Source organism: Fundulus heteroclitus, chromosome 23 (genome assembly GCF_011125445.2).
Source record: "Fundulus heteroclitus isolate FHET01 chromosome 23, MU-UCD_Fhet_4.1, whole genome shotgun sequence".
NCBI lineage: Eukaryota > Metazoa > Chordata > Actinopteri > Cyprinodontiformes > Fundulidae > Fundulus > Fundulus heteroclitus.
Window position 1 is genome coordinate 20,898,550 of NC_046383.1, and position 71,690 is coordinate 20,970,239.

At 38.9% G+C, this 71,690-nt stretch overlaps 7 protein-coding genes and 2 long non-coding RNA genes across 13 annotated transcripts in view; 7 read left to right on the forward strand and 2 right to left on the reverse strand.

Annotated features, from left to right (window-relative positions):
* The first annotated feature begins 535 nt into the window (after positions 1 to 535).
* Positions 536 to 17,350, forward strand: LOC105925016 (protocadherin gamma-A12-like). 2 transcript variants are annotated; one of them, XM_036127285.1, is made up of 2 exons: positions 536 to 3,054; positions 16,644 to 17,350. In XM_036127285.1, exons 1-2 carry the CDS (start codon positions 709 to 711, stop codon positions 16,704 to 16,706), a joined length of 2,409 nt encoding a protein of 802 aa, XP_035983178.1. In that variant the 5' UTR covers positions 536 to 708; the 3' UTR covers positions 16,707 to 17,350. The 2 variants fall into 2 exon arrangements, with proteins under 2 accessions (XP_035983178.1, XP_035983177.1); XM_036127284.1 differs by lacking the exon at positions 536 to 3,054 and having other exon boundaries at positions 14,107 to 17,345.
* LOC118557362 (protocadherin beta-15-like) lies at positions 4,202 to 39,940 on the forward strand. Of its 3 annotated transcripts, none has more exons than XM_036127276.1 (2): positions 4,202 to 6,758; positions 39,782 to 39,940. In XM_036127276.1, the coding sequence occupies exons 1-2, from the start codon at positions 4,374 to 4,376 to the stop codon at positions 39,848 to 39,850; spliced, it is 2,454 nt and encodes an 817-aa protein (XP_035983169.1). In that variant the 5' UTR covers positions 4,202 to 4,373; the 3' UTR covers positions 39,851 to 39,940. The 3 variants fall into 3 exon arrangements, with proteins under 3 accessions (XP_035983169.1, XP_035983167.1, XP_035983168.1); XM_036127274.1 differs by lacking the exon at positions 39,782 to 39,940 and adding an exon at positions 28,736 to 29,662; XM_036127275.1 differs by lacking the exon at positions 4,202 to 6,758 and adding an exon at positions 31,840 to 34,375 and having other exon boundaries at positions 39,782 to 39,894.
* LOC118557370 lies at positions 17,956 to 20,691 on the reverse strand. Its single transcript, XR_004927841.1, has 3 exons — positions 20,510 to 20,691; positions 19,298 to 19,369; positions 17,956 to 18,941 (listed from the first exon to the last, which is right to left on the reverse strand). It is a non-coding gene; the product is annotated as an uncharacterized LOC118557370 (long non-coding RNA).
* On the forward strand, positions 22,162 to 24,850 carry LOC105924713 (protocadherin gamma-A12-like). The gene has a single exon (XM_012860499.2). The coding sequence runs from the start codon at positions 22,421 to 22,423 to the stop codon at positions 24,848 to 24,850; it is 2,430 nt and encodes an 809-aa protein (XP_012715953.2). The 5' UTR covers positions 22,162 to 22,420.
* Positions 26,485 to 30,963, reverse strand: LOC118557369. Its single transcript, XR_004927831.1, has 3 exons — positions 30,838 to 30,963; positions 30,107 to 30,178; positions 26,485 to 27,172 (listed from the first exon to the last, which is right to left on the reverse strand). It is a non-coding gene; the product is annotated as an uncharacterized LOC118557369 (long non-coding RNA).
* A 1,900-nt stretch (positions 39,941 to 41,840) lies between the features above and the next one.
* Positions 41,841 to 44,420, forward strand: LOC105923024 (protocadherin beta-15). The gene is given in 2 exon segments (XM_036127281.1): positions 41,841 to 44,164; positions 44,166 to 44,420. Coding segments are annotated over 2 exon segments (2,427 nt in total). The 5' UTR covers positions 41,841 to 41,977; the 3' UTR covers positions 44,406 to 44,420.
* Positions 44,421 to 50,540: 6,120 nt separating this feature from the next.
* The window catches only part of LOC118557409 (protocadherin beta-15-like), a 23,893-nt gene continuing 2,743 nt past the window's right edge, over positions 50,541 to 71,690 (forward strand). The window contains exons 1-2 of one of the 2 annotated variants that reach the window (XM_036127376.1): positions 50,541 to 53,078; positions 57,482 to 57,520. In XM_036127376.1, coding sequence (XP_035983269.1) covers positions 50,658 to 53,078; positions 57,482 to 57,505 — 2,445 coding nt within the window. In that variant the 5' untranslated portion in view covers positions 50,541 to 50,657 and the 3' untranslated portion in view covers positions 57,506 to 57,520. Of the gene's footprint in view, positions 53,079 to 57,481; positions 57,521 to 71,690 lie in introns of those variants that run through there. The other variant, XM_036127377.1, reaches the window with a different exon arrangement.
* LOC118557411 (protocadherin beta-15-like) lies at positions 54,933 to 57,520 on the forward strand. The gene has a single exon (XM_036127379.1). It carries the CDS (start codon positions 55,094 to 55,096, stop codon positions 57,503 to 57,505), a length of 2,412 nt encoding a protein of 803 aa, XP_035983272.1. The 5' UTR covers positions 54,933 to 55,093; the 3' UTR covers positions 57,506 to 57,520.
* On the forward strand, positions 65,270 to 70,320 carry LOC118557412 (protocadherin gamma-A12-like). The gene has a single exon (XM_036127380.1). The coding sequence runs from the start codon at positions 65,640 to 65,642 to the stop codon at positions 68,043 to 68,045; it is 2,406 nt and encodes an 801-aa protein (XP_035983273.1). The 5' UTR covers positions 65,270 to 65,639; the 3' UTR covers positions 68,046 to 70,320.

Sequence of the window (71,690 nt, forward strand, 5' to 3'; positions counted from 1 at the left end):
CGATCCTCCCGATTAGCAGCTCTGGGCCAGCTTGAACTTCTATCACTTCATTCGGAAAGATTGGTACCGAGGCACTTTCTGTGCTACATGCCTCAGTCACACCGTTTCTCATATTACCCGTTCTTGGCGGTAAAAAATAGACACCAGGAGGTGTTGCGTTATGATTTTTTTTTTTTTTTTTTTTTTTTTTTGAGATCGTCGGTAATACGTAACTTGAATTATGGTTGTCGGTGTTGAGTTTAGCACATTTTTTTCTCGCAAACTCTTCAATGTAAGAAAATTAAGATTTTTAGCAAATATATAACAAATTCATATTGAACACAAAATATTGCCTGTTAGTTTCTTCCCTTTTTCCTAATCAGAAGTTTATGTTTGGAAAAAAAAAAAGCTATAGTAGCTAAACGGCTTGGCCTAAATTTAATAATTTAAATCGAAACTAAGATGCTTGAATGCTTTTAAGAGTTGTCACCATTAAATATTTAACTCACGGTGTCGCTGTTGAATGTCAGATGAAAAACAGACTCGCCCTCCACCCATTGCTGCATAATGAACAGCTCCATTTTGCTCACAGGAGCTGTTTAATGTTCCCTCTGCTCTGAGACCGTGAACGTGGTTAGAGTTGTATTACTGGGTAGGCTATAACTGGAGAATTCGCGTTTCATGCAGCACTCGTAATTTACGGGAATCGGTGCACCATTTGCCTGTACGATGGGAGACAAAGGATTTCCAGCGCTTTTTCGGATCACCTGCTTTGTTTCCCTCATGGCGACGATGCCTCTCGTTCGTGGAGATCTGAGCTATTCATTTCCAGAGGAGATGAAATCAGGGTCTGTTATTGGAAATGTTGCCAAGGATCTCGGAATTAATCTGAAGACTTTATCATCCCGAAAGGCCCGACTGGATATTGAAGGCACTCGGAAGCGCTACTGTGACATTAATATGAACACCGGGGATTTAATCACGGCGGAGAGAATAGACAGAGAAAGCCTTTGTGGTAAGAAACCCTCGTGTGTCGTGAAAATAGACCTGGTGTTAGAAAACCCTTTGGAGCTACATCGTGTCAGCCTTCATGTACAAGATGTGAACGACAACTCGCCCAAATTTAGAGAAAATCTGATTGAAATGGAAATATGGGAGTCAGCTGAAAGAGGTAATCGCTTCTCCATAGAGGAGGCCCACGACGCAGATATAGGTCAAAATGATGTGCAAAGATACATCCTACAAAAGAATGATCATTTTATTCTCGCTGTGGACAGCAATAAGGTTGAATTGGTACTGGAGAATAAGCTTGATCGAGAGAAACAAAAGGAAATTAATTTGCTTCTCTCCGCTTTAGATGGCGGATCCCCCCAGAAATCAGGAACTGTAGTCATTCATGTTACAGTGCTGGATGCTAATGATAACGCCCCAGTGTTTACTCAGGCGGTTTATAAAGGCAGTCTGCCTGAAAACTCTCCACCAGGAACAATAGTGATGACTGTCAGTGCCACTGATGCTGATGAAGGAGTCAATGGAGAAGTCACTTATCAGTTTGGCCACGTATCTGATGATGATGTCAGTTTATTTTCTATCGATCCACAAACGGGACAAGTAAAAGTAACTGGTTTGATTGATTTTGAAGAAGTTAATTCTTTTGAAATAAAGGTGCAAGCCAAAGATGGATTAGGGCTAACCTCGTATGCTAAAGTATTAATAGATGTTAATGATTTGAATGATTGCCCACCAGCTATTTATGTAAAATCCCTGTCCAATCCCATACCAGAGAACATGTCACCTGATACAGAGGTGGGCATCATTAATGTGCAGGACAGAGATTCAGAGAAAAATGGACAGGTCCGTTGCTCCATCCAGCAAAATATGCCTTTTAAGTTGGTTCCCTCTATTAAAAACTATTATTCTCTGGTGACCACAGGACAGCTGGACCGTGAACTAGTGTCTGATTATAACATTACAATCACTGCCACTGACGAGGGCTCTCCACCTCTGTCCTCCTCTAAAACTGTTCAGTTATCTGTAGCTGACATCAACGACAACCCACCTGTGTTTGAGGAACAGTCCTACAGCGCACATGTGAGTGAAAATAACAAACCTGGCTCCACTTTGTGCTCCGTTTCTGCTCGAGACCCCGACTGGAGACAAAACGGTACAGTGATTTATTCTCTGTTACCTGGTGAGGTGAACGGTGCCTCGGTGTCCTCCTATCTATCTGTTAACGGAGACACGGGGGTGATCCACGCTGTCAGGTCGTTTGATTATGAACAGTTCAGGAGTTTTAAAGTCCACGTCATGGCCAGGGACAACGGTTCTCCTCCACTCAGCAGCAACGTGACCGTCAGTGTGTTCATATCGGATGTGAATGACAACTCTCCTCAGATACTGTACCCCGCCCCGGAGGGCAGCTCCTTCATGACCGAGCTGGTCCCCAAAGCTGCACACGGAGGCTCTCTGGTGTCCAAAGTGATCGCGGTGGACGCAGACTCTGGACAGAACGCCTGGCTGTCCTATCATATAGTCAAAGCCACAGATCCTGGACTTTTCACTATTGGTCTACATAGCGGAGAGATCAGGACAGAGCGGGACATTTCAGAATCTGACAGCATGAAACAGAACCTGATTGTTGCAGTGAAAGATAACGGACAGCCCTCTCTGTCTGCAACCTGTGCCATGTATTTACTTATTTCTGATAACTTGGCTGAGGTGCCAGAACTGAAAGATATTTCTTATGATGAGAAGAACTCCAAGCTGACCTCCTATCTGATCATTGCGCTGGTTTCTGTGTCCACCTTCTTTCTGACCTTCATCATCATCATCCTGGGTGTGAGGTTTTGTCGCAGGAGAAAGCCCAGACTGTTGTTTGATGGAGCAGTAGCCATCCCCGGAGCTTATCTCCCTCCTAATTACGCAGATGTTGACGGCACAGGAACTTTACGCAGCGCTTACAATTATGACGCCTACCTGACAACCGGATCTAGAACCAGTGACTTTAAGTTTGTATCATCTTACAACGACAACACGCTGCCTGCTGACCAGACTCTGAAGAAAAGTCCAACAGAGTTTATGGATCCTTTTGAAGGATTGGAGACACCTGAGGAGGTAGGAAACATTTATGGATTTTCACATCCATTTTGGTGTATTTTTATTTTAGTGAACTTATATTTTAAAGACTTCCATTCTAATTGCATTGGTATTACATCAGTTGCCTTTTTTCGAATGGTATTGTGATTGCTGGTGGTGTAGTTACTATTTTAGGTTACTCATGATAACGTTTTTTTTAGTTTTGGACGTGTTATAGCCACACACAACTAATTGAGTCTGAATTTTTGTACGATCCCAGAGATTTTTATAACAAATTTTTGCAGCTTCTCAGAATGGTGTCTTCAGTTTTGTCGCTCATCTTTGTGATGTCCTTTGGTAAAACAACAACAACAAGACAAAAAATCAACAGAGTTGATCTTTTATGACAAGCTCACAGAGGAGTTCTGGTTTAAATATAAAAATGTATTCAGTTATATCTTGAGATACTGTCTTAAACAGGTTTTTCTAATGTTAACAACCTTAGTTCCTAGAGAGTATTTGCATTTATTTTCCTGCATTGCCTGTGGTCAAAGCACCTGCCAGTGGTGCTAAACGTTTTTGGCATATTCCACTTCAGAGCCATAAACATAAGTTTATGTTTCATTAGTTATATATATAATAATGATAAATTATTCTACTATGGTTTGTTTCTTTAAAACCCTCTCGAAACAAACAGCAAACCTGCGTTATATAAAATATTTTTTATGATAAAACATATCATAATATAACGTTATATAATGTCAAATAATGTAATTTAATATAATGCAATATAATGAGACAGTTTCATTGAAACTGCATTATTTGATGTAATCAATTACCGCCCACGTTAGCTACTTGCTGTCCAAAAAGGTGTGGCAAAAGGTGGTATCATCATAAATTCAACGTAAATAAACAAAAATAAAATAAAAGCTCAAACCAGTATTGACACATTTTGCCGCTTAGCATGTGTCTTCCTTTTATCTCTAAAATCTGTTAGGGTTTCCCCTTTTGCAACTGTTTCGGCATATTTTAAAAGTATTCAATGTGAACATTATAATTATTTATAATGAAAGGACTTAAAATGAAATTGTCTTGCATAAAAATACCTCACGGTGTCGCTGTTGGCTCACCCAAAAAAATAATCGCGGGCACGCACCCATGAATGCATAACGCTGCAAAGCCTTGTCGCAATAGCTGTTAAACACTTGGATATTTTCGTTATTGTCTATCTCCAGTGCGCCCGGGATCTTGTTGTCGACATAGTATTGTCTCACGGTGGTACTGTCCCTATTTTCATCTAAGGAGCATTAGAACGGAAGATGGGAGACAAAGGATTTCCAGCGCTTTTTCGGATCACCTGCTTTGTTTCCGTCATGGTGACAATACCTCTCGTTCGTGGAGATCTGAGCTATTCATTTCCAGAGGAGATGAAATCAGGATCTGTTATTGGAAATGTCGCCAAGGATCTCGGAATTAATCTGAAGACTTTATCATCCCGAAAGGCCCGACTGGATATTGAAGGCACTCGGAAGCGCAACTGTGACATTAATATGAACACCGGGGATTTAATCACGGCGGAGAGAATAGACAGAGAAAGCCTTTGTGGTAAGAAACCCTCGTGTATAGTGAAGATAGATTTGGTGTTAGAAAACCCTTTGGAGCTTCATCGTATCAGCCTTCATGTACAAGATGTGAACGACAACTCGCCCAAATTTAGAGAAAATCTGATTGAAATGGAAATATGGGAGTCAGCTGAAAAGGGAAGCCGCTTTCCGATGGGAGTGGCCCATGACGCAGATATAGGTCAAAATGATGTGCAAAGATACATCCTTCAAACAAACGAAAAATTTACACTTGCAGTTGAGAACAAAAAGGTTGAATTGGTACTGGAGAATAAGCTTGATCGAGAGAAACAAAAGGAAATGAATTTGCTTCTCTCAGCTTTAGATGGCGGATCCCCCCAGAAATCAGGAACTGTAGTCATTCATGTTACAGTTCTGGATGCTAATGATAACGCCCCAGTGTTTACTCAGGCCGTTTATAAAGCCAGTCTGCCTGAAAACTCTCCACCAGGAACAATAGTGATGACTGTCAGTGCCACTGATGCAGATGAAGGAGTGAATGGAGACGTCACTTATCAATTTGGCCACGTATCTGATGATGATGTCAGTTTATTTTCTATTGATAAAAAAACGGGACAAATTAAGATAACTGGTGATATTGACTTTGAAGCAATGAATTCTTATGAGATGAGCATTGAAGCCAAAGATGGATTAGGGTTAATTACGCACTCTAAAGTGTTAATTGATGTTAACGATGTGAATGATAATGCACCTGTAATTTATCTAAAATCCCTGTCCAATCCCGTACCTGAAAATGTGTCTCCTGATACAGAGGTGGGCATCATAAATGTCCAGGACAGAGACTCTGAAAAAAATGGACAGGTCCACTGCTCCATCCAGCAGAATGTCCCTTTTAAGTTAGTTCCCTCTATTAAAAACTATTATTCTCTGGTGACCACAGGACAGCTGGACCGTGAACTAGTGTCTGATTATAACATTACAATCACTGCCACTGACGAGGGCTCTCCACCTCTGTCCTCCTCTAAAACTGTTCAGTTATCTGTAGCTGACATCAACGACAACCCACCTGTGTTTGAGGAACAGTCCTACAGCGCACATGTGAGTGAAAATAACAAACCTGGCTCCACTTTATGCTCCGTTTCTGCTCGAGACCCCGACTGGAGACAAAACGGTACAGTGATTTATTCTCTGTTACCTGGTGAGGTGAACGGAGCGCCGGTGTCCTCTTATCTATCTGTTAACGGAGACACGGGGGTGATCCACGCTGTCAGGTCGTTTGATTATGAACAGTTCAGGAGTTTTAAAGTCCACGTCATGGCCAGGGACAATGGTTCTCCTCCACTCAGCAGCAACGTGACCGTCAGTGTTTTCATAACGGATGTGAATGACAACTCTCCTCAGATACTGTACCCCGCCCCGGAGGGCAGCTCCTTCATGACCGAGCTGGTCCCCAAAGCTGCACACGGAGGCTCTCTGGTGTCCAAAGTGATCGCGGTGGATGCAGACTCTGGACAGAACGCCTGGCTGTCCTATCATATAGTCAAAGCCACAGATCCTGGACTTTTCACTATTGGTCTGCACAGTGGAGAGATCAGGACACAGCGGGACATTTCAGAATCTGACAGCATGAAACAGAACCTGATTGTTGCAGTGAAAGATAACGGACAGCCCTCTCTGTCTGCCACCTGTGCCATGTATTTACTTATTTCTGATAACTTGGCTGAGGTGCCAGAACTGAAAGACATTTCTTATGATGAGAAGAACTCCAAGCTGACCTCCTATCTGATCATTGCACTGGTTTCTGTGTCCACCTTCTTTCTGACCTTCATCATCATCATCCTGGGTGTCAGGTTTTGTCGCAGGAGAAAGCCCAGACTGTTGTTTGATGGAGCAGTAGCCATCCCTGGAGCTTATCTCCCTCCTAATTACGCAGATGTTGACGGCACAGGAACTTTACGCAGCGCTTACAATTATGACGCCTACCTGACAACAGGATCTAGAACCAGTGACTTTAAGTTTGTATCATCTTACAACGACAACACGCTGCCTGCTGACCAGACTCTGAAGAAAAGTCCAACAGAGTTTGCTGATATGTTTGGAGACAGTGATGCTTCTCCAGAGGTAGGAACGTATCTAATATTAACTTTTTAATTTCCTTGCTAAAGAAATTTTCATCTTCCTACTTTTGCTTTTTATTTTAATCATAGTTACTTTTCCAATTTTAATATTTTTAATGTTTTCTTAAAATTTTAGTTCAGATGCATTGTTGTTGAGTAATATAATCAAAATATATTTTGAATGAAATCTGATTTATTGAAAACATATGGTTTAGAGAAATTACATCTCATGTTTTTGTAAAGTGTCTTCATAGTCGTTATAAATCAGCACTATATACTATAACGGAATTGAAGGAAATCATAATTAAGGGATTTTTGTTAAAACAACTAATTTAAAAGTTGCCTTTTTCTCTTTTCGTGGTGCTGAATTTTTTTCCTTCCAAAATATCTCCCACACGATGGTTTCACTAAGTTTTGTATTTTGGCACATTGAGAAGTTTTTCTCAAACCATTGATGTGGGTTTTTGTCATTTCACTCTCTCCTATAAGACTGTCTGTGGTATAGCACTATGAATTTGGTTTAATTTCCAAGTTATAAACTGTTTTATGAACCTATTTCACAAGTGAAAACCCTTTATCAAGTGATATACTAATTTTAATTGTGAAATAACAGAATCATTTGCTATGAACAGAGAAAAAGAAAGATTACCGTCTGAACATGTTCTTTTTTAGGTTTATGCCAAACTGGACCAGGTCACTAGCATTAGAGCTCTATTTTGACCTCTGTTATTTTAGCATATTATTTGTCTTCCCAGTTTACATCATACCATGATTTGTATTGAATTTCATTTCAAGAAGTAACAAGTTCAGACTGACTCCTTTTTAGCAGAATCAGCTTTGTTTGCCAGGTATATGTACACGTATGAGGAATTTGATTCTGGATTGTAAAATGCTCACAATGTGCTTACTGATACATTAATACAATAACACAATAATGCAGCAATACAAGTTAAACACAATCTACAGTATATAAAAAAAAATAAACACACTATAAACAATCAGACAAATTGAAACAATAATACAATGGTACAATGAGCAGAGTGCAAAGGATGCAGGATTAAATATTATTTCCATTGTCTTTACAAGCTATCAAAAGAACTGAAGACAGCGACCATTTACATAAAAGTAGGCTGTTGTGAAATGATTAGGCCAACAAGTTGGCAATATGACAGCTGTACCTCTGTAGAAATGAGAAAGCATGAAGGGCATTATTGGTTGGAGTGACAGTCATTTTTACTGTTTGAAGTTGTTGCCAAGAAATATAAGCATAGTAAAAAAATACTGAACATAAATGACGGCCATGACAACATCAATCACATTTTACAGTTTTTTAGCATAATGCTAACCAAAGATGAGCTTCCAGCTTACTTGAAGTGACTTGAGCTTTTAATTTACATGTCTGTTTAAAGTCTGCCAAATAATGACCTTGTTAATTTGTTCTTGATGTGGAGCAGTATTGCTATCTCAAATCAGCATAATTCAACGGTTTTCATGTCGACTGGCAAACTATCATTCACATCCAGCACTCTTGCCCGTCTTGCTTCAATACTTAAACTATCAAGCTTGCTCGAACAGTCACTGTCCATTGTTGTTCTGAGATGAGAGTTTATCAGTTTTAAAGAGGAAAACGTTTTTTCACATGAGGTACTGCTAACTGGAACGACAACTACAATTTTCAAAAGTCTAAAAAGCTAATGAAATACGTATTTGAAAAGTTCCAGAAAAACTACACACTCAAGAGTAAAAGATGGCTTTACAAATCCTTCTTTTTCCTTCCTATGGAAGCCTATGGACTTGATGGATGTCATACTTCAGGTGTTCCAAATATAATCATAGGCTTTTGCAAACTCAAACAACCTTTTTTTTAATCCAGAAAACTGGTGCTTTTGGGATGCAGTGCTTGAATACCATCCATTATTTTACAGTTTTCTCTTGAAAAGTGCCTCTAAAACTCACTGACCATGCAATCTAATACGGGGTAGAAGATGCCTTGGCAAAAGCTTTCAGTGTCACTTGGTTCACTACTACCCCCACCCACTGCAGACATGACTAGGGACCCACGCAAATGAGAGCTAGTGTTTTGTTGCCTCTTTTTTGCCACCGTAATACTTATTTCACATTTTTGACAAGCATTTTTCACCTCCATCCAGAGCTTTTCAAAAACATCCCCATCCCTATAATGCTGCAGTGTCTCCAGTAGTACAAGCTCAACTGAAAACATACAGCCGCTGAAGAATGGCACAAAAGTTACCAGCCTTTGGCACAGATTTCATTGTGTCTACACGGACTATATTTAAACAATCAATCAATCAATCTTTATTTCAGACACAAAAGAGGTCCATAGTAAAAACAGATGATAAAGAAAAAGAAAAAGACAAACAGAGAATAATATGACAGTCACTGAGCCACAAATAAATGATGACGCCAATGTTTCCACAATCTTGAGAAAAATCTCACTGTACTAAAAACAGGGTTCACTAAAATTACTATTATATTATTGTATGACACAGATAATCTACACATACATTTATACATGAGATTCCTGAGTGCAGCTGCACATGTGGGAACAGCGGTATGTACAAACATGTGGCTAGCACTGGTCCATCTAGGCACTTTAAGTAGGAGCCTCAGGCCATCATTGTATGCCACATAAAGTTTGTGCAGGCTACTTTTTTTATATCTTCGCCATAGATGGGCTGTGTAAAATGAAGTGCAAAAAGCTTTAAAAAGAGCTACCTTCACAGAGGATGAACACATACCAAACTTTCTGATCAAAATATTAGCCTGAGCATATATCATGCAATACTGCCTACGAATGTCACGATCATCAAATAGGTCATCAGTTATGTAATGTCCCAGATATTTAATTTCATTGTGTATATTGAGGACAATGCCAGATAAAGAGAAGTCAGGGGTTATCAGATGCTTATCTGATCTACTTCTAACAATCATGATATTGCTTTTCTTAGCATTGTATTTGACATCAAAATCACATCCATATTGGGAACAGACCCTTAGTAATTGTTGAAGGCCAGCACTATATGGGCATAAGACTACCAAATCATCCGCATACATTATGTGATTGATTATGCGGTCACCAACTACACAGCCTGTTTTACAACAATTCAGGCGCCTTGATAGTTCATCCATGTAAATGTTAAAAAGGTAAGGGGACAATATACTTCCCTGCCTTACTCCATTACCAACATTAAACGAGTCAGACAATGAGTTACCCCATTTGACATACATTAGTTGATGGCCATACCAATAGGCCATTATTCTAATTAGATATTTGGGTACACCTCTGTTTTCTAACTTGCAAAACAATTTTTGATGGTTCACGCGATCAAATGCTTTAGAAGCATCAATAAAACACATAAACAATGTGAACTGCGATGCCTTGCCCCACTACATGGGATCTGTATTCCAGATCATAAACCTCAAGGCTAGAGATGATCATGGTGGTCAAGCTTGCTGCACCCAATTTATCAGCTTGTTAAAAATTAAAATTATTGTGGACAGCTCCATCATAATAATATCTTAAAACAAAATACAGCTGTTCCTTCTTGCTAAAATCTTTGGGTTCATTTGCAAGTAAGCTATAGACCTGACTTTCTCTCACTTCCTTGATTATGTCATTGTGTACCTTGCCAGCGAAACAATCAAGCATTTTGTTCTGAATGTTCTTGCTGGTGTATTTGGCATTACCACTTGCATTCATGCATTTCTGTATTTGGGGATCATGTTTCGCTATTTCCTGCAATATTGCCAAAAAATCCCCCTGTTGTGAGATTCTGCTGATTATCTGTGTCCTCTCTGAGCAATATTTTGAGTGGCAGTTAGCAAAAGCACAGCCGCATTGGTTTTAATGTATTTCTGGTTCTCCTCTATTTTCTTTTGTCTATCTTTATGTACTGTATATAGCATAGATGGATTGGTTTCCATAACACGTGTTTGTTTCATTCATTCATACATAGCACTGGTATGTTCCTTAGACTTTCCGTGAAGCTTAAAGCATTGAATATTCCAACCATTTGTATGACTGATACCAAGTGTCACCACATGAACACATCCTTGTTCCTTGTAGTGTCCGAGGGGATGCCTTCAGTGTTGGCTGGACAGGGCTGTCTGCTTTGGACTGTGAGATGTCTGTAATGATAAACAACATTTAAATATCATTCGACCACTTTGAAAACAAAAGAAAGATATAGGATCCAAATCACTATGAACTGTTAATGACCACTTTATTTGCATGGGCAGTGAATGAATGAATGAATGAATGGTTACTCCAGTTATAGGCATTGCCAGTCATGTGTGTAAAAATTTAGCCTAACAATATCTTATACTGTACTCTGACAAAATGCTGAACATATGTTTGGGTCCAGCGGGAAGGGTAATAGTTGGGTCAGATGGCCGATGCTCACTGGTATCCTCTCTACTACAGCTGTCCTCACCACATTCATCTTCAGTTTCTTTGACAACAATGTCTGGAAATGTAATCCAGATTTTAATAATTGAGAAGAGCTTTGTGGATATAATCAGACATATGAGAAAAGCAGGGTGAGACCAAGGTCTGCGTTAACAGCTGTTGCTCACATAATTCTCACTTGATTAGAAGATATCCTGCTGAAGTCCACGATCATATCCACAGTTTTCAGCGTGTGAAGCTCCAGTTGCTCTGGATACACCAGAGAGCCAGCTGATGAGCCTCCGGTCTGTAGGCCGACTCATCACCATCCTGGATGAGGCTGATGACCGTTGTGTCGTCAGCAAACGTTAAGAGTTTGAAAGATGGGGCTCCTTAGGTGCAGCAATTGGTGTAGGGGGAGAACTGCAGTGGGGAGAGCACACACACCCCTAGGGGTGCCAGTGCTAATAGTCTGGTGCTGGATGTGAAGTTCCCAAGCCTGACCTGACTCCTGTTAGTCAGGAAGTTTGTGACTCTGCTGACAGGTGGAAGCTGGCATCGTGAGCTGGGTTTAGTTGGTACTGAGAATGTCCAAGATGATGGTGTTAAGCATTGAGCTGGACTCCACAAACAAGATCCTTGAATATGTCCCTGGAGTGTTGAGGTGTTGGTGTTAGTTGGTGGAAGTTTTTTTTTTTTTTTTGGATGATGGACTGGGATGATTTTAAAGCTTCTGAAACAGGAGGGAATTTCACTCAGCTCCAGTGATCTGTTGGAGATCTGTGAAAATAAAAATATGGGCAAGTTGGTCTGCTGGGCAAGTTGGTCTGCTGTACCCCTCTTACAAATGGCCTAAGTACCTAAAAAAAAGCAAGTATGCGGCCATTTATCTGACTCAGCATTTGTTTAAACTGCTAAATATATCACTGACGGGGCTAAGTTGGTAAAGTACTGTACCACAACCCTGTTCATTACTCTTATCTGTCCAGAAAGGTGGAACGCCCTCACTTGAGCGCAGGTTTGTAGGCATAACTCAAAGAACAGAACAGGACGTATTTAACCTGGGAATTTAATATAGTACCCAAATTAGGAACTAAAAGTAAACTAATGAAATTAACAATCAAAATAAATGAGTAGAAAAAAAAATCATGCCAGCACCTTATATTCCCAGAAATGTTTTTCTACTGCCTTACTTCTGCATAATAGGTAAGATTTCACCACTCAAATAAACAAAAAGAGCACTTAATTAAATACACGTCATAGGAAGGATAATCTGTCAACAAAGCTCCGAATTCTTTATTAAACGTCCTCTACTAGGTCCAAGTTAATCATAATAACTTCGTTTGGCTTCTAGGTTTAGATGTAAAGTCACTCTGACGTCCATGCGTTAAATCCGTGAACCGTCTTTTACTAGACTTATCTTACATCTGTGCTCACGCTCGTTGCCCGCGCGCTGTAGGTGAACAAACGTCGCTGCTACGTCACTCCCACTAAATTCCTGCAAGAATGGCGTCGCCATGTAAAACTCCCAGCGCCCCGATCAAAGTGTGGGGATGATGAAACAACGAAACATTTATTTTGTAAATGTAGTTTTGCTAAAAATGTGTGGTATTAAATGTTACCGTGGTTAAATGATTTGTATACCTGAGATTTAACATATTAACATATGAAAACATTGCATATGGACTGTTTAAGGGAAATTGGGAAAGGAACAAAGTATATTGGTGGATAATAGTTAATTGCGTAAAAGATTCACTTTGGAAAGCAAGAAATATCATGGTTTTTAAAGAATATGAGGTTCTAGAAAGTGCAGTGATTAAAAGCGTGGTCTATTTGGTTAAAGATTGTATGTTGAAGGGCATTCTTTGTAAAAATAACAAAGAAACCAAGGTATTGTGGAAAGTACCCGAAAGGTACTGGGACATGTGTAAATAAAACTAAATGTAACCTAGATAGGACCCTATTGGTTGAGTAAAAGGGAAAATAATGTGTAGTTTTTGGTCATGTAGGGAGATGTCTTTTCTTTTTTTTTTTTTTTTTTTGTTTGTTTGTTTTTGTTTTTTTATCTATACAAAGCTACATTGTGGCTGAGTTGAATGGGATCCTTATAAAAGAAGATGATTTTTGTTTATAGGACAATACCCCCCTCCCTTTTTTGTCATGTATATATATATATATATGTGTGTATGTATATATATATATATATATATATATATATATATATATATATATATATATATATATATATATATATATATATATATATATATATATATATATATATGTGTGTGTGTGTGTGTATTGGTGAGCTAAAAGGGAACAAAATGTAAATATTGTATATGTTTATACCTTCTATGTTTTTATAATATAAATTGAAAAAGAAGCAATAAAAACCTTTGAAAAAAAAAATCCTGCAAGAAAGGCGTCGTCATGTAAAACTCGCAGCGCCTCGTCGGCCAGTTGCGCACCTGGACGTGGTCATTCGCGGTCGTTACCTCTCAAACAAGTCGCACCCACCTCCTCACACAGCAGGTTACAAAGCTGGCAGTCTAACCGACACCAATGCGCAGATGGTGACGCCTCAACTTTCACTTTGCGAATCGCCACCGGACTTAAAGCGCTCCACACGCCATGTTCTTCCTTAGTCTCCTCGGCCCGCCTCCTTCATACAGCATACATTTTTACGAGAAAAATAAAAACGTACAGTCATTTAACCACAATATGCAGCATTTGGGTATTAGATAACTTAAGTTTAATGACGTATTTATTTTATTTTTGCGACTCTTTAGACGATTTTACTGTGCATGCACAACTGCAAGCAGATTAAAGAAAACCGTTCTCAGTTTTTCAATATATACTTTATTCACAAGCGGTTATGCAAAAGAACATGATGTGAGTATAAAAAGCGACTGGAGATGTCGCTCTAGGCTTTCAGAAAATAATTTTGGACCACTCCACCCACTGCTGACACGGTTTTCAAGTTTGCATTCTATAAAGGACACGGTAGAACATCGTAATCATCTAAAGCTTTTTTTTTACGCGGGTTTATGCGTTTGGTTGCTCTGTGTTTTAATGCTGCGAGGAAAGTTTCGTTCTGGAGGAATTCACAAACACTGAAGCCTAATTTTAATCACGATGAGGAACAAAGGATTCGCAGGACTTGGCCTCATCTTGTGCGTTGCTCTGTTTATTCAGACGCCGCCGCAGGTACGTGGAGATCTGAGCTATTCTTTTCCAGAAGAGATGAAACGAGGATCTGTGGTCGGAAATGTGGCCAAGGATCTGGGTGTTGATCTGAGGACCTTAGCGTCACGACAAGTCCGTGTTGATTTTGAAGGCACTCGGAAGCGCTACTGTGAAATTACGACGACCACCGGGGATTTAATCACGTCGGAGAGAATAGACAGAGAAAGCCTATGTGGCAAAAAACCTGCGTGTGTTTTAAAAGCGGATTTAGTGCTAGAAAACCCTTTAGAGCTTCATCGTGTAAGCCTTCATGTACAGGATGTGAACGATAATTTGCCACAGTTCAATGAAAAATCGATTGAAATGGAAATATGGGAGTCGGCAGAGAAAGGTTACAGTTTCTCGATTGAGGAGGCCCACGATGCAGATATTGGTCAAAATGCTGTGCAAAGATACATCCTTCAGAAGAATGAACATTTTGCTCTCGCTGTGGACGGCAATAAGGTTGAATTGGTACTGGAGAATAAGCTTGATCGAGAGAAACAAAAGGAAATGAATTTGCTTCTCTCCGCTTTAGATGGCGGATCCCCCCAGAAATCAGGAACTGTAGTCATTCATGTTACAGTGCTGGATGCTAATGATAACGCCCCAGTGTTTACTCAGGCCGTTTATAAAGCCAGTCTGCCTGAAAACTCTCCACCAGGAACAATTGTGATGACTGTCAGTGCTACTGATGCTGATGAAGGAGTGAATGGAGACGTCACTTATCAATTTGGCCACGTATCTGATGATGTTCAGAATTTGCTTTTGATTGATTCCAAAACGGGAGAAATAAAAGTAATGGGAGCAATTGACTATGAAGAAAGGAATTCTTTTGAAATGAGGGTGAAAGCTAAAGATGGATTAGGGCTAAACTCATATGCTAAACTGTTAATAGACGTTTATGATGTAAATGATAATGAGCCAGAAATTTTCCTGAAATCCCTGTCCAATCCTGTACCAGAGAACGTGTCACCTGATACAGAGGTGGGCATCATTAATGTCCAGGACAGAGACTCTGAAAAAAATGGACAGGTCCGCTGCTCCATCCAGCAGAATGTCCCATTTAAGTTGGTTCCCTCTATTAAAAACTATTATTCTCTGGTGACCACAGGACAGCTGGACCGTGAACTAGTTTCTGATTACAACATTACAATCACTGCCACTGACGAGGGCTCTCCACCTTTGTCCTCCTCTAAAACTGTTCAGTTATCTGTAGCTGACATCAACGACAACCCACCTGTGTTTGAGGAACAGTCCTACAGTGCACATGTGAGTGAAAATAACAAACCTGGCTCCACTTTATGCTCCGTTTCTGCTCGAGACCCCGACTGGAGACAAAACGGTACAGTGATTTATTCTCTGTTACCTGGTGAGGTGAACGGTGCCTCGGTGTCCTCCTATCTATCTGTTAACGGAGACACGGGGGTGATCCACGCTGTGAGGTCGTTTGATTATGAACAGTTCAGGAGTTTTAAAGTCCACGTCATGGCCAGAGACAATGGTTCTCCTCCACTCAGCAGCAACGTGACCGTCAGTGTGTTCATATCGGATGTGAATGACAACTCTCCTCAGATACTGTACCCCGCCCCGGAGGGCAGCTCCTTCATGACCGAGCTGGTCCCCAAAGCTGCACACGGAGGCTCTCTGGTGTCCAAAGTGATCGCGGTGGACGCAGACTCTGGACAGAACGCCTGGCTGTCCTATCATATAGTCAAAGCCACAGATCCTGGACTTTTCACTATTGGTCTGCACAGTGGAGAGATCAGGACACAGCGGGACATTTCAGAATCTGACAGCATGAAACAGAACCTGATTGTTGCAGTGAAAGATAACGGACAGCCCTCTCTGTCTGCCACCTGTGCCATGTATTTACTTATTTCTGATAACTTGGCTGAGGTGCCAGAACTGAAAGATATTTCTTATGATGAGAAGAACTCCAAGCTGACCTCCTATCTGATCATTGCGCTGGTTTCTGTGTCCACCTTCTTTCTGACCTTCATCATCATCATCCTGGGTGTGAGGTTTTGTCGCAGGAGAAAGCCCAGACTGTTGTTTGATGGAGCAGTAGCCATCCCCGGAGCTTATCTCCCTCCTAATTACGCAGATGTCGACGGCACAGGAACTTTACGCAGCGCTTACAATTATGACGCCTACCTGACAACAGGATCTAGAACCAGTGACTTTAAGTTTGTATCATCTTACAACGACAACACGCTGCCTGCTGACCAGACTCTGAAGAAAAGTCCAACAGAGTTTGCTGACATGTTTGGAGACAGTGATGCTTCTCCTGAGGTAGGAACAGTTTTATCTAGATAACGATTTTTAAACATTTAAGAATCTGTTGAATGAGTTTCGCTTTTCTAATTATTTTATTAATTTTTAAGAATTAATGACGCAGGAACAAAGCCCTTTGGATGTCATTAGAATTATAACCAGGCTTTATAATTTAGACGGAATAAATGTACACAGGGTGGATACAAATAACAGAGAACAATCAATCATATATGTTCCAAATTTCTCCAATCAAAAAACATAATTTTCCTTCCACTTAGAGTTTGTGGCTTGTCTTTTTATGCATCTCTTTGAATGTTTGAGAAGAATTACAGTTTTGGGAGATATTTTTGCTTTTGTTTTTGCTGAACAAAATCTAGCCCACACAGATTTGGGTGTCAAGTCTTTTTTGCTATTTGTTGTTTTAACTGAGTTGAAAGTGTACATTTTAAGTTTTTGGTGACATCACTATCATGTATGTTTGTTGTTTCTCTTTTGTGTGTGAAGTAAAACATATTTCCGGAGGTATAAATCATTACAATCCTGCAAATGCAATCCCTTTTTTCAAATTAAACTGTTCCTGAATTGAGATATTTAGAATCAATTTATGTTTAATATTAAGCTAACTTTTAGCAACCCATCATATTTAAATCACCAAAATTGTTATTTTTTTTCATTCCTCTCTAATAATTCAGGATCTAGTTTTTCAGTTCCTGATGAACTTTTGTTTCTCCTTTTGTCTCTTTGACAGTTTCCAAAGTTTTGCTGTGGGTTTTGTCTCTGTCCTTGGTTCTGAATGATTGTATAAATTGTATTAAGTCAAGGCCTGCCAGAGTTTTCTGCTAATGTTGCTGAATTTGCTGATAAATTTGGTAACAATGTTCGACATGTTGGGATTATTTTTGGTTCTTATACTGTTATCCATAGTTTAATTGTAATACTCCAGACACAAATATCATATTTCCTATTTTTTTGCATGTCAAATATATTTTGGACTAAACATAAATTGAATACAAAGTTCACATGAATAGCTAATATGAATCATTGCTGTTTGATCTATAGTTAGATCAGATATCTACTATATGTAGTAGAGAGAAAAAAATGTTTTGGGTACTCTCTTGATAATTGATGTAAAGATTTGCTAACTTTGGCCTTATTGTTTTGATAATTAAAAAGATTTGAAATCAGTGGTGGAGCCAGAAAATATTAATTTAGGTGGCTTGACTGAGACGACAGCTCAGCGAGGAGAGGCTGAAAACTGAGCTAAGGTGTCTTTAAGGATGAAGCCGTTGTTTTTTGTCACTCTCTCATTACATAGTCCTTTAGATGACTTTAGACACCTGACTAACTTTGGATTCTTAGCAAAATTGATAAATACACAAAGACTTGTTTTTGAAAAGAGCATGAAGTATGTGGTCTTTTATGTTAGTATAATGTTATTTGGATAATTCATCCCTGTAAATACCAGGTCAGTTTGTGGATTATTTAATCACAAATAAAATGTCAAATTGAAAGGACAGCCTTCAGAACAAACTTTATCATGCTTTTGTCATATTGTGGAAAGGAAGTCTCTTGTCAACTTGTGTGTCAAAAGCCACAAAACCTTTATAGAGGCAATGATGGCCAATTACATCAGGAAGACCTGCACAATAAGCTTCTTAATCTACTCATGAACTAAATAAAAAATTATCTAAAAATATGAGAAATTATATATATCAACAACAAAGAAATTCACAAGACTTACAAATATTTTATTGTACATATCACATAATATCGAGCAATCCAAACCTCACAACCTTAAATTCTTAATACTCTTCTTAAGAGTGATGCACAACTTTTTGAGGCTTCTGTACCAAAGTTCACAGTGATGCACCGTAAGAATTCATAATCTAATTTTGTATCAAAAAAGATACTTAAACTACTGGAAAATGTAAGAAGTGCAGCAAAGCTTGATTGCACTCCTGTGAGAATCACATCAAAGTATCTAATTGGCTAACATAACTCTAATGCGTGTCAGATTTCACATGTGACGCAAATCCCCCATCTTTAAACAGGCTCTTTCTATAGCCTCTATTGGAAGTAAAATCTCATTGGGCATTTGGAAGTCCTGAATGTTTGCAGGCATTACAGTAAACAGCATTCTTGGTTTGTGGGTGTACATTCATGTATGATGTGTGCACCACATGGCCCTGAAATTTCTTCACGTGTCCCCCATGGCAGTCTCTGGAAAAACTGGAAGCGTTAGCTGGACCGGACCTTCATCTCCAGATTTTGAGGTGTCTAAAACAGGAAAAACATAATATTGTTATTTCAATCACACTACATATCTCTGTCATTTTTGAGGGCCTGTGTGTGTGGAAAAAAAAAAAAAAAAAAAAAAAAAAAAAAAACTTGGTGGTCCACAAAGGTTTTTCCACTTCACTGACGGAACAACTCCACTGCCGTGTCCTTGTTTGAAATTATTTATTTTAAAGTATGTTAAGTGAAATATGACATTTTACATAAAGCTGCTTATATATCTTGATTGCATTTATACAACTTTAAAAATATTCAAATGTTGGCATGTAATTTTAACAGATAAAAGTATCACAAGGAAAAGACAACTTATAGTTTGTGACGGCCATTCTGTAGCCTACCTTAAAATTCACTTTGGAGAGTTGAAGCTTGGGGATCTCCTCCATTTTCACTGTGGCTATCAAGTTGATCATCTGTTTAGAATCAGAAAAAAAACAGATGTTAACATTATTAGTAGGCCTTTTAGAAACATTCTTTCACAACTCTTTATCATTGATTTGCCAACGTCAGTGCTGATGCACGCAAATAAATCCCACAACCTTCCCGCATTTACTCAAGAAGATTAATCCAGGTGTTAGAAAGTCCTTGTTGTTTAGATGTTTCGCTTTGGAAACTGTTCATTTATATTGTGTTTTCGGTGCAATGTCATATGTCTGACGTTCATGAACGCACCATAGATGTTTGAAGCTCAATTGAACGCACCATACCTGCGTGTGAGATGGCTGAGAGTTTTTCCTACTGATGCAGCAGCATACAGCTCATTATTTCCCGTTTTTTCCCTAAAATTCATCCTTTACATGTGTTTTGCCTAGTGGACTTGCTGTGTGTACATGTCAGAAGCTACTAAGCTAATTTTCACCACGTTTAATGCGTGCTGTATTCATGCTCACAATATATGAGTCGTAGAACCACAGTAAATCTACAACAAAACCAGACATCTGCTTCCGTGTCTTTTAACGGGTACACATTCCATACACCTTGTCGCTCTAAACCAGCTTATTCCTGGAGAACACCTCATCTCCATTTTACTAGGTAATGGATAATTTCTCCCTTTGATCATAATCTTATTTATATTTGGGACTGAGAGGAAAGATTGTTTGAAAATATGAATATTGAATATAGAAAATAGAAACCTGTTAAGCTATACAATTTAAACATTTTGTAAAATTATATATAAGAAGAACTTACAATAATAAAACTGACTTAACAGCAGTGACACTGTAAGTGTTCGCATTTTTATTTTATGGAAAAATACGTAAATTAAAAATACTTGCAGCACAGTCAGCACTTGGACACGTTCATCTCTTACAAAATATAAAAGTGGGGAATGTCCCCATCAACTTCTGTTAGCTAATGAGGCAGGTTATGAGCTAACAAGCACACTCACAACACTTGCCCCTTCATTTTTGCACATATCACGTGACTGAATGTCTCATGGTTTATAATTTTTCCTTTTCCAGTAAATCGGCCATTTTTAATCTTAAACCAAAAAATTAACCTTTTCATACATAGTAAATAAACATCACTCTTTTTAATTTAACTGAGAGACTGACCTCCTCTGTGTCAGTAGAGACTGAGAGAGAAATTGCTCCGTACTCCGTGAAGACCTATATTCAGGCGACTCTTTTATGATGTGAACGGCAGCCAACAACCAAAGCTACTTCTTCTATTATAATTGTCAGTGGTTGACGTTCCCTTTAAGGGGGTTACTACTGCCACTATCTGTTGTGAAGGGGAACTGCTTGTTCCGGAATCTCCCTCTGCTGGTGAATTACGTCTCCATGGGAACAACAAATCAATTGGTTAGAGAGCCTAAGGATCGACCTATGGTGGTCACTCTTGGCCATCTCCTGACTATGCCTCTGATTTAGATCCAGCATATTACTGGCTTTCATTCAACGTCCTCAACAACGTTAAGGTGTTTATTTCTGGTGGTTTGCACTCTAGCAAGCCACTAAACTTGACAAAGACTCCTGCAGAGGTGTCCAAAAGTTTTCAGAAAAACTGAGCGAATGTCCGGTTTCCTCAGATTTAAGCTTACTTGCTATTGCGATGACCCGGATAACTGCGAATTTGTACAGATAGATATTTATTTCATTTTGTGATTTGAACTGAGTCTGATGTAAGACATTGCATTTAAAGCATTTAATACTATGTCTGTTAAAAAAGTTGTGTATACCTTCACACAAAAAAGTGAACCAGACAAGAAAAAAAGGTTGAGGAATTGTTTACTGTTTCGAATGTGATGTTGTTGTTCCAATTGCTCACACTGTAGATATATTATTGGCTGTTTGGCTACTGTTGTCTGTATTCGTCACTATGGCCTGTGCAGCATCCTTTCCTGGCCAGGCCTCCTTTGTGAAAGACGTCTTGAACTCAGTGGGTCTTTTTTTTCTGGTAAATAAATAATGATTAATAATGTTTAATAACCAAAAAAGACAATATTACCATTTCCACTCCTTTCTGTGGTATTTAATAATATCACAAATATTACCTATGTCTACTGGTGTAGACGGATTATAGTTTTTGACATATTTTATCTGTAAAAAACTTTAAACACATATCGTGATCTTTCTGTACTAAAAGGGCCAATCCAAGTTATCTAAGCTGTTTGTTTAACGCATGAAGTCTATGCGTTAAATCCGCGAACCATCTTTTACTAGTCTTATCTTACATCTGGGCTCACGCTCGTTGCCCGCGCGCTGCAGGTGAACAAACGTCGCTGCCACGTCACTCCCACTTAACTCCTGCAGAAAGGCGTCGCCATGTAAAACTCCCAGCGTCCCGTCGGCCAGTTGCGCACCTGGACGTGGTCATTCGCGGCGGTCATCTCTCAAACAAGTCGCACCCACCTCCTCACACAGAAGGTTACAAAGCTGGCAGTCTAAGTGACACCAATGCGCAGATGGTGACGCCTCAACTTTCACTTTGCGAATCGCCACGGGACTTAAAGCGCTCCACACGCCATGTTCTTCCTTAGTCTCCTCGGCCCGCCTCCTTCATACAGCATTCATTTTTACGAGAAAAGTAAAAACGTACAGTCATTTAACCACAATATGCAGCATTTGGGTATTAAATAACTGAAGTTTAATGACATATTTATTTTATTTTTGCAATTCTTTAGACGATTTTACTGTGCATGCACAACTTCAAGCATATTAACGAAAATCGTTCTCAGTTTTTCAATAAATACTGAATTCACATGCGGTTATGCAAAGGAACATTGTGTGAGTATAAAAAGCGACTGGAGATGTCGCTCTAGGCTTTCAGAAAATAATTTTGGACCACTCCACCCACTGCTGACACGGTTTTCAAGTTTGCATTCTATAAAGGACACGGTAGAACATCGTAATCATCTAAAGCTTTTTTACGCGGGTTTATGCGTTTGGTTGCTCTGTGTAATGCTGCGAGGAAAGGTTCGCTCTGGAGGAATTCACAAACACTGAAGCCTAATTTTAATCACGATGAGGAACAAAGGATTCGCAGGACTTGGCCTCATATTTTGCGTTGCTCTGTTTATTCAGACGCCGCCGCAGGTACGTGGAGATCTGAGCTATTCTATTCCAGAAGAGATGAAACGAGGATCTGTGGTCGGAAATGTGGCCAAGGATCTGGGTGTTGATCTGAGGACCATAGCGTCACGACAAGCCCGTGTTGATTTTGAAGGCACTCGGAAGCGCTACTGTGAAATTACGACGACCACCGGGGATTTAATCACGTCGGAGAGAATAGACAGAGAAAGCCTATGTGGCAAAAAACCTGCGTGTGTTTTAAAAGCGGATTTAGTGCTAGAAAACCCTTTAGAGCTTCATCGTGTAAGCCTTCATGTACAAGATGTGAACGACAATTCACCGCAGTTTAATGAAAAATTGATTGAAATGGAAATAGGGGAGTCGGCGGATAAGGGTTACAGTTTCTCGATCGGGGAGGCTCACGACGCAGATATTGGTCAAAATGCTGTGCAAAGATACATCCTTCAGAATAACGAACATTTTGTTCTTGCTGTGGACGGCAATAAGGTTGAATTGGTACTGGAGAAAAAGCTTGATCGAGAGCAACAAAATGAAATGAATTTGCTTCTCTCCGCTTTAGATGGCGGATCCCCCCAGAAATCAGGAACAATACTCATTCATGTTACAGTGCTGGATGCTAATGATAACGCCCCAGTGTTTACTCAGGCCGTTTATAAAGCCAGTCTGTCTGAAAACTCTCCACCAGGAACAATAGTGATGACTGTCAGTGCCACTGATGCTGATGAAGGAGTGAATGGAGACGTCACTTATCAATTTGGCCACATATCTGATGATGATGGGAATTTGTTTTCGATTGATTCGAAAACAGGAGAAATAAAAGTAATGGGAGCAATTGACTATGAAGAAAAAAATTATTTTGAAATGAGTGTTAAAGCTAAAGATGGATTAGGGCTAAACTCATATGCTAAATTTTTAATAGATCTCAATGATGTAAATGATAATGCGCCAGAAATTTTCCTGAAATCCCTTTCCCATCCGGTACCAGAGAACGTGCCACCTGGTACAGAGGTGGGCATCATTAATGTGCAGGACAGAGACTCTGAAAAAAATGGACAGGTGCGCTGCTCCATCCAGCAAAACGTCCCATTTAAGTTGGTTCCCTCTATTAAAAACTATTATTTTCTGGTGACCACAGGACAGCTGGACCGTGAACTAGTGTCTGATTACAATATTACAATCAGTGCCACTGACGAGGGCTCTCCACCTCTGTCCTCCTCTAAAACTGTTCAGTTATCTGTAGCTGACATCAACGACAACCCACCTGTGTTTGAGGAACAGTCCTACAGCGCACATGTGAGTGAAAATAACAAACCTGGCTCCACTTTGTGCTCCGTTTCTGCTCGAGACCCCGACTGGAGACAAAACGGTACAGTGATTTATTCTCTGTTACCTGGTGAGGTGAACGGTGCCTCGGTGTCCTCCTATCTATCTGTTAACGGAGACACGGGGGTGATCCACGCTGTGAGGTCCTTTGATTATGAACAGTTCAGGAGTTTTAAAGTCCACGTCATGGCCAGAGACAACGGTTCTCCTCCACTCAGCAGCAACGTGACCGTCAGTGTGTTCATATCGGATGTGAATGACAACTCTCCTCAGATACTGTACCCCGCCCCGGAGGGCAGCTCCTTCATGACCGAGCTGGTCCCCAAAGCTGCACACGGAGGCTCTCTGGTGTCCAAAGTGATTGCGGTGGACGCAGACTCTGGACAGAACGCCTGGCTGTCCTATCATATAGTCAAAGCCACAGATCCTGGACTTTTCACTATTGGTCTTCACAGCGGAGAGATCAGGACACAGCGGGACATTTCAGAATCTGACAGCATGAAGCAGAACCTGATTGTTGCAGTGAAAGATAACGGACAGCCCTCTCTGTCTGCCACCTGTGCCATGTATTTACTTATTTCTGATAACTTGGCTGAGGTGCCAGAACTGAAAGATATTTCTTATGATGAGAAGAACTCCAAGCTGACCTCCTATCTGATCATTGCGCTGGTTTCTGTGTCCACCTTCTTTCTGACATTCATCATCATCATCCTGGGTGTGAGGTTTTGTCGCAGGAGAAAGCCCAGACTGTTGTTTGATGGAGCAGTAGCCATCCCCGGAGCTTATCTCCCTCCTAATTACGCAGATGTTGACGGCACAGGAACTTTACGCAGCGCTTACAATTATGACGCCTACCTGACAACCGGATCTAGAACCAGTGACTTTAAGTTTGTATCATCTTACAACGACAACACGCTGCCTGCTGACCAGACTCTGAAGAAAAGTCCAACAGAGTTTGCTGATGTGTTTGGAGACAGTGACGCTTCTCCTGAGGTAGGAGCAGTTTTATCTTCACAGATAAGTATATTTGAACATTGAAGAATCATGAATTTTGCTTCTCTAATGCTTTTAATAATTTTTAAGAATTAAAAACGCAGGTTCAAAGCCTTTTGGACGTCATTAGAATTATAACCAGGTTTTATAATTTAGAAGTATTAATTGTCCACAGGGTGGATACAAAGTAACACAGAACAATCAATCATATATGTTCCAAATTTCTCCAATCAAAAACCATAATTTTCCTTCCATTTAGCGTTTGTGGTTTGTCTTTTCATGCATCGCTTTGAATGTTTGAGAAGAATTATATTTTGGGAGATATTTTTGCTTTTGTTTTTGCTGAACAAAATCTAGCCCACACAGATTTGGGTGTCAAGTCTTTTTTTGCAATTTCGTGTTTTAACTGAGTTTAAAGTTTATATTTTAGGTTTTTGTTTGCATTACTATCATGTATGTTTGTTGTTTCTCTTTTGTGTGTGAAGCTAAACATATTTCCGGAGGCATAAATCGTTGCAATCTTGTAAATACAGGCCCGTTTTTCAAATTAAAATGTTCCTTCATTCAGATATTTAGAATGAATTTATAAGTAACATTAAGTACATTTTTACCCATCATCTTTAAATCTCCAAAATAGTTATTTTTTTTCATTCCTCTCTAATAACTCAGCATCTAGTGTTTTCAGTTCATGACAAACTTTTGTTTCTCCTTTTGTCTCTGACAGTTTCCAAAGTTTTGCTGTGGGTTTTGTCTCTGTCCTTGGTTCTGAATGATTGTATAAATCGCATTAAGTCAAGACCTGCCAGAGTTTTCTGCTAATGTTGCTGAATTTGCTGATAAATTTGGTAACAATGTTAGATATCTTGGAAATATTTTTGGTTCTTATACTATTATCCATAGTTTAATTGTAATACTCCAGACACACATATCATATTTCCTATCTTTTTGCATCTCAAACATATTCTGAACTAAACATAAATGGAATAGAAATTTCACATGAATAGCTACTATGAATCATTGACGTTTGATCTATAGTTGGATCAGAAATCCATTGCATGCAGATTTCTCCAATACCCCTGCCTTACAAATGTAAGCATACATTTTGTTATCCAATGCGGGAATATTTTTCTCCCTAGATGGTCCTTACCTCTACTTTTTCTTATGCAGTACAGAAAAACCTTGTTTTGGGTACTCTCTTGATAATTGATGTAAAGATTTGCTAACTCTGGCCTTGTTGTTTGAACGATTAAAAAGATTGGATATCAGTGGTGGAGCCAGAAAATATTAATTTGGGTGGCTTGACTAAGACCACAGCTCAGCGAGGAGAGGCTGAAAACTGAGCTAAGGTGTATTTAAGGATGAAGCCATGATTCTTTGTCACTCTCTCATTACATAGTCTTTTAGATGACTTTAGACACCTGACTAACTTTGTATTATCAGCAAAATTGATAACAAATACACAAAAGCTTGTTTTGAGAAGAGCATGAAATCTGTGGTCTTTCATGTTAGTATAATGTTATTTGGATAATTCATCCCTGTAAATACCTGGTCAGTTTGTGGATTATTTAATCACAAATAAAATGTCAAATTGAAAAGACAACCTTCAGAACAAACTTTATCATGCTTTTGTCATATTGTGGAAAGGAAGTCTCTTGTCAACTTGTGTGTCAAAAGCCGCAAAACCTTTATAGAGGCAATAATGTGCAATTACATCAGGAAGAGCTGCACAATAATCTTCGTAATCTACTCATGCACTAAATAAAAAAGACCTAAAGCAGTTGAGAAATTATATATATCAACAACAAAGAAATTCACAAGACTTACAAATATTTTATTTTACATATCACGGAATACCGAGCAATCCAAACCTCGCAACCTTAAATCCATAATATACTTCCTAAGAGTGATGCACAACTTTTTGAGGCTTCTGTACCAAAGTTCACAATGATGCACAGTAAGAATTCATAATCTAAATTTGTATCAAAATATACTTAAACTACTGAAAAATGTAAAAAGTCAGCAAAGCTTGATTGCAATCCTGTGAGAATCATATCAAAGTACTCCATTTGGCTAACATAACATTAATGTGTGTCAGATCTCACATGTGATGCAAATCCTCCATCATTAGACATAGGCTCTTTCCAATTTCTATAGCCTCTATTGGAAGTAAAATCTCATTGTGCATTTGGAAGTCCTGAATGTTGGCAGGCATTACAGTAATTAGCATTCTTGGTTTGTGAGTGTACATTCATGTATGATGTGTGCACCACAAGGCCCTGAAATTTCTTCACGTGTCCCCCATGGCAGTCTCTGGAAAAACTGGAAGCGTTAGCTGGACCGGACCTTCATCTCCAGATTTTGAGATGTCTAAAATAGAAAAAAAGATCATTGTTTTTTCAATCAAACTACATATCTCTGTCATTTTGGAAGGTGTGTGTACAAAAAACATGGCGGTCCACAAAGGTTTTTCTACTTCACCGACGGAACAACTCCACTGCTGTATCCTTGTTTGAAATTATTTATTTTAAAGTATGTTAAGTTAGGGTGACCAAACGTCCGTATTTCCCGGGACATGTCCATATTTCACGTCCTGTCCCGGGCGTCCCGTTTTTTTTTTTTTTAGAAAGTGAGGAAATGTCCTGTTTTTTAAATTACCTTCATTAAACCATTATGTTGAAAGACACTAGGGCACTGCGCACGGCGCTGCTTGTGAGTAATCCCTGAGCCGCGTCAATGCGGGCAGCCCTGTTCTTAATCAGAAGATAGATAGCGTGGCTGTCAGTACGGCAACAACATGCCAAAGCACAAATGTATGTTTATCAACGATTAACAAAAGGAGTTTCCCCGCTTTCAGACCGGGTCGAGACAAATGGGAGGCCTTGTGCACAGTGTGCAAAGCAGGCACATATGTCTCGGTGTCCAATGGAGGTGCAAGGGATCTAAAAAGCCACCTGGACACCGAGAAACACAAAATAGCTGTCCGAGGTGAGAGTAGTGCTAGCTCGATCACACAGTACTTTGTTAAACCAGGGAACGAGGATGCAGTGAATGCAGCGGAGGCTGCATGTTCATTCCACACATTGAAACATCACAACAGTTATCGATCTATGGACTGCACAAGTTCATTGTTGAAAAAGACCCTCCCGGATTCAGACACGGCCAAAAAGTTTAGTTTTGCCCGAACTAAGACCGAGGCTATTGTTGATAGTGTTCTGGCACCTCATTCTGTTGAAGTGGCGCATGAAGCGCTCAAAGAGATCCCATTTTGTGGTGCAAGTACTGATGGGAGTTGATTCAAGTTGGCAAATAACAATTTGGCTTCCAAATGCGTCGCATTTACCGGGGACAATTGCAACACTAATTTTGGTGGAACCTGGCTTGATGAAGGGGGGAATAATGTATTTGGAAATTTGAAGAGAATGCTACAAAAACAAAACATTGACTGGCGTGGGTTGCCCAGCACACATACTCAACAACTGTGTCCATCACGGGGCAGACAGACTTGATGTGGACATTGAGAATATAATTTTTTAAAATCTACCAGTACTTCCACACTTACACTGTTCGTACAAAGTCCCTCAAAGAGTACTGCAATTTTGTTGATATTGAATACAAGAGGATGCTGTCACACAGCAAGACAAGGTGGCTCTCTCTGTTCCCAGGCATAGAGAGGATGCTACAAATGTTCCTTGCTTTAAAAGCATTCTTTTTGTCTCAGGAAAAGCCACCCATGATGATCAGGGCATTTTTTGAAAACCCATTTAGTGAGAAATACTTGTGGCACGTGCACTCACTCATGTCCGTCTTCCACAATCACATTCAAGAAATGGAAAGGGAGAACAACTCCATCATGGAGGTTAAGAAAATATTGAGCAGCATCCACAGCATTCTTATTGAACGGAATAACAACAATTTCATTTCCCTTTAAAGTTAAGGGACTGCTGGCCGAAAATCGCAGAGAAGGACTTCAAGAGGGCTGTGACAAGTTCATTGCTAATGTGCTCGGCATGTACAGTTCATGTTTGGAGTATCTGGAGCAGTGGATGCCACCTATGGAAGAGTTCTCACCATTCATGTGGATGGACATGAGTGAGCCACCAAAGTGGAATGATGTGGATGCCTGCATCAAGTACCTTGGAGAGAAGGGGGTGTCAATTGATGATGTTAAATGCTTTGACCAAGTTGCCAATCTAAAGAAATTCATAGAAAGCTGCAGTGATGATGAGTTGATGGGCCTGCAGGTGCACCAGAAGTGGACCAAATACTTTGAGAAGGCCAAAAGTATTGCATGCTACTCAGAACTGCTGAAGATTGCACAGTTTGTCTTGTCTTTGCACTTCCTCCTCACAACGCAAATGTAGAGAGAGTTTTTTCACTTATGCAGAGCCAGTGGACAAAGGGGAGGGACCAGCTCTCAGTTGAATCATTGAAAGGGATCCTATTTGTGCAATACAATTTACAAAAAAATGTCTTGCAAGGACTTTCATACGTATGTGTTGAGCCACAAGAAACTGCTGAGAAAGATCAGCTCTACAGCAAAATATAAATGGGCAAACAAGGACAAGGAAGACAAACTGGATGAAGAGGAGGAAAAACCAGATGAAGAGGAAGATGAGGATTAAGCATGAAAGTAAAGATAGTCTATTGATATGTTTGTTCGTTTTTGGTACATTTTGAGTTATTTTTGCTACACAAGAGGTATTTTTTGTTAATTAGCTCATTTGTTATTTTTTTTCCCAATAGCCTACAGAACAGACATTATTTCGTTCATTACTGAGGCTGAGTATCATGTGTTATTGGGAGTTGAGTTATTGTTAACTTTTATTGTTAGGTGAGGGATGTTTAGATGAGACATTATTTCTTTTATTGTGCTATTCATTCATTACATGAATTGTTAAGCATTTTTTAATAAATACATTTTGAATAAAATTATCATTTGTTATTGGAGTTATTGCTGTTGACTTTTACTGAAAAGCATTTTTAATAAACCAACTGTAAATATCATGTTATTGTAGGATTACGTAGGCCTATGTTAAGTGAGTGCATGCCACAGACATCTCTATGCATGGGAACAGAGATCCCCCCAGGCGCCCCCCCCCGAAGGTGTCCTGGTTTTCCCAAAAGAAAATATGGTCACCCTAGTTAAGTGAAATATGACATTTTACATAAATATGCTTATATATCTTGATTGCATATATACAACTTTAAAAAATATTCAAATGTTGGCATGTAATTTTAACAGATAAAAGTATCACAAGGTAAAGACAACTTATAGTTTGTGACGGCCATTCTGTAGCCTACCTTAAAATTCACTTTTCAGAGTTGAAGCTTGGGGATCTCCTCCATTATCACTGTGGCCATCAAGTTGATCATCTGTTTAGAATCAGAAAAAAAACAACAACAGATGTTAACATTATTAGTAGGTTTTTTTTAGAAACATTCTTTCACAACTCTTTCTTATTGAGTTGCCAACGTCAGTGCTGATGCACGCAAATAAATCCCACAACCTTCCCGCATTTACTGAAGAAGATTAATCCAGGTAATGGATCATTTTCACTTTTGATCATAATCGTATTTATATTTGGGACAGAGAGGGAAGATTGTTTGAAAATATGAATATTGAATATAGAAAATAGAGACCTGTCATGTTATACAATTTAAACATTTTATAAAATGATATATGAGAAGAACTGACTTAACAGCAGTGACACTGTTAGTGTTCGCATATTTATTTTATTTCATGGAAAACAAGGTAAATGCAAAAATACTTGCAGCACAGTCTGCACTTGGACACGTTAATCTCTTACAAAATATAAAAGTGGGGAATGTCCCCATCAACTTCTGTTAGCTGAGGAGGCAGGTTATGAGCTAACAAGCACACTCACAACACTTGCCCCTTCATTATTGCACATATCACGTGACTGAACATCTCATTGTTTATATGTTTTCCTTTTCCAGTAAATCCGCCATTTTATTTTTATCTTGAACCAAGAAAGTATCCTTTTCAGACATAGTAAATAAACATCACTGACCTCCTCTGTATCAGTAGAAACTGAGAGAGAAATTGCTCCGTACTCCGTGAAGACCCTCTATGATCAGCGACTCTTTCATGTTGTGAACGGCAGCCAACAACCAAAACTACTTCTTCTATTATAATTGTCAGTGGTTGACGTTCTCTTTAAAGGGATTACTACTGCCACCAGCTGTTGTGAAGGGGAACTGTTTGTTCCAGAAACTCCCTCTGCTGGTGAATTACTTCTCCATGGGAACAACAAATCAATTGGTTGGAGAGCCTAAGGATCGACCCATGGTGGTCACCCTTGGTCATCTCCTGACTATGCCTCTGATGTAGATCCATTATATTATTAGCTTTCATTCAACATCTTCAACAAGGTTAAGATGTTTATTTCTGGTGGTTTGCTCTCTAGCAAGCCACTAAACTTGACAAAGTTTCCTCAGATTTAAGCTTACTTGCTATTGCGATGACCCGGATAACTGAGAATTTGTACAGATAGTACAAATTTTATTCATATTTATTTATTGAACTGTGTCTGATGTAAGACATTGCATTTAAAGCATTAAATACTATTTCTTTTTTTAAAAAAGTTGTGTATACCTTCACACACAAAAAAAGTGAACTGGAGAAGAAAAAAAATGTTGAGAAAGTTTTTGGCCGGGAGAAATGAGAAGGTGTTCAAAATGCACTGGCTGCAAAATAAAGGTGGCAGGCATTTAGTGAATACATCAGGTTTAATTTTATAGTATTATTATTTTTTCTTTTATTATTTTTTTCATTTGCGTGTGTATGGGAGGGGGGGTCATTTCTAGCGTGCTGTGGTTCTGAATTACATCTTTTCACATAGTAGATGGAAAATGCCTCAGAAATCACCTTAACTGCCATGCAAGATTAAAGTTTTTCCATTCAGTATTTTTAGTGTTGTGTTGAATTTTAGGCTGGTTTCTTATTCTTATCATTGCAATATTTAATATCAACTCACGGGGTCGCTATTGGCTTGCAGGTTTATAGGCTCAGTTCTCCACCCATTGGAACATCGCATATATGATGTAAAACCAGAGCGCCCATTGTTGCAGGAGCTGCGTTGGCCTACCTGTTCTCAGAGCACCCTTGTTTTTCGATTAAAGGAGATTTTGTGCCGTGATCTAAGCTTGATTGAAACCATGGGCTTCAGTGGACAATTTCTGCGGAGTTTTGTCTGCAGCTTTGCTTTTTACATAGGAGTCTCCGCTGCAGACCTGAGCTATTCCGTTCCGGAGGAGATGAGGCCGGGATCTATTGTTGGAAATGTTGCTAAAGATCTCGGATTAGAAGTGGAAAAAATGTCCACTCGGAAAGCTCGGATTGACACCGAGAATACCCACGAGCGTTACTGCGATCTTGATCTGAAGACGGGGAATTTTATCATAAGGGAGAGGATTGACAGAGAGGAGCTGTGCAGCGAGAAAGCTTCGTGCTTGCTGAAATATGAATTAGTCCTAGAGAGCCCTCTGGAGCTGCACCGGATTTCTCTGCTCGTTCAAGATGTGAACGACAATTTCCCAATTTTTCCTAAGGATACAGTTAAACTAGAAATACGTGAATCAGCTGTTAAAGGAGCGCGATATCGTGTCAACGAAGCACACGACGCGGATCTCGGACAGAATACGGTCAAACAATACGCTTTACAAAGAAATGACCACTTTGTTTTATCAGTTAGAGAAGATGCTGATGGATCGAAGAACATCGAGCTGGTTTTAGACAAAGAGTTAGATCGCGAAAAGGAGCGTGAAATGAATTTCGCCCTTATTGCTGTTGATGGTGGAAATCCACAGAGATCAGGGACAGCAAACATACATGTAACTGTTCTGGATGCTAATGATAATGCACCTGTGTTTGATCAGGCCGTCTACAAAGCAAGCCTATCAGAAAATGCACCCGCGGATACTGTTGCAGTGGTTGTTAGAGCTACAGATGCAGACGAGGGAGTAAATGGGGAAGTAACTTATGAATTTAGCCGCATCCCAGAGAGAGCTAAAAAGATTTTTTATTTGAACAACACGACAGGAGAAATAAAAGTAATTGGTAGTCTTGATTTTGAAAGCAATTCTAAGTATGAAATGCGCATTGATGCCAAAGATGGTTATGGGCTTTCATCTGATTCTAAAGTAATTATTGACATTACTGATGTGAATGACAACAGTCCTGTAATTTATGTGAAATCTCTGACTAACCCAGTGACGGAAAGTGTGCCCCCTGGTACAGAGGTGGGCATCATTAATGTGCAGGACAGAGATTCTGGCATTAATGGACAGGTCCACTGCTTGGTTCAGCAGAACGTCCCATTTAAGTTGGTTCCTTCTATTAAAAACTATTATTCTCTGGTGACCACAGGACAGCTGGACCGTGAACTAGTGTCTGATTACAATATTACAATCACTGCCACTGACGAGGGCTCTCCACCTCTGTCCTCCTCTAAAACTGTTCAGTTATCTGTAGCTGACATCAACGACAACCCACCTGTGTTTGAGGAACAGTCCTACAGCGCACATGTGAGTGAAAATAACAAACCTGGCTCCACTTTGTGCTCCGTTTCTGCTCGAGACCCCGACTGGAGACAAAACGGTACAGTGATTTATACTCTGTTACCTGGTGAGGTGAACGGTGCCTCGGTGTCCTCCTATCTATCTGTTAACGGAGACACGGGGGTGATCCACGCTGTCAGGTCGTTTGATTATGAACAGTTCAGGAGTTTTAAAGTCCACGTCATGGCCAGAGACAACGGTTCTCCTCCACTCAGCAGCAACGTGACGGTCAGTGTGTTCATATCGGATGTGAATGACAACTCTCCTCAGATACTGTACCCCGCCCCGGAGGGCAGCTCCTTCATGACCGAGCTGGTCCCCAAAGCTGCACACGGAGGCTCTCTGGTGTCCAAAGTGATCGCGGTGGACGCAGACTCTGGACAGAACGCCTGGCTGTCCTATCATATAGTCAAAGCCACAGATCCTGGACTTTTCACTATTGGTCTGCACAGCGGAGAGATCAGGACACAGCGGGACATTTCAGAAGCTGACAGCATGAAACAGAACCTGATTGTTGCAGTGAAAGATAACGGACAGCCCTCTCTGTCTGCCACCTGTGCCATGTATTTACTTATTTCTGATAACTTGGCTGAGGTGCCAGAACTGAAAGATATTTCTTATGATGAGAAGAACTCCAAGCTGACCTCCTATCTGATCATTGCGCTGGTTTCTGTGTCCACCTTCTTTCTGACCTTCATCATCATCATCCTGGGTGTGAGGTTTTGTCGCAGGAGAAAGCCCAGACTGTTGTTTGATGGAGCAGTAGCCATCCCCGGAGCTTATCTCCCTCCTAATTACGCAGATGTTGACGGTACAGGAACTTTACGCAGCGCTTACAATTATGACGCCTACCTGACAACGGGATCTAGAACCAGTGACTTTAAGTTTGTATCATCTTACAACGACAACACGCTGCCTGCTGACCAGACTCTGAAGAAAAGTCCAACAGAGTTTGTGGATATGTTTGGAGACAGTGATGCTTCTCCTGAGGTAGGAACTGTTTTTATGTTTTCAGATAAAGCAATTTAAGCATTTAATATTGTATTCTATTTATTAGTATTTATAATTATGATGCAATTTTACTCAAAGCCTTTTGAATTTTATTACAATCACAACCAGTTTTTAAAGTTTTGATTTATTAAATGTGCATATGTATGCATCTCAATAATCCAGGTGGGGGAAAATAGAGAAATTGTATAGGTCCTATGGACGGGTTCTTCTTTGTTAAAACATTGTGTGTTTTCCCAAAGAGACTTTGTTTCAACCAAGAACAACCCATTTAGATAACCAATCCAATTTTTTAAAATAAATGAACGAATACTTTTCACAAAGTAACAAAAAAACAATCCTACCGACCATGTTAAAATTTCTTCCAATCAAACACCACAAATTGTTTCTTCAGTTTGGAGCATCTGGTTTGTTTTTGCATGCTTCTCTGAATATTTGATAACAGTTATAGTTTTGTGGGGTATTTTCACTGATGCTTTTGCTGAACAAATCCTAGCTTAAGCATAGTTTGATGTTAAGTTGTTTAGTTATTTTGCTGTTTTAACTGTGAAGTTTTTAAGATCACCATCATATCTATCTATATATATCTCTATCTATCTATCTATCTATCTATATATATATATATATATATATATATATATATTTATTGCTCCTGTCATTTTAGTGCAGAACAAAATATAGTGTGACATATCACGGAAGCTGAAAGCTTTTTAAATTAAACTGTTCATGCATTCAGATATTTAGAATTAATTTGCTTTAAATATTATGTCACCTTATCTAAGATCAGCTTCACTGCCTTTACAAACCTTTAAGCTTTTTACAGAATTTAGAGTTTCATTTTCTGTCAAACTTTTTTCCCCCTTTTGTCTCTGACAGACCCCACACAAATTTTTGGTGTGGGGTCTTTCTCTCTGTCCTTGGTGCTGAAAGGATTGTATGAAATGTATTAAGTCAAGGCCTGCCGACGTTGTCAGCTAATGTTGCTGAATTTGCTGATGAATTTGGAAACGATGTTACATAACATGAATCATTGGCATTTGATGTACAGTTCTATCAGAAATCTAGTTTATGGATATATTCCTAATTTCCTTAGAAGTAGCAACTTAATATATATTTTTTTGTTACCCAATGTCTTACATTTTACTTCCTATAGGGTTTTTATCTCTACCTCCTCTTTTGCAGTACAGAAAAAACATGTTATTTTTTTTCTTTTTATCAATTAATATAGAAAATCTGTTCAGCATGCCCTTGTTTTTGACAGTTTACCAAAACAAAAGCATTTGAATGAGTAGTGGAGCTAGAAAAGTTTCATATTGTTGACCAGACTGAGACCACTGCTCATTGATGGGTGGCTGGAATCTAATGTTAGGTTTCTTTTTGTGGTTTCATGGTTTCTTGTCCTTCTCTCAGTACATAGAAAACTCATACATCACTCTCAGAGACATATGACTAGCGTTGCCTTCTTCCAAGATTTTATGATAAAAATATAGAAAAACAGTTCTGCAAAGAGTATGACGTTTCTGTTTATCATCTTTCATGTTAGTGGATAATCCATCACTGTATTTCCATGGTCAGTATATAGATATTACATTAACGAGTAAAATGTCAAATAAAAAACAGCTTTCAGAACCATCTTTGGCATGCTTTTGTCATTCATATTTTGAGAGAATGGCTCATGTCACCTTGAGGGACAAAAGCTGCATAACCTTTATAGAGGCAATGATGGCCAATTAAATCAGTAAAACCTCCACAATAAGCTTTTTCATATATTCAACGACTAAACAAAAATATCAGAAACATTGGGAACCTGGTCTTTTTTGTAATGATGCACAGAAAAAAAATAAAATAAAGAAATTCACAGAATTTGTAATTTTATAAATGGCATCAATCGCAGATTGTAACCCTCACAACCTTAAATTCATAACACTCTCCCCAAAATCGATGCACAACACTTTGAGGCTACCATACAATAGTTTATAGTGGTGCTGAGTCAGTTTATATTAAAACAAGTACTTAAACACTTAAAATTGTACAAAGGGTAGTAAAGCTTGATGACAATCATGTCAGCATCACATCAAATGTGGCTAAAATGGCACTAATGTGTGCCTCAAACTTGGCATGTGAAGAAATTCCCCTATCTATAAACATAGACTTTTCCTAATTTCTATAGCCTCTATCAGAAGTGAAAATTAATTCAGCATTTGGAAGTCCAAAACTGTCTGAAGACATTAGGGTAAACAGCATCCTTGCTTTGTTAGTATTCAAACCATCTATGAGGTGTACACCATGAAGTCCTAACATTTATTTGCCTGTTCCTCGTGGCAGTCTCTGGAAAAACTGTAAACTGGAGGTGGACAAGACTTCAGCTACAGATGGAGGTGTTTAAAAGAGAAAAAAACAAATATTAGTTTTTCAATCACGTCATACATCTTTTTGTCATTTTTGAGGACATAAGTGTAAAAACATACCTGGTAGTCCACAAAGGTTTTGGCACTTCACTGACAGCCAAACTCCACCATTGTGTCCTTGTTTGCAATTGTTTTATCTGTTAATTGGGATATGGCATTTTAATTAAGTATATATTTGTTGTTTGCATCTAAATAACTTTAAAAACATCTCTCCATAAAATAGAATTTAATATTAATAGACAGATGGAACAGAACAGGACAAAAAAGCAGCCTCTAGCTTGTGACCGGCATACTGCTACCTACCTTGAAACGCACTTTGCAGAATATAAGCTTGGGGATCTCCTCCATCATCACTGTTGCTATCAAGTTGATCATCTGTTAAGAATCAGAATTGTCATTATTGCCATGATTGTACACAATCAAGAAATCTAACTTTGCTTACAGCGTACACAGACATTTGGTATACAAATGTAAACAGCATGTTATTGTTTTTTTTATAATAATAAAAAAAATGTTTTTTATTGTTTTTTTACTGTTCTCTGCAGAGAACAATAAAAAAATTTGTTCTCTGCATTTAACTCATCCCCTTGGGGAGCAGTGGGCTGCCACTCTGTGGCTTCCGGGGAGCAACTTGGGGTCAAGGGTCTTGCTCAGCGACCATCTGTGGGAGTTGAACCCAGAACCTTTGGGACACAAGCACAATGCTTTAACCACTAGGCTACCAGTCCCCAAATTTCATGGTAAAGAGAAGAAACCAGGAGACTGTGAAAGTGTGATACACTAGCTGGCTACTCAGGCTGTAAAGTTGTACACTGTGTTCATCGGAGAGACAGCTTAGGGGAAGAAACCGTCTCTATGACATCTGGTGTCTGTAAATAGCGCTCTGTATCGCCGATCTGAGGGTTAAAACCTAAACAATTTGCCACAGGATGTGTGTTGTCTGTGGAGATGTTGGCATCCTTAATCCTGATCATAGACCTGTGCAAATGCTGAGCGGAGGGAAGGTCAGTCCCAACAATTTTCTCTGCAGACCTAATTGTTTGTACCTGTCCAGTTTTGAGCCAAACCACACAGTGATGGATGAACACAGGACAGTTTGAATGATGACAGTGAAGGGGATAACCAGCAACTCCTGTGGAAGGTTGGTCGTCATGACTTGTTCAGGAAGTACAATCTCTGCTGGATCTTCTTTGCAAAGATGTCTGTGTGCGAGGACCATCGCAGGTCCTGAGAAAGGGTGGCTCCTTGCTACCATAAGTGATCCACAGCAAATACAGTGCTGTTGAGTATGGTGAGAAGAAGGCATGTGGAGGAAGTTCTCTGGAAGTCCATCTTCATCTCCATAGTCTTAGAGCTCCAGGTGGTTCTGACTGCGTCATTGAACCAGCCAATTAACCTCCCACCTGTATGCAGACTCGACAAATATCCTGGATATGACAAATGACAGTGATGTCATCTGCACACTTCACGAGTTTTACAGACAAGTCTGTTTAGGTGCAGTCATTTTTGTAGAGGGAGTGGCCACCCATGGGGGGTGCTGATAGTTCTTAAACTATCAGCACCCCCCATGAGAAGATGCTCCCCAGTTTCAGCTGTTACTGCTGGTCAGTCAGGAAGTTGGTAATCCACTGATAGTTGGAGGGTCAGACTGGGTGAGCTACTGGTGGATGATGTCTGGAGCCATGCTGATGTCCACAAACAGGATCCTGTTGTACGTTCCTGGGTGCAGGATGAGGATGTAGTCCCAAGATGCATCGCTGCATGCAAGATGGACAGCTGTGCAGCAATTATTACAGAGACATAGTTGGATGGTAAAATAACCGACGCCACGGTGCACCTAGCTGACCGCTCTTTGTTTAGAAACTGACTGAGCGGCAGCTGTGGCGAGGAGAAAAGGTGAAGGCCTAGCGATATACGTCCACAACACCTGGTGCACAGCTGCAAAGACTATCAGAACCTCCTTCTCCTCTGATCTGGAATATCTAACAGTTAAGTGCAGACCATTTAAACTTGTTAGAGAGTTTTGCTTTGTTATTATCATTACCGCACACATCCAGCCGAAAGCTAATGCTAAGCTAGCCCTAGAAGAGCTATACAGGTTAAGTTCTCCGATGTTACTGGGGCGATGTTAAAACCAAGAGAAAGCTTTAATTTTGAAAAGAAAAGAGATGTAACAACACACATAAACAATACCTATTGTTTACGTGTGTTTATTGACTTAAATGATTGACTTAGAATCTAGTCAACATAGACTTCTTTATTTGAAGCAAAATTATTTATTACCTAATAGTATTGTAACAGAACACCTTTGTAGCAACCCCCCCCCCCCCCCCCCCCACACACACACACACACACACACACACACACACATGTTCTATTTGGAAATAAATAAATAAAAATAAAACAGTTTTTTTGTCCAATTCATCAATTAATCGTGAAAATAATTAACTATTAAAATAATCTTTAGTGACAGCCCTAGTGACAGCAGGCAAATGAATCCAAGAACATTCAAGAACATATGCCATGGATCATTTTGAGCTTTGATCATAACCTTATTTATATCGATTCTAAGATTTAAATTATAAATATTATAAAAGTGACACCGTGAAACTGTTTACAGCTTTTATGGAGAACAAGGTAAATGAAAAAAATAATTATGGAGCACAGAACTCGGGCGCATCAATCTCTTTCAAGAGATAAAAGGGGGGGGGGGATCCACTTCTGTTAGCCTAGAGGCTAGTTAGGAGCTAACAAGAATACACACATAACACATATTTCCCTTTCGCAATGCAATTATGAACACTGCACATAACTCGTTAATGGACGTCGAAGTGGACTGCACATAGTGCGTGACTGAACGTCTTGGGGTCTTTTTTATTTTACGTTTCTAGCAAACCAGCCATTTTTTTAATTCTAGATTAAGATGTTAAACTTTTCAAACATAGTAAGTAAACGTCACTTTCTTTTATCCTCACCTCAGACTCTGACCTCTTCTGCAACAGGAGGAAATGAGAGCAATTGCACCTTGCTCAATGAAGCCCCTCTGTAATCTGCGCAAGTAGGCTACTGATCTTCTGAACGTGAACCAGAACCACTTCTTCTGTTATAACTGTGTTGGAGGTAGACATTCCATTTGCGAGTATAACTGCTGCCACCATCTGTTTTGGAGGAAAGCTGTTTTTTTTTTTTTTCATTGATGCACTCTGCTGGTGAAATCACATGGTTAGGGTGGCATTAGACATAAACGTAGTCCCCTCAAGGACTGGCGCCGTCTATTGGAGCTGATGTATCAGCGCAATCTTTGGTGTGCATTTAAATGAACAGAGGAACACGTTTGCCCAGCTAAAATAATCATAACTCCTCGAATTTAACAGTTTGCTTTATTACAAACGGCAAAGTTAGTAATGACAGGCCGCTGTCACACTTTAAAATTGGTATTTTCATGCTGAAAACCCCTGTTTTGTGCTATTTAGCAAAGACAGGGATATAGCATAATAATGTCTAAATGAATATGCCATCTCATGCTGAAATACTTTTTTTATGCTCTTTAATAAATACATATGGTATGACATAACTGTATAAATGCATAAATGTTGTACTTTAATAAATAATCCATTCTCCATTTAAATTCTAATTTATTTCACTCTATCACACACACACCAATACAACCACGAGCCTTCTATACACACCACCAACAATCATTTTGTCATATTTTGCATGGCAGACTTTTAAATTTGGGCCGGGGGCACCAGGGGTGCCAGGCTAGAATGGACGGATGTCTAGATTTGATAACTGTCAAAGGTTATCTAACCAGATTCAGTTAGGAAAACACCCAACTTCACCATCACAAGTAGCGCTTTAAAACAAAGTACTGTATCAACTAAAATGATATCTTAACTGTACCCCTCTTTCCCTTTTAGGAGGGCAACAAAAAAACAAAAACAAAATCCTTTCCCTAAAATTTGCAGGTCTGTTTAGAACCCTCCATTCCAAATTTCAACTATTATATATTCCAAGTCACTAGGCCTACCTGTGAATACCTGTCTAAACTTTTTCTTAGTTTGTGATAAGTTCTCATACTTTAATTTTTTTCCAACCCTCTTCACTGCCTCTGCATGACTTATTTTATTGATTGTTTAAATTGTTGACTTTTCCTGAATTCCCCCTATGTTACTCTGTGCTTACCACCACAGTTACAACAATTTTCTAGAACATCATCTTCATATTCTTCTAGTTTATGAACACCACATTTTGGGACAGCTATGTGTGCCCATTTCTTTGATCTCTTCAATTCTAGAAACACAGCATTATAATTTTCCTTATTTAGATCGCAAACATTAGCTGTGCATACCGCCACCGATTGTACATTTTAGTATGTGTGGAAAATGCATCCAGTGGTTTTAAAATGTAATTGTTGGTGTTTGGTGAATAATTTGGCCCGAACATTTTGTTTGAATCAAATGGTAGCTGCTTTATTATTTGTGAGAAATGTTAATAAAAATACCACTATTTCAAATTAGGTTTAAAGCATTCAAACAGGTAGGATGACATTTTACTTTCGCTATTTTATCATTATTTATATATTGTGGTAAATATTAAGGAATTGCAACTTTTTATTTGTTAATCAGTCTTTTTTATCATTTCAGAATGAAATTTTTAATAGAACGTTTGTTTTGGGAGTTTATAACGCAAAAATTATTAATGAAACGTGTGTTTTTTGGAGAAGTGATGTAAAGCAAGAAACCGATGCACAGGTAGCGGCAAAATTCCAGCTGATCTAATGAAAAAAAAAAATAAAAAATAAACTGCAGCGGTTTTCAGATTAAAATGTAGAAATGAGTAAGGGCCCTCATCAACTCGGATCACTTTTACTCATCTGAAAACTCGTATTTGTTATCAAAGTAAAGTCCTGTTTGGGCTTGGTTGAGCTCCAACGCGACAGTTCATAGCTCTACCTCAAGATGTCGCTGTGTATTAGCGCTTCAATTTTTACTGTCAGTATCCTCACAGCATTGTGACGCAGAATGTGGGGCAGGTTGCTGCCGCCGATCAAGAGAGAGAGAGAGAGAGCGAGAGACAAGCGGCTTTTTGGATTGTGAGAAATTTGGATAAAATCAAAATCTCTGATTTTTTTCTTTAAAATTCTCCCGTTTTTGACACGGATTAGACTCCAAGGATGGCTATCACAAGCTCTGAAGTCCGCGGTCTCGTCTTCGGCGTGCTGCTTTATTCTCTACATTTGGCAGAGGGCGATTTGAGCTACTCGTTTTCAGAGGAGATGCGACGCGGATCAGTGGTCGGAAATGTTGCCAAAGACTTGGGTCTCGATGTCAGCAAGCTGTCCGCTCGAAAGGCTCGCATTGATGCGGAAGTAAGCAATAAACATTATTTTGAGATAAACATCCGTACCGGAGATTTGGTTATCTCCGACAGAATCGACAGAGAAGGCCTTTGTGGAGACAAAGCATCCTGCGTTTTGAAACAAGAGATCATGTTGGAGAATCCACTAGAGCTGCATCGGGTGAATCTGCATGTTCAGGATATAAATGATAACGCTCCGCAATTTAATAGAGAGCTGATCCAAATCGATATAAGCGAATCTGCAGTGAAAGGTGCTCGTTTTCCAATAGAGGAAGCTCATGATGCAGATATAGGCCAAAATTCAGTGCAGACTTATAACCTGCAGAACAATGAAAATTTTATTCTGGGTGTTGGAACAAATTCTGTTGAGCTTGTCCTGAACAAAGAGCTAGACCGTGAGAAATTAAAGGAAATCGGTCTTCTTTTGACAGCCCTTGATGGTGGCTTGCCACAAAGGACAGGTACTGTGAAGATCCATATAAATGTCCTGGATGCAAATGATAACATTCCAGTGTTCAACAAGCTTGTGTATAAGAGCACAATACCAGAAAACTCTCCAGTAGGGTCTGCTGTTCTAACAGTTAGTGCAACTGATGCAGACGAGGGATTAAATGGAGAGGTTACTTATGATTTTGGACATATTTCTGATGAGGTTAAGGGGATTTTTGAAATAGACAGTAAAACAGGTAAAATAAAACTGATGACTACAGTTGATTTTGAAACAATGCCATTGTTTGAACTTCGTGTGACAGCAAAAGATGGGTTAGGACTGACCTCTTATTCCAAGGTCATAATTGATGTCACTGATGTAAACGATAATGCACCAATTATAAATGTAAAATCCCTATCCAATCCCGTACCAGAGAACGTGTCACCTGGTACAGAGGTGGGCATCATAAATGTCCAGGACAGAGACTCAGAGAAAAATGGACAGGTCCGCTGCTCCGTTCAGCTGAACGTCCCTTTTAAGTTGGTTCCCTCTATTAAAAACTATTATTCTCTGGTGACCACAGGACAGCTGGACCGTGAACTAGTTTCTGATTACAATATTACAATCACTGCCACTGATGAGGGCTCTCCACCTCTGTCCTCCTCTAAAACGGTTCAGTTATCTGTAGCTGACATCAATGACAACCCACCTGTGTTTGAGGAACAGTCCTACAGCGCATATGTGAGTGAAAATAACAAACCTGGCTCCACTTTGTGCTCTGTTTCTGCTCGAGACCCCGACTGGAGACAAAACGGTACAGTGATTTATTCTCTGTTACCTGGTGAGGTGAACGGTGCCTCGGTGTCCTCCTATCTATCTGTTAACGGAGACACGGGGGTGATCCACGCTGTCAGGTCGTTTGATTATGAACAGTTCAGGAGTTTTAAAGTCCACGTCATGGCCAGAGACAACGGTTCTCCTCCACTCAGCAGCAACGTGACCGTCAGTGTGTTCATATCGGATGTGAATGACAACTCTCCTCAGATACTGTACCCCGCCCCGGAGGGCAGCTCCTTCATGACCGAGCTGGTCCCCAAAGCTGCACACGGAGGCTCTCTGGTGTCCAAAGTGATCGCGGTGGACGCAGACTCTGGACAGAATGCCTGGCTGTCCTATCATATAGTCAAAGCCACAGATCCTGGACTTTTCACTATTGGTCTGCACAGCGGAGAGATCAGGACACAGCGGGACATTTCAGAATCTGACAGCATGAAACAGAACCTGATTGTTGCAGTGAAAGATAACGGACAGCCCTCTCTGTCTGCCACCTGTGCCATGTATTTACTTATTTCTGATAACTTGGCTGAGGTGCCAGAACTGAAAGATATTTCTTATGATGAGAAGAACTCCAAGCTGACCTCCTATCTGATCATTGCGCTGGTTTCTGTGTCCACCTTCTTTCTGACCTTCATCATCATCATCCTGGGTGTGAGGTTTTGTCGCAGGAGAAAGCCCAGACTGCTGTTTGATGGGGCAGTAGCCATCCCCGGAGCTTATCTCCCTCCTAATTACTGCAGATGTTGACGGCACAGGAACTTTACGCAGCGCCTACAATTATGACGCCTACCTGACAACAGGATCTAGAACCAGTGACTTTAAGTTTGTATCATCTTACAACGACAACACGCTGCCTGCTGACCAGACTCTGAAGAAAAGTCCAACAGAGTTTGCTGACATGTTTGGAGACAGTGATGCTTCTCCTGAGGTAGGAATGGATTTTCTTCAAAAAATCTTTTCAGATAAGGAATCTTAATATCACATTCCCCTAGTATTTCACTCATCACAATTTTAAAGTTATTTTCTAGATGTTCACTTTGACAGATTTTGCTATTTTCTCTGATGCTGGTGATGAAATTAGTTTGAATATATTGATTTAAATGGACGGAGTTGTAGCTTTTGTTCACAACCATATTGTTACCCTGTACACAAAGTTTTAATAAATATAGCCCTTATGTTTCCCGGGTCACAGTCAAAATTGCATTTCTTCACCCCTTTTCATAAACATTGAGGATTAGTTATTTGTGGATTATCACAGTTTGAGAAAAGGAATCAATCTCCCTGTTGATGTATCAACTTTGATTGTTCATTATCTCCATAAGACTGATGTACAATCCTTTAAATAATTATTAATAGGGTTCATAACGTATTCTTCCAACTGAATGTCAAAGTGCAGGTTGCAGTGTTAACTTAAAGGCCAGAGAACGTAAATGGCTCTTCCAGTTTTTTGTGGTTAAGCTGTATGTCTGCATCTGTTACCTTTAAGAGACATAGTGTTTCCTTACTCAGCGCATACATCTCAACGAGCCTGATTTTGAGTGTTAATGAAACAGTGTCTCACATATTTAATAATCATTTTCCATGTCAATTGTTTCTCAGTTCCTATCAAACTTTTGTTTCTTCTTCTTTTTCTTCTTTGACAGTTTTCAAATATTTTGCAGTGGGTGGAGGTCTTTGTCTCTGTCCTTGGTGCTGATAAGATTGTATAATTGTATTAAGTCAAGATGCCTGCTAGCATTGTCAGCTAATGTTGCTGAGTTTGCTAATGGTTTGGAAACAATGTTTTATATATTGGGAACATTTGTGGTTCTTGTACTGTTATCCATAGTTTAAATGTAATATTCAACACAGAGGTATCATATTCTGTTTTTGTGTGTCAAATTTATGATACTGAGTAAAAATAAATTATCTAAAGAAATCCTATGGAAAACTAATAATAATCAGTGTCATCTGATGTACAGTTTGATCAGAAATCTATGGTATAATTGTTTTTCTATTTCCCTTGCATTAGAAATTCAGAATGATTCTTCTTATTTGTAACCCAATATCTGAGTCTTTTTTCACTTGAGGATATATAACTCCTTTTTTGCAGAAGAGTACAACTTGTTTGTGGTTGCTCTCTTGATCGTTGATGTAAAAGTCTGCTAACCCTGCCCTTGTTTGTTGAAGGTTTACCAACACTCAAGTATTTTAAATAAGTGCGGAGCCAAATAAGTTTCTTACGGGTGGCCAGACTGAGACCACTGCTCATTGACGCGTGGCTGAAAACTGACGTCTTCTGTCTTTTTGTAAAAAGAGCTGTGGTCCTTTGTCGCTCTCTCATTACATAAGAGACCTATCAATGACTTGCAGACACAAACAACTAACCTTGTCTTCCCCCCATTATTGAAAACAAAAAACTTCAAAACTAGTTTGAAATAGAGCATGAACTTTGTCATTGTTCATGCTAGTATATAATCTGTGTGAATAATTAATTAGTGTATTTTCATTGTCAGTTATGAATATTATATTAACAAGTAAATGTCACATAAAAAAACAAACTAGTTTTGGCATGCTTTTGTCATATTGTGAAAGGAGAAGACCTATATAGTAAGAACCAAATGTAATAATGAACTAAATAAAAAACACCTTAATCAGTTTTTATTTGCGATGTAGAGACAACATAAAACATTTACAGCAAATAAATTAAAATAAATTAAATTACAATTAAGTAAATTAAATTACAGAAATTTTAAATATTTTATAATTTTACAAATCACAATCTTAAATGCACAATACTCTCCCCAAGAATGAAGGAAAATGCCTTGAGGCCCCCCTGCCAAACTTCACAGTGGTGCCTGGTAAGTACTCCTAATCTAAATTTATATCAAAAAAGGTACCTAAACTACTAACAACTTAAAAAGTGCTGCAAATCTTGATGACAATCCTGTCAGCATTAAGTACTCCTTTTGTTTAAATTGGCACTAACGTGTGCATCAGACTTGGCATGCGATGTAAATCTTCCATCTTTAAACGGCCTTTTCCTTATTTATATGGCATCTATTGGAACCGGACCGGACTTTCACCTTCATATTTGGAGATATGTAAAATAGAAACAAAATAAACCTTAGTTTTTCTATCATGTCACATTTCACAGATGGCCCAATTCCACAGCTGAGTCCATGTTCAATATAATTTCATTTATCTGTTAGTTGAGACACAACATTTTAAAGAAAAACTTATTTGTTTATTTATTTAAAAAGGGACAGTACATATTAATGAACATGCATATCATACGTAAAAATGCCAGATTGTATTCATTGGCTAATTTCCATCTGTAGTCCCTAGGTTGATGTTAACATTAAATTTAAAATAAAAAAAAACACAAGACACATACATTACAAATAGGCCAGACAAAAACAGTACATGAGGGTCACTCACAACAGCAGACTACACACAGGATATACTCCTAGGACGAAGACAGACAGGAACAATTACACGTTGATATACCCAAAAGAGTAGTTGTAGCATTGTTTTAAACTTTGTACATGCCCCAAAGTGTGAGATGTATATGCTCTAAGTGCCGATCTGAGGTTTTTTTCTTGATTGCGTCTAAATAACTTAAAATAAATTAGTAATGTGTCCTTTATTGCTAACAGATAAACATACCAGATACCAAAATGAACTTGTAGATCATAACTGCCATACTGTAGCCTACCTTGAAATTCCCTTCGTAGAGTAAAGCTTGGGGAGGTCCCCAAGCCATCTCCATCATCACTGTCTCTATTAAATTGATCATCTGTTAAGAATAAGAATGATCTGGATCAGCCATGATTGCACAATCAAGGAATTTGACTTTAGTTACAGCTCTTACAGCATGCAGACATTTGTTATACATTTACATCCATATAAGGAAAAGTCAATGGCAGGTTGTGGTTTGTGACAGCTCAATATACCTATTTTGTTTCACAGGGGTGCAGCTGACTAATCAGTCTGTAAAGTGTTCATTGTGTTCATCAAAGTGACAGCCTGGGAATACAAACTGTCTCTGTGGTGGCTGGTTTATTTAAATAGCACTCTGTATGTCTGACTTGAGGATAAAAATCTAAACCATTTTACTGCAAGATGTGTGGGGTCTGCAAAGATGTTGGAAATCTTGTTCCTGACTGTAGACCTGTACAAGTCCTGGGAAGAGGGAAGGTCTGCTCCGATGACTCTCTCTGCCGACCTAGTTATTCTTTGTAGTTTGGACCTGTCTTCTTTTGTGAATGAGCAAAACCACACAGTGATGGATGAACATGGGAAAGACTGTATGATGGCAGTGTTAAAGATGACCAGCAGCTGCTGTGAAATGTTGTACTTTACAATGTCCTAAGGAAGTACAGTCTCAAACCAATGATAGTGATATAATCTGCACACTTTAGGAGTTTTACAGAGGAGTTGGTTTAGGTGCAGTCATTTGTGTAGAGGGAGGAATGGGAAGAGAAAAAACCCATGGGGTGTTCCAATGCTGATGGTTGTTGAGTAGGAGAAGATCCTCCCCAGTCTTACCTGTTGCTGCTGGTCAGTCAGGAAGCTGGTAATCCTCTGACAGGTGGAGGTCAGCAATGTGAGCTGGGTGAGTTTCTGATGGAGGATGTCAGGGTTACTGGTGTTGAAGGCCCAGCCGAAGTCCACAATCAGAATCCTGGCGTACATTTATGGGTGGTCGAGGTGGTGCTAGATATAGTATCCTCCCAGGTTGACTGCGTCATCTGGTGGCTTGCTTGCCCATAAAGCAAACTGCTGGGGGTCCAACAGGAGGCCTGTGATATCCTTCAGATGCTTCAACACCAGCCGCTCAAAGTAATTTGTGATGATACAGAATTTGAAACCAGAGGGAAACACACACAGCTCTGGGGACTTTTTCAAGAACTGAGTAAATATTGGGACTGTGATTGGTCAACACAGCCTTGCAGGCAAAACATGGGACTATCATCAGGTCCTGGAGCTTTCCTGAACCTCTGATGCAAAAACAGCCAATTTACATCGTCCTCAGAGATCTTTAATGCAGGGAAAGGGGGAGGGGCTGTGCAGTTGTTGGTGGCGGGTGCAGGTAGTCTTTTGTGTGGGAGTGAGGTGTGAAAGGCTGGTTTTCAAACCTAAAGAAGAAGCTGTATATTAAAAGAAAAAATAATAAATATGTCAGCATGCAACAGTTTGAGATAACTTGATTTTATTGATGAAGAATCCATGAAGTACTTATTATAAGGCAGGTGGTGGGTTCACATGTATATTTACTTGTCTGGAGAACACCTTGTGAGCGCACTCCTTTATTGTCTTCATTGATTCTGTCTCTCCTAAACACCTTCTTTCTTATTACTGCAGGATGCACTACTAATAAACTAACATGTAACCTTTCTACTCGTTTTGCACGACAAAGAAAACATATCTTAACATTATAAGCAGGCATTTCAGAGACATTCCTTATCAATTATCTACCAATATGTTAGTGTGGACACATGCCAATGAATCCCAGAAAAATTCACATATTTACTGGAGAAAATTCATGGATCATTTTCAGCTTTGATCATAACCTCATTTATATTTAGGACAAAAAGGTCAGATGGTTTGAAAATGTTGATGAAATGAAATCTAAAAAATACAAAACATATCAAGTTACTATATGTAAACATTTTGGGAAAATAAAATATGAGGTCAATGTAAAGTAAAACTGCATTTTCTTTGGAGCCCTGTTAGAACTTGGACATATTCATCTCTTTAGTAAGAGGTGAGAAAATAGATCCCCTTAACTTCTGTTAGTTTAGAGCCTAGTTATGAGCTGGCATGCATCACCCCTTCACAATGCAGTTATGAGCGCAGCACTAACAAATCAATGAACCTCTAGTAGTCAATATATATTCTTATTTTGCAGTAAATCAGACAGTTTATCTTAAATCCAGATGGGACACTTTTCAAACACAGGAACTAAACGTCGCTCGCTTTTTTTTTTTTTTTTTTACTTATCTCAGAGCTGGGACTGTTCTGCAGCAGGAGGAAATGAGAGATTAATCACACCGTGCTCCACGAAGACCGTCAGCGTCAATACCGATCTCCTAAATGCAACCAGAACTTTTTCTTCTGTTGTAAATGTGTTGGCAGTTGACAATCCATTTGGGACATATCATTGCTGCCATCATCTGTTTTGGAAGAGAACTGCTGTTATAAGCAGCGCCATCTGCTGTTTAAGTGTCTGTTCAATAATTTGGTCCAGTGACGCAAAGAAACCTGTAAGAAAAGTTCAAAAAGCTCAGAAGAGAGCAGCTAGAGTAATTTCGATATGTTGTTTTCTCACCAATATGAAAGAGACGAATCTTAAGCTGTCTTTGTTAGCTGTGGAGGTAAAAGCAAAATACCGTCTTCTGCTGTGTATAGCAAAGGGTTATGATTTATAATAAACGTCATTATTTTAAAGAAAGACTGTTATTCACGTAACACGCCAAGTCGGCAACAATACGGTTGTAGTTCTAAGCTCTAGAAGTAATTTTATTAAGAAAACTATTCTACAAAGACGGGCAGTAGAGCGGAATTTACTCCCATGCAGAGTCAGGGAAATCCAAAATTAAAACTTTTTTTTTTTTTTTTAGAATATCTTAAAACAAAGATTAGTGTATTGAAAGCATTGTTTATTTTTGTTTTGTTTGTATGTGGAGAGGTGTTTTCTGGACTGCATTGCTTGTTTGGGTGTGTTATTTGGCGGGGGTTGCGTGACTTTTAAAACTCTAACTTTTTAAACTTCTGTTTTAAATGCTATATTTCTAGCGTTCATTCATCACATTTAACAAAGTTAAAATATGTATGTCTTAATACATTCAATAAAGTGATTTTAAAAATGTGATGTACAAAAAGATAATGACATGGAGTAATTTAGTAGTTGCCCATTTACGTTCTAAAATCATTGTACATAGAAGTTAACGAAAATAACAATAATTATTTTATTCAACAGACATTGTAATTGCTCCTTTGATTGCAGTGAACGCAAATTATATTTTATTGCAAGATGTGAGTTGGGGGTAGTATAAACTTAAACTGCTGTAATATCATTTAAACTCACGGTGTCACTATCTACTTTCTTTGGATTTAAATGCTGTTGCGCTGCTTTTGCACACCACCCACAACTGGGTGTAATCTCAATTCTTTATTGGAACAAAAAAGCAAACCCGGCGGCAAGTGCGGAAAACGCACATTATATATTTACCATTAAAACTAAATGGTTTGGCTTTTGGATATTATATTTGAGACTATGAATGCACAAGGAATTCAACGTCAACACGGATTTATCTTTTTCTTTGTTCTGCTCCAGTACGCGCACGGAGATCTGACCTATTCTATCCAAGAGGAGCTTAAACATGGTTCTGTTATCGGAAATATCGCGAAGGATCTGGGACTGGAGCTGGGAAGACTAGCTTCACGCAAAGCTCGTGTTGATATGGAAGGAAGCGAAAAACAGTATGTCGGTATAAACATGAGAAATGGAGATTTATTTGTTGCCGCAAGAATAGACAGAGAGGAGCATTGTGGAGAAAAGCCGAACTGCGTTATCAAATTCGACCTGCTTTTGGAAAATCCTCTGGAGCTGCATCGGTTGTCTCTTCAGGTTCAGGATATAAACGACAACGAACCGATCTTCCCGAAGGATATTATTAAGCTAGAAATCAGTGAGTCAACTGACAAAGGAGCCAAGTATCGCATTAATGCTGCGCATGATGCAGACATAGGCCAGAACACCGTCCAAAGCTACATTCTGCAGCAAAACCCCAATTTTGTGCTTAACATTCAGACAAGCCCTGGGAGAAAATATGGAGAGCTGGTTTTAGATAAAGAATTAGACCGAGAGGAGCAACACGAACTGAAAATAATATTAACAGCTGTGGATGGCGGGTCTCCTCGGAGATCAGGGACTGTAGTCATACATGTTACTGTGCTGGACGCTAATGATAATGCTCCGGTGTTTACCGAGGCTGTGTACACAGCCAGGTTGCCTGAAAACTCTCCTTTAAAAACTGCAGTTATCACAGTAAGTGCAGCAGATGCAGATGATGGAATAAATGGCGAGGTTACCTATGAATTTAGCCGACTCTCTGATCAGTCCCAGACTTTATTTTCTCTTGATTCGAAAACAGGAGAAATTATTGTTACAGGAAATATAGATTATGAAGAAAGATCAAAATATGAGGTATTCATTGAAGCTAAAGATGGTTACGGTCTTTCATCAGAATCTAAAGTTATAATTGATATTAGTGATGTGAATGACAACGCCCCATTAATTTATGTAAAATCCCTGTCCAATCCTACACCAGAGAATGTGTCACCTGGTACAGAGGTGGGCATCATTAATGTGCAGGACAGAGATTCTGAGAATAACAGACAGGTGCGCTGCTCCGTCCAGCAGAACGTCCCATTTAAGTTGGTTCCCTCTATTAAAAACTATTATTCTCTGGTGACCACAGGACAGCTGGACCGTGAACTAGTTTCTGATTACAACATTACAATAACTGCCACTGACGAGGGCTCTCCACCTCTGTCCTCCTCTAAAACTGTTCAGTTATCTGTAGCTGACATCAACGACAACCCACCTGTGTTTGAGGAACAGTCCTACAGCGCACATGTGAGTGAAAATAACAAACCTGGCTCCACTTTATGCTCGGTTTCTGCTCGAGACCCCGACTGGAGACAAAACGGTACAGTGATTTATTCTCTGTTACCTGGTGAGGTGAACGGTGCCTCGGTGTCCTCCTATCTATCTGTTAACGGAGACACGGGGGTGATCCATGCTGTGAGGTCGTTTGATTATGAACAGTTCAGGAGTTTTAAAGTCCACGTCATGGCCAGAGACAACGGTTCTCCTCCACTCAGCAGCAACGTGACCGTCAGTGTGTTCATATCAGATGTGAATGACAACTCTCCTCAGATACTGTACCCCGCCCCGGAGGGCAGCTCCTTCATGACCGAGCTGGTTCCCAAAGCTGCACACGGAGGCTCTCTGGTGTCCAAAGTGATCGCGGTGGACGCAGACTCTGGACAGAATGCCTGGCTGTCCTATCATATAGTCAAAGCCACAGATCCTGGACTTTTCACTATTGGTCTGCACAGCGGAGAGATCAGGACACAGCGGGACATTTCAGAATCTGACAGCATGAAACAGAACCTGATTGTTGCAGTGAAAGATAACGGACAGCCCTCTCTGTCTGCCACCTGTGCCATGTATTTACTTATTTCTGATAACTTGGCTGAGGTGCCAGAACTGAAAGATATTTCTTATGATGAGAAGAACTCCAAGCTGACCTCCTATCTGATCATTGCGCTGGTTTCTGTGTCCACCTTCTTTCTGACCTTCATCATCATCATCCTGGGTGTGAGGTTTTGTCGCAGGAGAAAGCCCAGACTGTTGTTTGATGGAGCAGTAGCCATCCCCGGAGCTTATCTCCCTCCTAATTACGCAGATGTTGATGGCACAGGAACTTTACGTAGCGCTTACAATTATGACGCCTACCTGACAACCGGATCTAGAACCAGTGACTTTAAGTTTGTATCATCTTACAACGACAACACGCTGCCTGCTGACCAGACTCTGAAGAAAAGTCCAACAGAGTTTGCTGACATGTTTGGAGACAGTGATGCTTCTCCAGAGGTAGGAATTAATTCTTTTACATGTTTGAAGGTGTGGTTTGACATCTACGCAATATTAATTCTGTTCTTCTTTTTAATTTCTTCAATTATTAACAGGGACCACTAGAAGTAACTTTCTATACATGAACACAACAACATTTCTTAAATATGACCTAAAGATCGTCTTAGATTAAAATGGTTGTACATTCTTACACTGGACTTGATATACATTACATTGATTCCAATGAGTCAACCTCCTTCAAAATCCTGTATATATATATATATATATATATATATATATATATATATATATATATATATATATATATATATATATATATTTCTTCACCGTACAAAATCTTTAGCTTTTCATCTCTTTTGTTGTCTTTGCCTGTCCATTTTTCTCTTTTAAAACATGTATTCTTTTGTATTCCACATGTAAGATATTGTCCTTTCTTGCTATAAACTCACAGTGTTGCTGTGCGTGATTAACAGTGCATCAGCTCCTTTTCAGTATTTATTGAATTCAGTTATAATTTGGTGATTTTTTTTTTTTTTGGATCAAATGATTTGTAGATGGTCATAAATATATTGAGAAAGAAACTTCCTCCCTTATCCTCAATTTTTCAATATAATTATTTATACATTTCCATTATAATTTTATTTAAAATACCTTGCTATTCATTTAGTTGTCTAACAATGAAGTTATTAAATATATAATTTGGTAATCAGATATATTCATATTAGGCATGCCCATTTTATTGGATAACTAACTGAAAATGTAAAGATGGGATGAAAAACTGGATTCAATGGAATATCCTATTACTTTTATTTCTTTATATTATTTGGAACAGGACTTTCCCCGTTTTTATCAAATATCTTGTTTTTATTATTGTTCACCGCAAATATATTTGTGTCTTATTTTATCTTTTACAGTTTAATAAATGATTACTTAGGGTTTTTCTCTGTGCTTGGTCCTTAAAGAACCTCACAACGTCCATGCTTCTTAAAATTTTACTCTTGCACATGCATTCTACAAGCAATATATCCCTTGTTTATGTCCAGATCCTCTAATTTCACTGAGAACATAGAAGTATTCACAGTTTTATTTATTCGTTTCTCTTATGCAAGTTCATGCATTTGAAGATCAAACTTAATAAATTTGGTTTATTTTTGCAATATGACACTAATATTATGTCCTCTGGGAGTAATGTAGCATATTCAGCTATGGCTCATTTAACAAATCGCTTACAATGTGTTCATTGAAACTTTTTTCCATCTTTTGTTTTAATTTTTAAATGTTTAACCTATTGTGGTACAAAACAATTTGCACAACATTAAATTGGGCTTTTACCCAATTTTCGTATATTGAGTTTTCTTCCTTCTTTTTTGATAAGCCTCCCCTGATTATGCTGGGCTAAACATATTTATTTTGTCTGGCGCAAAAACAAACATAATAATAATAATAATAATAATAATAATAATAATAATAATAATAATAATAATAATAATAATAATAATAATATGGTCGTTAAAGTGAAACTACCTTTAAAAAGGGAAGACCAGGTGTTGTTAGTGTTAACTTGGAGTTTTTCAGAAATGCTGAAAATAATATTTGGACAGAAATTGATTAATTTAAACACAAACGATTTACAATAAAAACTAGCGATGCTTTTTCAAAGAAGGAGACCGTTTTGATTACCAATGTTCTTCCATAAAAATATGAAAAATTACTTGACAGTACAGAGGGACGTTTTACAGTTGTTTGGTTATGTTAGAATTTGTGACACCACTTCAGAATAATCTGCATTTTCTGATGAAATGTTGTACAATCATTTAAACTCAAGGTGTCACTATAGACCAGCTACGGATTTAAATGCTGTTCAATGCCTTTTTTTTGCGCACCATTTGTAGTCGGTCTGAGTCTCTCTTCTTTATAATACGTGAATCCGCGGAGAAGCTCGGCAATAATACCGTATTTACAAATAGATTAACCTTCACAAATAGACGGCATAGCTTTTGTAGTCTAATTTGACGATGAAAACTACTCGACGGATTCTTCATTGGCACGGCGTTATCTGTTTCTTTGTTCTGGTGCAAAATGCTCATGGAGATCTGACCTATTCCGTCCAGGAGGAGCTGAAACGCGGATCTGTAATCGGAAATGTTGCCAAAGATCTGGGCCTGGAGCTGGGCGGATTATCAAGTCGTAAAATACGGCTTAAAGTGGAAGGTGCTGACAAAGATCTTGTTGGAATTAACACGGGAAATGGAGATTTATTCGTTACGGGAAGAATAGACAGAGAGGAGCATTGTGGAGAAAAGCCGAACTGCGTTCTCATGTTCGACCTGCTTTTGGAAAATCCTCTGGAGCTGCATCGGTTGTCTCTTCAGGTTCAGGATATAAACGACAACGAACCGATCTTCCCGAAGGATATTATTAAGCTAGAAATCAGAGAGTCAACTGACAAAGGAGCCAAGTATCGCATTAATGCTGCGCATGATGCAGACATAGGCCAGAACACCGTCCAAAGCTACATTCTGCAGCAAAACCCAAATTTTGTGCTTAACATCCAGACAAGCCCTGGGAGAAAATATGGAGAGCTGGTTTTAGATAAAGAATTGGACCGAGAGGAGCAACAAGAACTGAAAATAATATTAACAGCTGTGGATGGCGGGTCTCCTCGGAGATCAGGGACTGTAGTCATACATGTTACTGTGCTAGACGCTAATGATAATGCTCCGGTGTTTACCGAGGCTGTGTACACAGCCAGGTTGCCTGAAAACTCTCCTTTAAAAACTGCAGTTATCACAGTAAGTGCAGCAGATGCAGATGATGGAATAAATGGCGAGGTTACCTATGAATTTAGCCGACTCTCTGATCAGTCCCAGACTTTATTTTATCTTGATTCGAAAACAGGAGAAATAATTGTTACAGGAAATATAGATTATGAAGAAAGATCAAAATATGAGGTGTTCATTGAAGCTAAAGATGGTTACGGTCTTTCATCAGAAGCTAAAGTTATAATTGATATTAGTGATGTGAACGACAACGCCCCAGTTATAGACATCACATCCCTGTCCAATCCCATACCAGAGAACGTGTCACCTGGTACAGAGGTGGGCATCATAAATGTGCAGGACAGAGACTCTGAGAATAACAGACAGGTGCGCTGCTCCGTTCAGCAAAACGTCCCTTTTAAGTTGGTTCCCTCTATTAAAAACTATTATTCTCTGGTGACCACAGGACAGCTGGACCGTGAACTAGTTTCTGATTACAATATTACAATCACTGCAACTGACGAGGGCTCTCCACCTCTGTCCTCCTCTAAAACTGTTCAGTTATCTGTAGCTGACATCAACGACAACCCACCTGTGTTTGAGGTACAGTACAGCGCACATGTGAGTGAAAATAACAAACCTGGCTCCACTTTATGCTCGGTTTCTGCTCGAGACCCCGACTGGAGACAAAACGGTACAGTGATTTATTCTCTGTTACCTGGTGAGGTGAACGGTGCCTCCGTGTCCTCCTATCTATCTGTTAATGGAGACACGGGGGTGATCCACGCTGTGAGGTCGTTTGATTATGAACAGTTCAGGAGTTTTAAAGTCCACGTCATGGCCAGAGACAACGGTTCTCCTCCACTCAGCAGCAACGTGACCGTCAGTGTGTTCATATCAGATGTGAATGACAACTCTCCTCAGATACTGTACCCCGCCCCGGAGGGCAGCTCCTTCATGACCGAGCTGGTTCCCAAAGCTGCACACGGAGGCTCTCTGGTGTCCAAAGTGATCGCGGTGGACGCAGACTCTGGACAGAATGCCTGGCTGTCCTATCATATAGTCAAAGCCACAGATCCTGGACTTTTCACTATTGGTCTGCACAGCGGAGAGATCAGGACACAGCGGGACATTTCAGAATCTGACAGCATGAAACAGAACCTGATTGTTGCAGTGAAAGATAACGGACAGCCCTCTCTGTCTGCCACCTGTGCCATGTATTTACTTATTTCTGATAACTTGGCTGAGGTGCCAGAACTGAAAGATATTTCTTATGATGAGAAGAACTCCAAGCTGACCTCCTATCTGATCATTGCGCTGGTTTCTGTGTCCACCTTCTTTCTGACCTTCATCATCATCATCCTGGGTGTGAGGTTTTGTCGCAGGAGAAAGCCCAGACTGTTGTTTGATGGAGCAGTAGCCATCCCCGGAGCTTATCTCCCTCCTAATTATGCAGATGTTGACGGCACAGGAACTTTACGCAGCGCTTACAATTATGACGCCTACCTGACAACAGGATCTAGAACCAGTGACTTTAAGTTTGTATCATCTTACAACGACAACACGCTGCCTGCTGACCAGACTTTGAAAAAAAGTCCAACAGAGTTTGCTGACATGTTTGGAGACAGTGATGCTTCTCCTGAGGTAGGAATTTGTCCCGCTACATAGTTGAGATGGTAGTTTGACATAAACCACCACCCCATTCATTGATTTTTTTTTTTTTTACAAATTATCCCTTTAATCATCAATGCATACCACAAGAGTTTCTTTAATATAAATCATTGGAGATAGTTACTCTTTACGAGAGGTGTGAATTATACTCCTCAAAACCATTTAGCTCTTTTTTTGTGTTTTCGTCTTTTCTCAAACTAGTGCTATTTTACTGTGGGGTTTTAAGGTCTCTGATTTGCTTGGGAATATACTACAAAAGGATTGTTGCCTTTTCACTTTAATTGTTACACACACACACACACACACATATGTCCCGTTGTGTCTTCTGTGCTACGATGTCTATATTTTATGGGGAGAAAATACACTCTATATCTTTGCATGTCATTGGTGGAGACATGAAAGCTTCAGATGGATTGCCAGACTGAGAACGCTGCTCAGTTAGAGGTTGTTAAAAACTGATCTTCGGTTTCTCTTGTGGATAAAGCCATGATTCTTTGTCACTCTCATTGCATAGAAGATTCATAGATGCTGTTCAGACACACATGACTAACTTTGCTTTCTCTGCATAATTTATAAAAATACACAAAACCGGTGCTCAATAGAGCAGGGATTTTGTGTTTGTCATCTTTTATATTGGTAAATTATCAATGAGGATGATTCACTGTATTTTTATTGTCAGTGTATTGACCTGCTTAATATTTAATGTGTTGCCGAACTAACTAAAAAAGATCTAAAGCAGTTGGGAAATTGATCTTTATTTTTGTGACGCAGCAAACATATTAACAACTAGCAAAGCAATTCACAGAATTTGAAAATATTTCACGATTTTACAATTCACATTAGAACATCGAGGACTCCAAACGTCACAACCTTAAATTCATAATTCCCTCCTCAAAACTGATGTACAATTCCTTGAGGCTCCCTTACCGAAGTTCACAGTGGTGCTCAGTAAGTAATCAAAATTTAAGTTTATCCAAAAAGGTACTTAAACCTCTAAAGGTCTAAGTACAGCAAAGCTTAATGCCAATTTTGTTACCATTACATTAAACTTCTCCATTTGGCTAACATGGCACAAATATGCATCACACATGTGATGCATATCTTCTATCTTTAATCACATTCAGTTCCTAATTTCTACAGCCTCTGTCGGAAGTAAAAACTGATTTTGCTTTTTAAAGTCCCAAGTGACCACAGATGTCAGAGCAAACAGCATCCTTGCTCTGTGAGTATTTAATCCATGTACGATGTGTGCAGCACAAGGGCCTGAAATGATTTTGCCTGTCCCCCATGGCCGTGTCTGGAAAAAACATAAACTGTGGCTGAACTGGACCCTTGGCTCCAGATTTAGAGGTGTCTGAAAGAGAAAAACATTGAAATTAGTTTTTCAATCATGTCACACATTTATTTGTAATTATTGAAGGCATGATACCTGGTAGTCTACAAGGATTTTGGCACTTTACTCACAGCCCAACTCTACTGCTGTGTTTTTGTTTGTAATGAGTTTGTCTGTTGAATTAAATTTTTAGCAAGTAAACACCTTACAAATATAAATTGAAATGTTATTTGAATTTTGTTATTTAATGGCGACAGATCAAAGTAACAGATCCGGGAAACAAAGCAACGTGTAGTTTGAGATCGCCATTATGAACCTTGAAATTCCCTTTGCACACTAGAAGCCTGGATATCTCCTCTGTCATCACTGTTACTATCTAGTTGATCATCTGGTTATTTAGACAGAAAAGTTAAAACGGTTGACAAACCACATTTTAAGATAGCTAACCTGATTGTCACTGATGGAGAATCCCTGAAATACTTTGGCTAATTATATAAGGAGGGTGGTGGATTTCTCCTGTATATTTACTTCTCTGGAGAACACGCTCTTGTGAGCGCTCTCTTTCATTGTCTGATTATGTCTCAACCTGCATTTCTCCTGACTACCTTTCTTCTGATTACTGCTGGATATGTGATTAATGAAGTAACATCTAATCTTTCTCTCCATTTCAAAGAGAAACATATCTTAGCATTATAAGCAGGTGTTTCAGAAATAATTCCTTTGCAATACTTTGTCATTTAGTGTTCAATATCACTGCAGACATGCAAACAATAATGAAATAATAATAATAAATATAAAAACAACGACGACAACAACAACAAAAAGTGTAGTCAGTGTTGCAAGATTGGGCGGGTTTCTGCCAGATTAAGCTTCTTTCCAACACATCGATCTGAAAAAAAAAAAAAAAAAAAAACTTATGGGAGGGTTGTAAAATTTGGGAAGCTTTTCACAACATTCGGCGGGCTTTTAGAAAGAATTAATAACACAATATATCAAAATAGTTGCTTTTGTGTGCCAGAAAACCAAACATTTCCACATTTAAATAAAATACTGTCTACTTTAACTCATTTTACTAGTTAATTTATATTTCAAATGAGTATATCCTGCTGGACCTGACATCATCAATGAATAACAGTCTGTGGTTAATCAAGTGTCACTATGACATTGGATTAGTCACTGTTATATAGGGACCCAAATGGGGTTGAGTTCTACTGACCAACTTCTATATGTTTCATGACTGTGTGTGAAAGAAAAATGTTAGACTACTCCATGAAAGAAGTGTATTTTATATTAGATCATGTTGTGAGGCTATTGATAACCCCCCTCAGTTGCTAGGATGTGATTGTTAGTGATTTTTGTGGGTGTTGTTTGGTTACCTGATTGCACATTTTGTGAGAAGCCCCTATGTGCAACATTTCCTCCTTGTTTCTGCGCTATATGGCATCTTCTTTATTATGTGTTTAATAGCTCTAAGGTTTTAACATGAGTCCAAGCCAGGTTGAGATTTTGGACTTTTTTTTTTTTTTTTTTAAGAGTTGGGTGGGTTTTGTGTTTGGGCTGTAAACTATTAGTCCGATCTGGTGTTGTCCATTCAGTTAACTCAAAAGTCAAGTTTAAGCGCTCATCACAGCACTGATGTCAGCCTGAACACTAGCTGAAGTAAAAAATCATACTAGGAGAAGTAACTGCAGCAGCAAGAGAGCACAAGGATCAGAACACAGCAGTGTTTCCTTCTGCCTGCAGGTAACCCAAGTTTCTTTCATTTGGCTTGTCTGTGCTCCTTGTGCTCGTAGCTCCGTAACTGACCCTGCCAGCATGGATGACTGCAGCGCTCACGTTTCCAACAGAAATTAATTGCGCTGCTTCCTGCTCGCTCTAATTTGCTCCGTTGTCCCTTCTATCTGTTTGGAAACAAGTCCGAATATCCATAGCGAACCAGAAACGGTGAGCACATTGGAACCGTGGTGTTTCTTTAAGCTACGAACGTATAAATCAGCGACCCACCCCTCTCTGGCTGTAATTGGCTAGCATGGTACCGTCAGTCGTTGATTTGATTGGTTGAATTATGTATGATGGACAAATCGGCGGGCACAGATGGCTCTACGGCCCCCCATTGCCCGCCCATGCCGCCGGGGCTGCCTCGCTGTCACGTCTGTGAGCGGAGAAGAGCGCCTCCAGGATGACGTCATACGTAAAAATGCCTGTAGCGTTCCACTCATCTCACCGATTAATCTCAGAACATGCCTGATGGCCTCATGAAAACCCTGACCTAGAGGAGAAATACAAAGACTTTGCTACCAATTGCTAAAAGTAGCTTAGCTCACATAGAAACCTGCCAGTCACATAAAACGTTGCCTGAAATAATTTTAAAATATTCTTTCTCATTGGAAGCAAAGTGTGCAGGTTGAACTTGGCCTACGATGCTCCACCATTGGCCACCGAGTGGTCGTTTCATTTGACTACGTAGCAGCTACGGTCTTTTAAAGGCTTGGATGTCTACGTAAACAATTTTAGTGTTTTAAAGCTAAATGTGGGTTTATGAATTATAACTAAAGGTTGCTGACATTTTTTTTTATTTTATTTTTTTTGAGAACAGAAAGAACAAGTTCCCCACTTTAGCGCAGGTATAGAGGGAAATAGTGCTAGTGTTGCGACCAGGAAACGAGCAACATGAATAAAAGAAGCTGAGGAACGATGCTTCCGTTCAGGCAAACGCAGCAGGAATTTATTTACAATTTGAAATTATTTACAAAACTGAAATTCAGCTTTATATTTATGTAGAATAAAATGACAAGTAAATAAATAAACACAATATCTTTTTTATAAAACAGTTTATTTAATGTCCTTTCACATTTCCATCCTGTTTCTTATATTTTTGTTCTCCACTAAAAACCTGAAAGCATAAGTGCTCATTTCCCCCCAAATAGCACAGTGAACATAACTTTTAATATCCCCAATATTTACAGTTTTTAGCATGTTCTTAGCTTAGAGGCATACATACGCACACACTGTTATGCGCTAACACTATAGTCCTGCAATGCCACGTCATCAGCAGCCTGATCGGAGCTAACTAGCTTAAACCAATACCTTAAATCACGGTCATAAAATGTAAATTACTAAGTCAAAGCCACTCCACTTCAAGTTGGAAAAGTTACAAAACACGACGAAGAATATTAGCAAACGTTTTCAAGGGTAAAAATATAAATATTTAGTTATTACCTGAAAACGTGTAACATGGATAAACGAAGCCCAGACCGACAGCTCCCCCTTCAGTCCTATACAGGCATGAGTAATCAATTATAAGCATCACCCCTCAGAAAGATTTAGTAGGTGGATCACAGATCAAGGAACTTTTTAACTAGGAAACCGTTTTATGTATTACCCTTTTTAAAGAAAGTATTTAAAGACTTTTTTTTTTACCTTCACTTGTAATCTTACATGAATTTCAATAATTGTTTAATGACCCTTGTAAGCATAATTTGGTATTTTGTCACTACAACTGCTTTTATTCATTGAAGTTCCAATGTTCAATGTGTCACACTGGCCTCTGAAGAAACTTCTGATGACACAGCGTTCTACCTCTATTTAAATGCAACATGTGCTCATAAAGCTGTGAGGTTCCTGGAATCATAACATTAGTCCGAAACCATCAGGGGAGTTGGCAAGACGGCAGCGAGATAAGTTGTAGTTTAAGCTTTTGCCATTAAGACTTAATAAAACCCTTTTTTAGTGTTCTGGGTGAACTTAAAACATGAAATGCATCTGTCCTGGTCAAATTTTAAATGGATTTGGAGCCTTAAGACATTTCAGATTCCAAAAAAAAAAAAGCAACACCAGTTGTGAAAAGGAAACCATCCTAATATTTGAGGTAACAGCCATTTTATGCACTGCATGGTATACCTGCTACATGTCAATTCTACATGTCTCCTAGCTCTGGCTAAACTTGATGGTACAGACAATCTGGTTTTGGGTAATGCTATTTGCACACAAGCCCACTTCACAAACTCAAGAGAGAATGATCAATCAGAATCAACTTTATTCAGCATGTCTGTGGGTACGAAGAAAGAAGTTACGCTTGCGTTGTGAAAAATGTAGGGGAAAAACAAGATGATGAGTAGCTCCTGAGTAAAGTTGTACTTCTTAAATTGCTGCAGGAAATACAATCTCTGCTGAGTCTTTTTACAGATGGTGTCAATGTCTGAGAACCATCTCAGGTCCCAAGGATAGTTCTAAGAAACTGGAAATGATCTACAATAGACAAAGTATTGTTGAGGATAGTTGGGTGGGATTCTTCTGAAGTCCATAATCATCTCCATTGTCTGTAGCGTGATTAGCTCCAGGTGGTTCTGGGCGCACGAGTAGAGCAACTAATCCACCTCTAGTCTGCATGCAGACTTATATGCGTCCTGGATCAACCAATGTGGTGTCATTTGCAGACTTCAGGAGTTTTACAGATGGGTCCTCATATGTACAGTCATTAGAGTACATAAAGATGACGAAAGGGGATTTCTCTGATCTGTGTGTAAATGTAGCATAGTGCTTGTGTATCAGGTGATTTGTCCAAACGTATTTAATGATTTGTATACCTTGGAAGCTTTTTGAATTTGTAATCATTACATCCGTGAGGTTGAAGGTAAAAAAAAAAAAGAAAAAAAATCTGGGTGTAGGATTTGATCTTTTAATTTCTTAAATTAAAATCTTTTAATTACTAATGATGTATTAATATATTTATTTTGTACAAATTATTTTTTGAAATTTGTATGTGTGCATTTGAACTCATTTGCAAGTACCCAAATGTACACACAAAATGTGTAATTTTGGGCACTTTGCATTCTTTACACGTACACATATAGAATCAATTTTCTCCCCACAATATTTGCAAACTTCCTAACTCTATAGATCTTTTTTGTTCCCACATTTTTCTTCCTTCTAATAACTTTCAATTGATCTTCTCTGAGTGAACCAGTTTATAATGCTTATATTTAATTCAAAATATATACCCTTGATGACTTCTCAAAATGCAAAGCAAACTTAATATGAACCAAAGCTTCATATATATATATATTTTTTTACTATAAAAGATATTTTGTATTTTGCAAATGCTGGCTCATAGGTTTCCATGATTCCTTTGCCTCTCCAAGTGAATGAGCAGCTTTGTTTATGTCTCTGTCCCTGGTGCTGATTCCGACTTTTGCTCTAACCACTGAAGTTCACAAATTTCCTAAACATTTTACATTCTGCAAAACATGTACATCATATAGTTGAATTGGCAATTTCCTTTCAGATAAAACAACTGGAACTTATTATATGCAATTTAGTTTTAAAATAAACTTCAAGTTAATAATAACATAATATGATTACATTACTGAATGGTTCAAAGTTGATTATCCAGCATCTTATGTTTTCAGTTTTGACTCACTAAAAATAAATCAATCACATTAGTTTCTTGGCAATAGTAGCATAGTAATTGAAAGAACTTCATCAAGCGAAAAAAAACAACAACAACAAAAAAACGGACCTGACGTAATAGCCACATATAGTAATTTATCTCTCTCGTTCTTTCATTTCATATTTTCATTTAATTAAGAATACACATACACTGTAGGATGCGTCAAGTTGACTTGTTTTTATGTTTGTAAACTAGTTGGATTTAAAACAATCATTTTGTGAACTTAAAAAATGTTAGTATGTGGAAGTTGTACACATTAGGTTTGCACCACTATATGGACTTAATTTTGAGTAGACTTAATTCAACAGGGATAATAAGCTCTTCTTGGGAATCATCTTTTAGAGCTCACCTGCTACAGGGAGTATCCCAACTCGATCAAAGATGCTTGATATATTTATTAAGAACTTTTATATGTTATTAAACATACATTTGTGCATTTGCATTTTGACAACACATATTACTGAAATCAGCATAAATACGTTAAACGAAGCATTTATATTTAATTCATCAAACAACTTCGGGTTCAAAGAACTGAACTTGTATGGGTTCAGTACTTGGCTAATATTGAATACATCCCATTAATCGTAACAGGAACTTCGCTCATGGTTTTATCTGGCCACACACATGGCCAAAAAACAAAAACAAAAAGAAAAAAAAAGAAAAGAAAAAGAAATCGGCCAATCAGGATTAACTGATCTGCACAAGTCTCCACCTCTTTCAAATGTGTAAATTCAAATATTTTGAGTTATCAAGCATTTTTTAATCCAAGAGTGTACAATACTTATTCAAAATAAGTATAAACAGCAAGTTAACAAGAATTGAGTTCTCTTATTTTTTTTTTTTTTGAAAGGTGCATGCATTTATATTTACCCGAAGGAAAGAAACTTTTGGAAATTAAAAGATACATCGAGTTTTCAGGGTCCCTTTTTGACAACTAAAAATGCTTCATGTATTACTATTAAAAGGAAGTGATCTACTGTAGGCTATATTAAAACATTGAAATGGTTACAGAGCACTTTACTGTAATAATACAGAAGAATCTCAAATTTGACTTGAATTTTAATGTAGATATTTACTTATTATTTGAACACTTTTAAAAAGGTGTGTCATAATTCTGGTAATGTTTTTTGAGTTGTTATATTTTATTTGTACTCACGGTGTCACTATAGACCAACGACGCGTTAAACGCTGAACGTGTTTTGCACACGATCCTCTATGAGGAGTGGGACGTATTTGTTCTCTGTTCTCTAAAGCTGGAGCAAAACGCGAGGGATGCTGAACTCGTGACCGAAAAATAATAGATTTAATGCTGGAAACCTACCTTGTTATATTGATTATTGTAGTGTGGAATGATGGCGCATGAAGGGCGTTTTCCCGGGATCTGCGGCCGCGTTTTCTTTGTCTTTTTTGTGGAACACTGCACACGGGGAGAGCTGACCTATTCCGTGCAAGAGGAGCTGAAGCCCGGATCTGTCATAGGAAATATCGCCAGGGATTTGGGACTGGAATCACAGGGAATCCATGCTCGTAAAGCCCGTGTTGAAATGGAGGGAAGCGAGAAGGAGTATATCAGAGTTGACCTGAGAAACCGAGATTTATTGGTCGCGGGAAGAATAGACAGAGAGGAGCATTGTGGACAAAAACCAACCTGCGTTCTCAAATTTGATCTGCTTTTAGAAAATCCACTGGAGTTACACCGGCTGTCCCTCCAGGTGCAGGACATAAACGATAATTCCCCAGTATTTCAAAAGGACACAGTGAAGCTGGAAATCAGTGAGTCGGCTGTTAAAGGAGCCAGGTATCGCATCAATGCTGCGCACGATGCAGATATAGGCCAGAACGGCGTTCAAAGCTACATCCTGCAGCAAAACCCCCATTTTGTGTTCAATATTCAGACAACAAGTGCTGGCAATAAATTTGGAGAGTTAATCTTAGATAAAGAGTTAGACCGAGAGGAAAAGCAAGAGATTAAATTATTACTAACAGCTGTAGATGGGGGGTCTCCTCGGAGATCAGGGACTGTAGTCATACATGTTACTGTGCTCGATGCTAATGATAATGCTCCGGTGTTTACCGAGGCTGTGTATACAGCCAGGATGCCTGAAAACTCTCCCTTAAAAACCCCAGTTATCACAGTAAGTGCAACAGATGCAGATGATGGAATAAATGGTGAGGTTACCTATGATTTTAGCAGATTATCTGATAAATCTGAAAAGCTATTTTCACTTGATGAAAAAACAGGAGAAATAACTGTTGCAGGTGAAATAGATTATGAAGAGGGATCAAAATATGAGCTGATGATTGAGGCCAAAGATGGTTACGGCCTGTCTTCGGAAGCTAAACTGATTATTGATATTACTGATATAAATGACAACGCCCCAGTTATTAATCTAAAATCCCTGTCCAATCCCATAGCAGAGAACGTGTCACCTGGTACAGAGGTGGGCATCATTAATGTGCAGGACAGAGACTCAGGAAATAACAGACAGGTCCGCTGCTCCGTTCAGCAAAACGTCCCTTTTAAGTTGGTTCCCTCTATTAAAAACTATTATTCTCTGGTGACCACAGGGCAGCTGGACCGTGAACTAGTGTCTGATTACAATATTACAATCACTGCCACTGACGAGGGCTCTCCACCTCTGTCCTCCTCTAAAACTGTTCAGTTATCTGTAGCTGACATCAACGACAACCCACCTGTGTTTGAGGAACAGTCCTACAGCGCACATGTGAGTGAAAATAACAAACCTGGCTCCACTTTATGCTCCGTTTCTGCTCGAGACCCCGACTGGAGACAAAACGGTACAGTGATTTATTCTCTGTTACCTGGTGAGGTGAACGGAGCCTCGGTGTCCTCCTATCTATCTGTTAACGGAGACACGGGGGTGATCCACGCTGTGAGGTCGTTTGATTATGAACAGTTCAGGAGTTTTAAAGTCCACGTCATGGCCAGAGACAACGGTTCTCCTCCACTCAGCAGCAACGTGACCATCAGTGTGTTCATATCGGATGTGAATGACAACTCTCCTCAGATACTGTACCCCGCCCCGGAGGGCAGCTCCTTCATGACCGAGCTGGTCCCCAAAGCTGCACACGGAGGCTCTCTGGTGTCCAAAGTGATCGCGGTAGACGCAGACTCTGGACAGAACGCCTGGCTGTCCTATCATATAGTCAAAGCCACAGATCCTGGACTTTTCACTATTGGTCTGCACAGCGGAGAGATCAGGACACAGCGGGACATTTCAGAATCTGACAGCATGAAACAGAACCTGATTGTTGCAGTGAAAGATAACGGACAGCCCTCTCTGTCAGCCACCTGTGCCATGTATTTACTTATTTCTGATAACTTGGCTGAGGTGCCAGAACTGAAAGATATTTCTTATGATGAGAAGAACTCCAAGCTGACCTCCTATCTGATCATTGCGCTGGTTTCTGTGTCCACCTTCTTTCTGACCTTCATCATCATCATCCTGGGTGTGAGGTTTTGTCGCAGGAGAAAGCCCAGACTGTTGTTTGATGGAGCAGTAGCCATCCCCGGAGCTTATCTCCCTCCTAATTACGCAGATGTTGACGGCACAGGAACTTTACGCAGCGCTTACAATTATGACGCCTACCTGACAACCGGATCTAGAACCAGTGACTTTAAGTTTGTATCATCTTACAACGACAACACACTGCCTGCTGACCAGACTCTGAAGAAAAGTCCAACAGAGTTTGTGGATATGTTTGGATGCAATGACGCTTCACCTGAGGTATGAATGTAATATTTTTTTTTAATTTTTAACCTTTTTTAATTTCCTACTTTAGTATTAGATTCTACTCATAGTTGTGAATACCAGATGTCCTGAATCTGTATTTCTCAACCTGCCGTTGTTGTTGAAATGCAATTTTTGAACAGTGCTTTCATGTGAAGTGGTCACCTGCATTTTTTTTACTTTTATTCTTATTTAGTATATTTAAATGTTTAAGTATATGTTTTGTAGTGAATTATTTCAGTGTTACTCTTTAACTTTCTTTATAATAGTTTTAAAATGCAAACAATCTTGATTTATAAATTTTTTTTAGATTTAAGTATAACCATAACCTACCATACACCAACACCTGATCCAAAGGTACTGGAGTATTTAACAAAAATGGCAATATGTCCTTAATTCCTTTCCCCTCATGTAAAGCTTCCATGAAACTTTTTGGCTTTTTTTATATTCTTATTTTGAAGTTTTTAAATTTGATTGCTGGAATTGATTATTTATCAAAACGTTTCTCATAGTCAAACTATATAATCCACAGAGTAGCAATTTATTGCATTTCCAAAACAGGTTATTGAAAATAATTATATCCCCAATCATTCATTGTTTAAAAATGCTTTTACATATTACACAGAACATACCATTTTTTTTTTTTAGCAGTCTGAAATTACTTTGAGGAGAGGGGACTGACAGTGAATAATGTTTTTTTTTTTTCTTAGACTATGTATTGTTTCCTTGGCTGCAGAGTGGATAACAAGGTCCAATTTGCAATTTCATGTCTTGAGAGAATTGTTCCTGTTGCTTTTCCTGGTCAGGTTTTTATCTATTGTATGTATTCCTCCAGAATAGACAAAACATAAACACTTCTTTTTTAAATTTAGACCAACTGGGACTATCAAGTATCGTTGTTTTTCTTTTCCTGGTTGTCTTACATGTACGTTTCAGTTATCATTGATAAGCTCAAACTTCGAATCAGCTCTTACAAAGAAACGTCCTCGTAAAATGCTTTAAATATTTTCTTTAACTCCTGCTTTTCTCTTGTTTTAACTTTTGAAATTCTTTTGAGCCAAGGTTTGTGATGTCTTCCTCCGTTTTCTATAAAAGCAGTGATTTTTCTGATAGTTTTGCCAGTTTTCAAGTCAATTCCTTTATTCTAAGCGTAGTGAACACAGCTCAAATACTTAACTTATTTTGGCATATTTGATTTTGTTCCGCCCTGCGATAGACTGGCAACCACTCCAGGGTGTACCCTGCCTCTTGCCCATTGACAGCTGGAGATAGGCACCAGCACCCCACAAAGGATAGATGTGTTAGAAAAATGTATGGATGTATGGATGTATGGGTGATTTTGTTCCACTTGGTTGTATATATTAGTTACAAATGTATTTTACTCCAAGTAAAATGGGAGCCCAAAACCTTGGTCATTTGTGTTAGTGGTAGAGAAACTGCTGGAAAACATTGAAACCATGTGTAAAGGTGTCAACATGTTGTTTGCTGTCTGAACTTTGCGTAATTTGCAGAAAAGTTCTTAACAGTTGGAAAGAGTTTATAATATTGACTTTTCTGTGCATATTTTGAGCTTCTGATGTCAGAATATGCCATATTTTTTTTAAATGTGTGTATATATATAGAAACTACTCCAAAGCCTATACTTTGCAACATTATCTTCACAGAAGACATCCCATTGAGTTTTGACACCTGCAGTTTTATTTTATTTTTTGTATTCAAACATTTTCCACTGCGGTTGTTTGAACACAATGTAAATTTTTCAGTTTATTAACATACTCTGACATACTATGTTGAATATACAGTCCACTGACATTTTTACTCACCATTTTTATAATTTGCATTACCTGCACTAACTGCAACAGCGAGGTAAACACAAAGTCAAGAAAAAAAATTGAAGCTGAGATAACTGCTAAATAAGTATTTATCACTATAGTTAAGACAATAGTTAGCAACAGAATGTTTAAGTGTTTAATACTGCCATTCATTTTCCAGGTTTTATATCACATGTTTTATTTGATGAAACAGTTAAACTATGTTTTTACATTATATAGCTTGTGATCTCTATAGTGAAATGTTTGTCCTTGCCATTAATAAATCTAAAGACAGAAAGCAACAATGTGTCTATTACAAAATATCCTCAAAATGACAGCATTTTCAAAATGATAGGAATGGTTTTTGGTTTTAACATAATATACAAAGGTAATTCCTGTAGATTTGTTATACCTCCAGTATTTTACAATATGTTGTGTTGGTAAAAAATAAATAACATTTTTATCAATATTTGTCAGTGTTTTGAGTTTTTAGTAACTTATGGAATAAATTATATAATTAAACAAACCAAGTGAACTTGATTAAGTTAATTGGACTGCTTCAGGGCAAATCTTAGTTTTGCCTTAGGTCAGGCCTAATTTTCAAAATATGTTGCTGCCCTGAAATTTGTTGGTCTAAATCAAGCTGTAATGTTCATGTATATGGTGAACCTGGTATTACAACCGACACAGCATAGATTTTCAAATATTTATTAATAAATCTATGGTAATGGCAGATGGGTTAGGCAGGCAGGAGAACAAGGAAGGCTGCTGACCAGGAGATGACAGCAGGAATGAGCAGGTGACCAGATGCTCAGGCGGAGGCAGTCTTGACAAGGCAGAGCATGCGGATGCAGTCTTGACCAGAAGCTACGGATGAGATCCCAGTGAGGGAAGAGTAAAGCACAAATAATCCAGGAAAGACCTTAACCAGGCGGTGCACACCACACTAGCACCAGTTAAACAACTAGACAGGGCAGGGTGTGAGCAGGTCCAAGGAATAAACCTGAAGCGTAACAAGATTCGAGTTTCTGGAGGAGAGTGATGGATAGGACGAGGCTGGTATAAATAGGTGGGCGGCTGATTAACTACAGCAGCAGGTGGAGGTAATTGAGGTGCTGGTGGCTGGGAGCAGTGTAGTGGAAATGATAAACAAAATCATATTCTCTCTCTCTCTCTCTCTCTCTCTCTCTCTCTCTCTCTCTCTCTCTCTCTCTCTCTCTCTCTATATATATATATATATATATATATATATATATATATATATATATATATATATATATATATATATATATATATATGAGAGAGAGAGAGAGAAAAATGTATATATAGTTAAGGACAATACCAAGTGCACTTTTAAATATGAGGAGTAATCATGGCTGTGAATAGGCCTGTTGTTCTCTCTGGTGCCAAAGACATATTGTTAAGTATAGAAAACTTGTAAACTATGATAAGGTGAGTATAACGAGTATTTGGTGTCATTTGCTGTGCTTGTTTGGCCAACATTTATCCCCTCAATGTGCAAATGAAAAAAAGAAAGAAAAATATTTAGGCTTAAAAAAACTAAGAAATGTTAAAGGTTTGAATGTGGAGAAACAGACGCTGAAGTGCAAATTACATTCAATTGGTTAATGAGAACATAAAAAGGCTTTATGTAATTTATTACTATTCAGGATAAATATGGTATAGCTGTTTTCAACTTGTGAAAATTCAGGCTGAAATTAAATGTTCTTGCAACGATTATTTTTCTGAAATATTCAGTTGCAAAGTATGTATCTATAGATACACATTCAAATGTTTCTGGTTTGGATATCATTTAAGAAATATTGCATTGCAATTT

What these genes read in the sequence shown, in the direction of transcription:
- LOC118557411 (XM_036127379.1), top strand. Translation starts at nt 55,094, where the DNA reads ATGAAAACTACTCGACGGATTCTTCATTGGCACGGCGTTATCTGTTTC.
- LOC118557412 (XM_036127380.1), top strand. Translation starts at nt 65,640, where the DNA reads ATGATGGCGCATGAAGGGCGTTTTCCCGGGATCTGCGGCCGCGTTTTC.
- LOC105924713 (XM_012860499.2), top strand. Translation starts at nt 22,421, where the DNA reads ATGAGGAACAAAGGATTCGCAGGACTTGGCCTCATATTTTGCGTTGCT.
- LOC105925016 (XM_036127285.1), top strand. Translation starts at nt 709, where the DNA reads ATGGGAGACAAAGGATTTCCAGCGCTTTTTCGGATCACCTGCTTTGTT. An exon ending in TGAAGAAAAGTCCAACAGAG is followed by an intron (nt 3,055 to 16,643) that starts TTTATGGATCCT and finishes AGTCCAACAGAG; the next exon opens with TTTGCTGACATGTTTGGAGA.
- LOC118557362 (XM_036127274.1), top strand. Translation starts at nt 4,374, where the DNA reads ATGGGAGACAAAGGATTTCCAGCGCTTTTTCGGATCACCTGCTTTGTT. An exon ending in ACAGTGATGCTTCTCCAGAG is followed by an intron (nt 6,759 to 28,735) that starts GTAGGAACGTAT and finishes TTCCCTTTAAAG; the next exon opens with TTAAGGGACTGCTGGCCGAA.